Raw genomic sequence first — 72,089 nt, forward strand, 5'->3', positions numbered from 1 at the left:
AATGAACCAATATAGTTTACCATTTAGAACAATTTAGGTATTTAGCAGAAACACACTTAGCCAATTAGACGTACAAGTTCAGAGGTATTACAATTTAAGCATTTAGCAGACGCCCGTAATGCAGAGCGATTTACAGTAAGCGAGGTAAGCACAAGGACGAGGTAATACATCAAATGCCTAGAGATACTAGTAATAGTAATCTAGGATCATAAGTAAACCAAGAACTGGTCATCAGTCTAAACAGTATAATATAATAAAAATATATAATCTGTACATTGATACTATGGACACACTATAAGATGCCTGGTCAACAAATGACCTGGCATCTGTCTACATAACATGCTATCTAAATTACATTTTAACCTTTGCATAAGACTGTAAGGTCGTCAAGTGCTACAGGCTAAATAGTGTGTTATTGATATTTAGGAACCGGTTATGAACCAACAGGTCTGTAACCCTGAGTGTACAGTTGATTGTACACACTCAGAGTTATGGGGGTGAGTGGTATACAGCGTACACAACTGGGAAATTGAAAGGCTTTAAGAACCACTGACTGCATTAACAATCATGACACACTTCAGTGGAGCATCACTTATTATGTTTAAATATATTAAAATGTAATAAGTGTGAACGTGTCAGCCGGCAGATAGAAGGGATGTTGGAAAGTGATTGAATGAACGGTCAGTTACACTGCTTTGATCAGTGATGATGGAAACCATCAGCAGACCATGATGATGATCAGGCCCTTCTGATCCTAAATCCTGTAGTATCTACTAGGTACATTTACTTTTTCAAAGGAGTTTTATACATTTAAAAACTTGGGACATTCTGCGGAATTAATTCTTTTTAATTGCCGATACCTTTGTATATACTCAAGTACATTTTTTATTCCGGACTTCTACTTGTCACAAGAGTGTTTCTAGTTTCTACATTGCAGTATTGATACTTTTACTTAAGTAAAACATTTGAGTACTTTTTCCACCACTGAGGAGATTGTTGTTTCTTTGCATTATATTCAAGCCCTAATAATGACAGCTGACATTCAGAGCACTCACATACTAGTGTGTTTATTGTGTTTATATGTATCTTTCTGGAAAGCTGAAATGATCTTAATGGAGAAACTAAGCATAAGATGCTTTTCTTTTTTGTGTGTGTGTGTTTAGTCCTACTAAACAAACGCCCCCTTGTGGATTGTTTGGGTTAGTGGTTAGTGTCACGTCAACTACTAAGAAAAAACACAGAATTTCCGGTCATGGTTTTCAAAATAAAACCCCCGTTGACAACCGTAGTAGTCTGTCTGTATGTGAAAAGGGACGTGTTGTAAAGATAAACGCAACACTATTCATGTTAACCTACATTTTATTTTTTATTTTTTATTCTAGCCTGTAACGACACAGTCTAAAATAGGGACGCCAGGTTGCAGTGGTCACAGTAAAAGCACAAAAGTATTGGTATCAAAATGTAAAAGTACCCAAAGTAGAAAGTACTCGTTACGCAGAATGTCCCATTTCACAAGTTTTCATATGTATAAAATCTATGCGAATCTTTTGAAAATAGAAGATCTAAGCTCACAATGCGTCACTTTGCGATGCATTGTGAGCTTGTAGATCTGCTATTTTCAAATGACCGCAATAGGGTAGGGCTGAAGTGGTTAATGTATGTTTTGTAATAAATAATAATAGAAATCTAAAAGTAACAAGTAACTAAACCTGTCTAATAATTGTAGTGGAGTAAAAGTATATTTGCCTGAGATGTAGAAGTAAAAATACTGAAAATTGGAAATACTCCGGTAAGGTAAAAAATACCTCAACATTGTACTTAAGTTCAGTACTTGAGTAAATGTACTTAGTTACTTTACACCACTGGCAGGTTGAAAAGTGGTGAAATAAATAAAAAATATATGTATGAGCTCTTATTTTGAAGGTAGAAAACCCCCCTCCATCCAGTTCCAGTGCTTCGTGTGACGTCACTTAGTAGAGTTAACTTGACTCATCTCGTGCATCAGTCCGTCTTAGTGCTACTAGTCAGGAGGCGTTTAACTACTAAACTAACTCAACTAATTCACTAACTAACTCATCAACTTCACAGCTCTCACGTTGAGCTGTGTTTAACCGGATTAAAACAGTGTAAATAGTCATTGTTATTATCATTCTGGTAGGTCTGGTTGTTGTAACGTAGCAGCTGGCTGTGCTTGACACCGTTACCAGGCTCTGCTTATGTAACGGTTATTAATTAGTTAGTAGTGATGTACGGCAGTACTGCATGCAGGGTTAGCACACTGAACTAACCCGTGTAACCAGGTCATTAACCAGCTAACCAGTTAACCCTGCGGTAGGTTATGTGTGTGTAGGTCTGCAGACAGACAGAGAGACAGAGACAGACAGACAGACAGACAGACATGGGGGACCTGAAGAACGGGGACCTGAACGCCAACCACCAGCTGACCGGCGACCAGCAGCTAGACAGGAGCGTCCAGCAGTGGCTCACATGGGACAAGGTGAGCATGATCTACTGCATTGGTTCTCAAAGTGGGGTCCGGGGACCCCCAGGGGTACTTGAGGGGGTTCCAGGGGGTCCCCAGCTAAATGATGGATAGGAACCAAATGGACCCTTATGGGTCTGTAACTCTGAAAGCGTACAAATGGAACCAAATGGACCCTAAAGGGTCCATTTGGTTCCATTTGTACACTCTCAGAGTTACATTAACATTGATTTTACAATATGAATTGGGGTCCTAGAGACATACATGCCATTATGGGGTCTGCAGTCTAATGCATGTCAAACTGGGGGTCATTAAAGTGGTTGAGAATCACTGCTAGAGCCGTAAAAATCTTCTCTTATGGGGGTCCCTGGCATATCTTTTCAAATGGGGGTCCGCGGGCTAATAAGTGTCAATTTGGGGGTCCTTGACATGAAAAAGTTTGAGAAGCACTGATCTACTGTATGCACCATGTAGTGCTATCTGACATGGGACAAAGTGAGGAGACTATGGACCATGTAGTGTTATCTGACATGGGACAAAGTGAGGAGGCTATGGACCACCCTGTGTTATCCGTTATCTGATCAGTGGCTGACGTGGGACATTGGGACAAGGTGAGGATAGTCTATGGACCATGCAGGGTTGTTATCTGCACTGCAGCATCATTGATTGTACTGACTTGGTACTCTGTAAGGTCTGTAACTGTAGTATGTCTGATTCTTTTTAAACCTCTGAAACCCATTTAATACATTTCTATGTTATTTCAACCTGTAGGTCTGCTATTTTTTGAAAATCTTAGAAAAAAAGGTGAAGGTTTTAATGAAATACTGTGATTGTTCTAATGGCTTAGAAAATGTGATTTAAAAAAAAAAACAACCTTTTGAATATAAGAAAAGAACATTGTTACATTTGGAAACCTTTTCATATTTTAATGTCATGCCCAAAATAGCCACACCAGGTTGAAATACTGTAGGTTAATTTCGAGGACCCTCATTATATAACATACATTTTATTGTAATATCTGGGACCCCAATCTAAGAACACAATTTAAATGTGGACATGATTTGGACCCTGCACTCTTCCCTTAACCACTACAAAGCTGTGAACTGATGAGAAATGGATGTGGAACCAATGTATGATAACCAAGTGTAGGTCCCATAATTCCTTTACTGTCTGCAATAATTGGGGTAACTAACAGGTATGAGTTCAGAGAAAAAAATATTCCTACTAATTTTCACTTTGAAAAGAGAAAAGCATGTAAAAGAGCATGGAACAAACTTGCAGCGGAAGTTGTGCAGGCTCCTTCTGTCAACTCCTTTGATTGATTGATTGAGTGATTGAATACTTTAATAACAGTTTGCCAAAAAAAAACATAGACAGAACAGTTCTATACAAGGTCTGCTAAAAGGATTAAAACCCAAGAAAGCACTATGGCTTGTTTCCATCGGGGTCCATGTAAACCATTTGAACCCCAGTATCCATATTCTGGAGGATACTGGGGCCAAAAATAGCAGATCTGCAAGCTCACAACACGTTGTGAGCTTGTATTTTTGCTGAAGAGATTGGGTGTAGACGGAAAAAAGCGGTCCAAGTACAGAGTGAACTCAGGCCCAGTTGACTACGTTTAAGAGGTTTAAGTCATTGAGAACAGATTAGATAAATTCTGGTCAAAAATATTTATTGTATTGTACAATTACAGGGCTGGGTTGTGACTTAATTATAGATTGCACAGATGTGTGTCCGGGTATAGCTCAGTCGGTAGAGCACTCGCCTCTTGACCACAAGGTCATGGATTCGATCCCGGGCACCGCCAACTCGGCGAAGGTAAGCACCACCTTAGCAATCCATCTCCCAGTGGTCGAGCGCAGGGGTCTTCAACAGGGGGTCCGGGACCCCTAGGGGGTCCTCAGAGTTACTACAGGGGGTCCGCCAAATCTTTGTGTGATATGATTTTTTTTTACCTTAACCTTTTGAACCCTAGCATCCCTTTTCTGAGGAGAACTTTTGCCAAAAATAGCCGATCTACAAGCTCACAACGCCTCGCGCCGCGAGGCGTTGTGAGCTTGTAGATCGGCTATTTTTGGCAAAGAGGTATAGGTGTAGAGGGGAAAAAAAGAGCAGACCACCTAAACAAAAAAAGTTGAATCTGAAACACAATTTTATACAATATAAAGGGGGTCCCTGCTTCATCCCTCTCTCAGCTAGGGGGTCCTTGGCCTGAAAATGTTGAAGACCCCTGGTCTAGCGCACTGCCAAACGGGGATAGACTCCGGCGCTCTGACTGATACAGACAATTAGCCTCACCGACCTACTACTACTAATAGATTGCACTCTTGGTAAATCAAGGGATTTTAATTTAATGATGTGGAATTATGCATATTATTTAGGAATGTATTGTATGTATGGTGTGTGTGTGTGTGTGTGTGTGTGTGTGTGTGTGTGTGTGTGTGTGTGTGTGTGTGTGTGTGTGTGTGTGTGTGTGTGTGTGTGTGTGTGTGTGTGTGTGTGTGTGTGTGTGTGTGTGTGTGTGTGTGTGTGGTAAGGGTGGTATGTTTGTGTATTTATTTTTATTCGTGACTAGAACTATTGCAACATTAACATTTTAAATATCTGTATTTTGTTGAGTCTGGTGTAGAGGGTGGCATCCAGTGCCAGACATTTTCAATACACTTCAATACATTGTATAGTCATTACCGTAATTTTCGCACTATAAGCCGCACCTGAATATAAGCCGCACCTGAATATAAGCCGCAGCAGCTAAATTGAATGATTTGTACATATATAAGCCGCACTGGACTATAAGCCGCGGGTGTAAAATCCCTAGATTTAGGAAGTCCCCTAGTGGCCGTTAGCTATAAAAATCCATAGATAAACCGCACCGTTATATAAGCCGCAGGGTCGAAAAATGGGAAAAAAGTCGCGGCTTATAGTCCGAAATGTACTTATCTTCTGTAGTTGTATTCACTTGAACATGTAATGATTAACTATCAATCATTTAGCTGGGGACCCCCTGGCACCCCCTTAAGGACCCCTTGGCGGTCCTCAGACCTCAGGTTGAGGTTGGGTGTGTCCCTCCCAGCTGTTCCCCAGTGAGCTGGCTCTCCTGTCTGTCCCTGCTGGCCTGTGATGGCAGGCTCTCTGTGTAATTAAATCCACACTTGTTGGCTGTCTGCATAGAGATTACGCCTGATTTAACCCATTAAAGGGATATTTCACTTTCAAACATGTTTGGGGTCATTGTAACGTTTACCCTGGCTTTTGTGAGCACCCCAGACAGTTTTTGACTTGTTTGTGAATGGTCCATTCAGACAGTAGACTATACATTAGACACATCATCCATTCAGACAGTAGACTAATACATTAGACACATCATCCATTCAGACAGTAGACTATACATTAGACACATCATCCATTCAGACAGTAGACTATACATTAGAGATCATCCCTTCAGACAGTAGACTATACATTAGACACATCATCCATTCAGACAGTAGACTATACATTAGAGATCATCCCTTCAGACAGTAGACTATACATTAGACACATCATCCATTCAGACAGTAGACTATACATTAGATATCATCCCTTCAGACAGTAGACTATACATTAGACACATCATCCATTCAGACAGTAGAATATACATTAGACACATCATCACTTCAGAGTGGGGTGGGCAACTTTGATGATGGAGAGGGCCACTATATTTACACACTCACTCCACATTGCATATACTGTCGGCCCATTCTATGTCACACAAAAGTTGCAAATATAGCAGATCTGCAATCTCAAAACGTGTCGCAGTCAAGGGGCAAGGCTTGGATATTTACGATGAGGCCAACACGGAAGCTTATGAATGGCCAGAGTGGTGCTGTTTTACCCTGCGCTGACCTGAAGTTTCAGAAAGAATTTATTTTAGCGCAAGTGAATGGGTTTTTGACAAACTTTAGACTAGATTTTCTTACTGTAATAAAAATTGTCATAAATTCTATATGCTTCCAGTCGCTAGTTTAAAGTCTCCTTTCAATCATCATGATATGCGTTTTGCTAAATTATGGTCCCATTTATTCTAAAATTGACGATAAAGTAGGCTATGCTCCAGGAGGGGCGGGATGATTTGATTGACAACCTACACAACCAATAGCATTCATTCCCCGCCCCCGCTCTTGATTGACAAGCTACCCAACCAATAGCATTTTTGGGGGTGTTTTCCGGTTCGCTGGTCACGTGTCTGGTCTCAACCAATAGCGTTTGAGTTCCGGCGTGGCCAACTGTATATATTAACGATGGAGGAATGCATGTTCCTGAACTATCGGCTTCATTTTCGTTCTGTAGAAAGCAGGGGAGTGGCTTTGTCCATTCTTTTTTACAGTCTATGGTCGCAGTGCGACACGTTTTGAGCTTGTAGATCTGCTATTTACGGGGCCAGAGCTCTGCTCTGGACACGTATTGTTATTCGCATTATTCTGTCACTTCTTCTTCTGCCACTTTTCGCAGTTCTGGCTGAACCGTGCAGTCGCTTTTTACGAAACTCGGCCATATGGTAGATGGTCATGAAAAACGATCAAGAAATAATTCTCACACTCATTCGTCAAAAGGTGGCGCTATAGCACTCAATTGAAAAATGCCAACTTTGAACAGGTACAACTCATGCCCTGTTTGACCTACAGCCATGAAACTTGGATACACATATGCGTCTCCTCATGCTGAACAACTTTCACCCTCTGACTTTTGACCTCTGACCTTTAGATCTCCCACCATTTTGAATTATATGAAAAACAGTCATTGGCTCCTAACTTCTGCATTTTTTCACTTATGGAAAATCCGTTGGAAATTTTTGTAGAAAGTGGTCCAAAGTTCAAGTGTGAAACGTTTCGTGCAGATTGCTCAAAAATCCCAGGAGGAGATAGATTTTAACTATTACAGTTTTATGAAAATTATTCATCTGTGCCTAAAACATACATGCAGACTCACATTTCTTTGAAACTTTGCAGAAATGTAGAGGGTCATTCCAAATATCACTGAAACCAATCTTACTCCAATTGGCCAAAAGGGGGCGCTATAGCATTTTTTTTAAAAGGCAGACTTTAAACAGGCATAAGTCATGCCTCGTTTGGCCGAAAGTCGTGAAACTTGCTTACACATGTGCCTTGACTCATGAGGAACAAACGTATCGATTTGACCATTAAGCTCCGCCCTTAGATTTTCCGCAATTTTGAGCAGTTTGAAAAATACTTGTTTTTGCCAGTTCTGGCTTAACCGTGCATACGCTTTTTACGAAACTCGGCCATATGGTAGATGCTCATGAAAAACTACCAAGAAATAATTCTCACACTCATTCGTCAAAGGGTGGCGCTATAGCACTCAATTGAAAGTGCCAACTTTGAACAGGTACAACTCATGCCCTGTTTGACCTACAACCATGAAACTTCGATACACACATGCGTCTCTTAATGCCCGACAACTTTCGTGGTCTGACTTTTGACCTCTGACCTTTAGATCGCCCACCATTTTGAATTATATGAAAAACAGTCATTGGCTCCTAACTTCTGCATTTTTTCACTTATGGAAAATCCGTTGGAAATTTTTGTAGGCAGTGGTCCAAAGTTCATGTGTAAAATGTTTCGTGCAGATTGCTCAAAAATCCCAGGAGGAGATAGATTTTAACTATTACAGTTTTATGAAAATTATTCATCTGTGCCTAAAACATTCATGCAGACTCACATTTCTTTGAAACTTGGCAGAAATGTACAGGGTCATTCCAAATATCACTGAAACCAATCTCACTCCAATTGGCCAAAAGGGGGCGCTATAGCAATTTTTTGAAAAGGCATACTTTAAACAGGCATAAGTCATGCCTCGTTTGGCCGAAAGTCGTGAAACTTGCTTACACATGTGCCTTGACTCATGAGGAACACATCTATCGCTTTGACCAGTAAGCTCCGCCCTTAGATTGTCCGCAATTTTGAGCAGTTTGAAAAACACTTAAACCCAGGATTTTTCAGCTATTTGCGTGAAACTGTATCATCTGTGTGATCTCCTTTTTCACAGTTACTTATCTGTTGGGCCAATGGCGTCTCCCTTAAATGAAGGCCTCACAATCTCAGGGTCGCCAGTTCAAGCCTCACTTGATGCAGACTTAATTTAAGTTGAATTGCAAACAACATGACTGTATCATTGAATACATGTGCAACTGTTAAAGGTAATGATGAAATGCTTCTTGGAGAGAGTATGTTTTTTTAATGTATGACAAACTTCATTGTGAAAATAACCGATCTACAATCTCAAAACTTTTCAGATAGCAACATGTTTCTGAGCTTGTAGATCGGCTGCTTTCACTGGTTCACTTTTATCTTCAACAGATGACCTCAGCCTGGACAAAGCTATAGCCCTATAGGTAGTGTCTCAGCCTGTGAATCCAAAGGTCGAGAGTTTGATTCCTGTCAATGGCAATAGGTTGAGATGTTAATGGGTGAGGTTTTTCACCTAGGATTGCCCCCCTGCGTCCTATATATGACCACCTCAGCTGGGTTGGGCTGAAAAGAATATTCGCCTGTTGGAATCATTTGCTTTGTCTCAATTTCAATCTATTCCCTTTCCATGTCTTATTGTGCTATTATTACGGGGCCAGAGCTCAGCTCTGGACCTGTTTTGTTATTGGCAGTATTCTGTCACTTCTTCTGCCACTTTTCGCAGTTCTGGCTGAACCGTGCAGTCGCTTTTTACGAAACTCGGCCATATGGTAGATGGTCATGAAAAACGATCAAGAAATAATTCTCACAATCTTTCGTCCAAAGGTGGCGCTATAGCACTCAATTGAAAATGGCAACTTTGAACAGGTACAACTCATGCCCTGTTTGACCTAGAGCCATGAAACTTGAATACACATATGCGTCTCCTCATGCTGAACAACTTTCACCCTCTGACTTTTGACCTCTGACCTTTAGATCTCCCACCATTTTGCATTATATGAAAAACAGTCATTGGCTCCTAACTTCTGCATTTTTTCACTTATGGAAAATCCGTTGGAAATTTTTGTATGCAGAGGTCCAAAGTTCAAGTGTTAAACGTTTCGTGCAGATTGCTCAAAAATCCCAGGAGGAGATAGATTTTAACTATTACAGTTTTATGAAAATTATTCATCTGTGCCTAAAACATACATGCAGACTCACATTTCTTTGAAACTTTGCAGAAATGTACAGGGTCATTCCAAATATCACTGAAACCAATCTTACTCCAATTGGCCAAAAGGGGGCGCTATAGCAATTTTTTGAAAAGGCAGACTTTAAACAGGCATAAGTCATGCCTCGTTTGGCCGAAAGTCGTGAAACTTGCTTACACATGTGCCTTGACTCATGAGGAACACATCTATCGCTTTGACCAGTAAGTGCCGCCCTTAGATTGTCCGCAATTTTGAACAGTTTGAAAAACACTTAAACCCAGGATTTTTCAGCTATTTGCGTGAAACTGTATCATCTGTGTGATCTCCTTTTTCACAGTTACTTGTCTGTTGGGCCAATGGTGTCTCCCTTAAATGAATGCCTCACAATCTCAAGGTTGCCAGTTCAAGCCTCACTTGATGCAGACTTAATTTAAGTTGAATTGCAAACAACATGACTGTATCAATGAATACATATGCAAATGGTAAAGATAACCTGAAATGCTTATTTGAGAGTACGTTTTTTCAACGTATGACATACTTCATTCTGAAAATAGCTGATCTACAATCTCACAACTTTTCATGGTTTGTGAGCTTGTAGATCGGCTACTTTCACTAGTTTTGGTTCTGAGGAGATGTACAATTTCTTCATTGGTAAATGGTTTGTGAACGAGTGATCTTAGTGTTAGTGAAACAGGGGCTTGGTTCATAAAAGAAGGCAAGAGTTTATGATCTTCAACAGACAATATCAGCCTGGACAAAGCTATAGCACTATAGGTAGTGTTGCAGCCTATTAGTCTGAAGGTTGAGAGTTCGAATCCTGTTAATGGCAGTAGGTTGAGATGTCCAATCAAACCATTATGTTTCCATCTCTCTCTCTCATCAATCTATAGTTTCCATGTCACTCTCTCTCTCTTCAATCTATTCCGTTTCCATGTCTCTCTCTCTCTCTCTCTATTCACTGGCCCCTTGTATTATCGCTGCTTGCAGCTATATTTACAGGGCCAGAGCTCTGCTCTGGACACGTATTGTTATTCGCATTATTCTGTCACTTCTTCTTCTTCTTCTGCCACTTTTCGCAGTTCTGGCTGAACCGTGCAGTCGCTTTTTACGAAACTCGGCCATATGGTAGATGGTCATGAAAAACAATCAATAAATAATTCTCACAATCTTTCGTCCAAAGGTGGCGCTATAGCACTCAATTGAAAATGCCAACTTTGAACAGGTACAACTCATGCCCTGTTTGACCTACAGCCATGAAACTTGGATACACATATGCGTCTCCTCATGCTGAACAACTTTCACACTCTGACTTTTGACCTCTGACCTTTAGATCTCCCACCATTTTGAATTATATGAAAAACAGTCATTGGCTCCTAACTTCTGCATTTTTTCACTTATGGAAAATCCGTTGGAAATTTTTGTAGAAAGTGGTCCAAAGTTCAAGTGTGAAACGTTTCGTGCAGATTGCTCAAAAATCCCAGGAGGAGATAGATTTTAACTATTACAGTTTTATGAAAATTATTCATCTGTGCCTAAAACATACATGCAGACTCACATTTCTTTGAAACTTTGCAGAAATGTGGAGGGTCATTCCAAATATCACTGAAACCAATCTTACTCCAATTGGCCAAAAGGGGGCGCTATAGCAATTTTTTGAAAAGGCAGACTTTAAACAGGCATAAGTCATGCCTCGTTTGGCCGAAAGTCGTGAAACTTGCTTACACATGTGCCTTGACTCATGAGGAACACACGTATCGATTTGACCATTAAGCTCCGCCCTTAGATTTTCCGCAATTTTGAGCAGTTTGAAAAATACTTGTTTTTGCCAGTTCTGGCTTAACCGTGCATACGCTTTTTACGAAACTCGGCCATATGGTAGATGCTCATGAAAAACTACCAAGAAATAATTCTCACACTCATTCGTCAAAGGGTGGCGCTATAGCACTCAATTGAAAGTGCCAACTTTGAACAGGTACAACTCATGCCCTGTTTGACCTACAACCATGAAACTTCGATACACACATGCGTCTCTTCATGCCCGACAACTTTCGTGGTCTGACTTTTGACCTCTGACCTTTAGATCGCCCACCATTTTGAATTATATGAAAAACAGTCATTGGCTCCTAACTTCTGCATTTTTTCACTTATGGAAAATCCGTTGGAAATTTTTGTAGGCAGTGGTCCAAAGTTCATGTGTAAAATGTTTCGTGCAGATTGCTCAAAAATCCCAGGAGGAGATAGATTTTAACTATTACAGTTTTATGAAAATTATTCATCTGTGCCTAAAACATTCATGCAGACTCACATTTCTTTGAAACTTGGCAGAAATGTACAGGGTCATTCCAAATATCACTGAAACCAATCTCACTCCAATTGGCCAAAAGGGGGCGCTATAGCAATTTTTTGAAAAGGCATACTTTAAACAGGCATAAGTCATGCCTCGTTTGGCCGAAAGTCGTGAAACTTGCTTACACATGTGCCTTGACTCATGAGGAACACATCTATCGCTTTGACCAGTAAGCTCCGCCCTTAGATTGTCCGCAATTTTGAGCAGTTTGAAAAACACTTAAACCCAGGATTTTTCAGCTATTTGCGTGAAACTGTATCATCTGTGTGATCTCCTTTTTCACAGTTACTTATCTGTTGGGCCAATGGCGTCTCCCTTAAATGAAGGCCTCACAATCTCAGGGTCGCCAGTTCAAGCCTCACTTGATGCAGACTTAATTTAAGTTGAATTGCAAACAACATGACTGTATCAATGAATACATGTGCAAATGGTAAAGACAACCTGAAATGCTTATTTGAGAGTACGTTTTTTCAACGTATGACATACTTCATTCTGAAAATAGCTGATCTACAATCTCACAACTTTTCATGGTTTGTGAGCTTGTAGATCGGCTACTTTCACTAGTTTTGGTTCTGAGGAGATGTACAATTTCTTCATTGGTAAATGGTTTGTGAACGAGTGATCTTAGTGTTAGTGAAACAGGGGCTTGGTTCATGAAAGAAGGCAAGAGTTTATGATCTTCAACAGACAATATCAGCCTGGACAAAGCTATAGCACTATAGGTAGTGTTGCAGCCTATTAGTCTGAAGGTTGAGAGTTCGAATCCTGTTAATGGCAGTAGGTTGAGATGTCCAATCAAACCATTATGTTTCCATCTCTCTCTCTCATCAATCTATTGTTTCCATGTCACTCTCTTCAATCTATTCCGTTTCCATGTCTCTCTCTCTCTCTATTCACTGGCCCCGTATTATCGCTGCTTGCAGCTATATTTTTTAATTGGAATTCTGATTTTATTTTTGGTATTTTTGAATTGGAATCCTGAAAAGTAACATTTTCATTTAATTTCAAATGCATTTAGTTATACTTATTTAACTTTATGAACTTAAATACAAATACATTGGACATAAAAAAAGACAATAGAATTTAAATACTTTAATACTAGTCATTAAGCTACTAACTCCAATTTTAGCCATCCCCCCACCCTTCCTTCCTATCACTTATCCACCTAAAGCTCTTTATTGATGAGACACCATCATACTCATTTTAGGGTTGACCCCACCTGGTTCCGGTGGGGTGGGTGGGTGAATAATAAAAACAGCTAGGTGTGCTGTGGAGACCACTTCACTGCCGCTTACCACCGCGTCTCAGTGACGTCATTTTGTAGTAATCCACGGGTGGGTGGATTACTAGAATTGTGGCATGTAGAGGTCTTAACTAGTGTCTTGCTCAGGGACACTTTAGATACGTATTACTGGGCGGGCCAGGAGGCGAACCGGTGACCTTCTGATTACTAGGTGGCCTCTCTCTACACATTAAGCTAATATCCATTCAGACAGTAGACTACATTAGACACAACATCCGTTCAGACAGTATACTATACATTAGACACATCATCCATTCAGACAGTAGACTATACATTAGAGATCATCCCTTCAGACAGTAGACTACATTAGACACATCATCCATTCAGACAGTAGACTATACATTAGATATCATCCCTTCAGACAGTAGACTACATTAGACACATCATCCATTCAGACAGTAGACTATACATTAGACACATCATCCATTCAGACAGTAGACTATACATTAGACACATCATCCATTCAGACAGTAGAATATACATTAGACACATCATCACTTCAGAGTGGGGTGGGCAACTTTGATGATGGAGAGGGCCACTATATTTACACACTCACTCCACATTGCATATACTGTCGGGCCATTCTATGTCACACAAAAGTTGCAAAAATAGCAGATCTACAATCTCAAAACGTGTCGCAGTGCGACACGTTTTGAGCTTGTAGATCTGCTATTTTTTAATTGGAATTCTGATTTATTTTTGCTATTTTTGAATTGGAATCCTGAAAAGTAACATTTTCATTTAATTTCAAATGCATTTAGTTATACTTATTTAACTTTATGAACTTAAATACAAATACATTGGACATAAAAAAAGACAATAGAATTTAAATACTTTAATACTAGTCATTAAGCTACTAATATAGACTGAAGTAATTAAAGCGGGTCATGTTTGCAATTGTAACAGCTGAAATCAATAATATATCAGTAATCCGATATTAACCTGTGGGCTGCATTAAGTGAAGGTGGGGGCCGCATGTGGCCCCCGGGCCGCCAGTTGCCCATGTATGCTTCAGACAGTAGAATATACATGAGAACCAACATTAATTTAAATAATTGTAGGTAACTATTGAAGAAATTATGGTTAGAGTGTCCACCCTCTTAGACTGGGAGGTGGGAGTCATGCCAAAGACTATAAAAATGGCACCCATAAATGCCTCCCTGCTTGGCATTGGGTACAAATGGGGGTAAGTCACTGTGACATACTAGCGTAGTGTCACGTCCACTGGGTGTACTTGTACATCAAGATGCCTCACGCTAGTATGGATATGCCTATGGGCCACATGGCTTGGGAACCCCAAGGCTATTTACTTATTATATTGAAGAGAGTGGTCTATCCAAGAGGAGACTGACTATCTGACATGCTGCCCGATGGCAGCAAATTACTTAGCAGGTCGCTCAAATGTCATGTGTGTCTGACCTCCACTCTAAATGTCACCTCATCTCCTTTAACACACACTATACCAGCTGTTTTACAATAATATTCGTAAGAAACTTCATTTATAGAACCTTTCATACTGTAAGTATAACATAGTCAGTGCTGTACGATTATATTTAGTCTGTTGAGTTAAAAAAAAAGAATACAGTGGTAGCCTATGCATAAATAGAGAAGCTGACTTACTTCTACAGCATTTTTTTAATTTCCAAATCTAAGTCTATAAATATATTTATGATAAAGCATTGCTTTGGAGCAATGCACTGTGGAACTTGGAAGGCGGAAGGAATGATAAAGTGGTCAGACCTCTAAAGGGAGGCCTGGCCAACAGGTGGATCAGGTGTCCCAGGCTGCCACTGGAGGAGGAGAGGTGACTGGACCAGTGCATGACTGGTATCCAGGATCAAACGCCTGCAGCATCATGGTCACAGATATCCAGACACACAGCGATGCCCACATGCCAGATGCAGGCTAAATAACGTTTATCAAAGACAAATTTGTATTTCACGGGTGTGTTAGCGTGTCTGAGGCCTTTTTTTTCTTTTTTCTGACTTGGTCATTCATAAATGTTTGTGTAACTGTTGTGCATGTAAATACTGGGCAATAAAGTATTCTTATCTGTTCTGGAACAGCATACACCAAGACCTATGGCAATGTTGCGGTGAATTCTTAATTGACCCATCAACAAAAAACATCCCATTGATTGATAATTGTTCCTAGATAATCTCTCACGATTCACCAAAACACAATGAAAATCTGCCCTCCGCTACATGCAGAACGGCTGGTTTCCTTTTCATGACTGCAGATCTTTGCATAGATTTTTGTTTATTTGTATTTTTATATAGACACTCTCACCCAGAGAGACTTATGTCTGACTTACTGTATACTTAGTTGCACAACGTGGCATGCACTGAAAAGGGCTGATTTATAAGCTCACAACGTGTCGCACCACGACATGTTGTGAGCTTGTAGATCAGCTATTTTCAGTGCAATGTCCAGACAGTCCGGGGACCACCAGACGTCCAAAAAGGCCCTTACGGGTCTATAACTCTTGAGAGTGTACAGATAGAACCAAATATACCCATGAATGAATGCATATCAAACTGGGGGTCCTTGAAATTAAAACGGTTGAGAACAAATGCTCTAACAAACCTCTGTCTGTGTGTCATCCTCAGAACCCGCTGACCCGAGGTCAGGTGGAGGTGCTGGTGGAGCAGGGCGGGTGGGAGGAGCTGAGGAAGAGGATGGCGTCCAGGCTCAGCTTCGGTACGGCAGGACTCCGTGCTGCCATGGGAGCTGGCTTCTCCCGCATCAACGACCTCACTATCATACAGTCCGCACAGGTCAGTACAATGCTACTACATTATAATAGCTGCAGTCACTAACTATCATGTAAGACAAGTCAACATTTATTATTGTCCAATATCACAAAACATAGCATCCCAAAGGGCTATACTACATAAAAATAAAGCAATAATGAAACAACGTGGTGCAATGAATATACTACATACATACACGTGGGTACAAATCACACACACACACACACACACACACACACACACACACACACACACACACACACACACACACACACACACACACACACACACACACACACACACACACACACACACACACACACACACACACACACACAAACCAGGTAGTCAGTTGAAGATAACTGACAATTAACTGGATGGCTGTAATTTAGTGCTTGGTTCAGACTAGATGATGCTAAAAGGTGTGTTTTCAGTTTACTCTTGTCTTGAATAACCTGTGTGAGCACCAAAGGTTTTACTATCGAGCTAGTATTTAACTCAAATCTTTGCTTCTGGGGGTCCCTGGAACGAAATATTTTGAGATGGGGGTCTGCGGCCAAATACATATCATTTTGGGTGGTCCTTGACATGAAAAAGTTTGAGAATATAGCAACATTATTTTTTTTTAGGATATAGAACACATTAAATGTCCTCTAAATTGTAACAGTTTTTCTTCTGGGGATTCTACACATTTTGTACAATCCTCAGAAGAAAATATTTGAGTAAAAGATGTTTGCTTTAAAACACATATTCAAAGATTTGCAAAAAATATCCACGAAAAAATAGCAGATCTACAAGCTCATTGCCGTGCTATGAGCTTGTATATCTGCTATTGAATTTGAATAGCCAAATAAATCTTAAAATGACACAGATGCGCTCCCGGTCTTAATGGATTAAATGTCTCAATGGAAGAGCAGGGAGACCACTACACCTCCAAGCACTGCAGTTGTGTTAGTTGTACTGTATTAAAGGGTTAGTTCAGATTTTTTGAGTATTTTCTGTAGGAAATACTTACCATTAATGTAGTGGTTGCAAAGGTATTAATTGATTGCCCGAGTCCAGTGGTCAGAGTTATGGTCCATTTCTGATAAATATGAAGTAGTTCCGGTAGATTAGTAGATTTGGTGGGGGCCGCTCATTAAAAATAAATGAATTAAAAAAACTAGCGTCATTTGTATTGTTGACCTATTTCTACCATATAGAGCAAGTTTCGTTCAATTTCGACCCCTCTGTCACATGGTACTAATGTTTGTGTCCAGAATCACTGCGCTGCGGCAGCCTACTCACGCAGAAAATATATGACACAAAAAATAGTATAATCTACTAATCTACCGGAACTACTTCATATTTATCAGAAACGGACCATAACTCAGACCACGGGACTCAGGCAATCAATTAATACCTTTGCAACCACTACATTAATGGTAAGTATTTCCTACAGAAAATACTCAAAAAATCTGAACTAACCCTTTAACACAGATTTTAAGTTCTTTACCAATCTAGACAACCCTTTCCCAAACAGTGGGTTGAGTAAATATGCCTTTTCTTTTTTTACTACATTTAAAAAAAGTATTATTATTATTATTATTATTATTACCCTTACCCTTATTATTATTATTATTATTACCCTTATTATTATCTTGTATTGTTGTGTTAGTACAGTCTCCGTGGAACATGTCCCACCAACATGTCGCTGCTTGTACCTGTATGAGTAAGTGACACATAAACCCTTCTTGATTGTTGATAGTCTAACCAGAAAACAACAATTAACACAACCTAATATCCTAGACTAACTACCCTACTCTTACCTTTCCTAAACAGACAATTATCTAACATGGAAATACAAATAAGGAATACTTACAAAATATACTTAGCGTGGCCCTCGTTCTCCAACTAATGCACCTTTAGATTCAATGATCACTGGACAGTTTTAAAAAGTCACAAAATGTCTGTCTGTCTCTGCGTCTTGTCAGATCTTATCATCTAGTTGCTCCTGTCAGATCTTATCGTCTTCCAGATATTATAGACTAGTTGTGTCGTTCAGACCTTATCCTATCGTCTAGTTGTGTCTGTGTCTTCAGGGGATCTACAGATACCTGTCCAAGTATTTCCCAGACTTGTCCAGCAGAGGAGTGGTTGTGGGATACGACACCAGAGGACAGGAGCAGAGTGGCTGTACCAGCCTCAGGTACCTACAGTACAAACAATAATCATTTAGTAAAATGGTTAATTAAACATTCAATGGTGTCTACCTCAGAGTCTAGAACTGAATTCCAATATTCAAATTTCTGTTTCCTCGCTTCCTCCGTCATTTGTCCTCCAGCACGGCGGCGTTACGGTGAAATTGGTGACCTGCCGAAATATGTGACAATCGTGTAGACATCACACAACGTCAGTTTTCGTAAATCATTGCGGTTTGTTTATTAGCAGAGTCCAACCTAGCAGTATTTAGGCCACGTATTTAAAAACCTCCATGTAAGTTATGTGAAGTCCACAAGATGGTCATATATTTCGGTCATTTAGGTCACCAATTTCACCGTAACACCGCCATGCTGGAGGACAGATGACGGAGGAAGCGAGGAGGCAAACATTTGAGTGTTGTAATTCAGCTTAGGGGTTTGAATCCACGCGGGAATCCATATTCGGCTTTGTTGAGCGTCTATACGAACACTATTGGCCCGTGTTTCGGGGGAGGGAAGCCGATGCAGGGAGGGGGGATATTTGTCACTACTCGTACTCCTACGGGCTGGAGCGGCACCTGTCAGCAGGGAGTGTTGGGCGGGATGAGTAGGACGGAGGTGCTTCGTCCTCCCAGTGGGGGCTCCTTACTGGTAGGTGAGCTAGTAGGATGCAACAGCAGTGACAACACACAGAAATGTGTGTGGGGAGGAATGAATTGGCATAACGACAATTAATATACTATGATGTGTAGTAAACATTGTTTACATGCACCAATACATAAATAGAATACAGCCGTATCTGTAATGACTAGTGGTGTTTGTTGAATGCACTTATTGTTAGTCGCTTTGGATAAAAGCGTCTGCTAAATGACTGTAATGTAATGTAATGTAATGTTTATTAGAGGTATCACGATGCTCCAAATCTACCATTCAATTTATTAGATTTTCTATAAAAATAAATGTAAATCAATCACACTTAAACATTTTTTTTATATATATATTGACAATTGTAGTCCATGTGCCTTTTGCAGGTTAGGAACCTCAAGCTGTTGTAAAGTACCTTCTGCCATGTAGTGGCTCTTCTATTACATAACGGCACTATTCACATCAAACAACAGGTGCTGTTCAAACTGTTGATGACAATTTGATTTTCGATTTTTACGGTGATGGATTTGATTTAATTTTGATTGATGACAGATTTTTTCCCGATTTCAATACATTTCAATTGTTGTGACACCCCTAAATGTATGGATTTTGAATAAATGAAAGGGTTAATTAATTCCACAAGCATGATGAGTACATTGGGGATTAATTGCTTCTTTTTGAATTCTCAAGGATTAAGGATGTCATTTTGATTCCATAGAATCATAGCATATCTGCTATGGAAGCATGTCGCGCAGAGAAAATAGCCGAGCTACAAGTGGAATAGGCTATTTTCGGTTATTATTTTAAGATTAGAGCATTTGAAGTGGTCAAACTAGCAATATGTTCAGAAGCATCTACCAAAAAATGCTCCTTTCACACTTGGCCATACAAACATTTTCAGGCGTGAGATTTTATTTTGCTTTAATCCATGCATTTTGAATGAATTAAATGGTTAATTCCACAAGCAATGAGTACATTGGGGGATTAATTGTTTCTTTGTCAATGTTAGCGTTATTAGAATTCTACGTAGAAACCAGTGCGCTCATCTAACGGTGCAGTTGTGTTTGTTGTTCAGACTGGCCAGACTGACTGCTGCTGTGATGCTCAGTAAAGACATTCCTGTCTACCTGTTCTCCAAATACGTCCCCACGCCCTTTGTGGTGAGTAAGAACCCATCAAAACACACACAAACATCTGTGCATGTATGCTTGTGTAGTGGCTTGTGTATGTGTGTTCGGGGGTGATTCATGTAAAAATCGCGATTCTTGTTATCAACTAAGGGACCAGTCGAAATTTACAGAAGGGGGTCCCTGGAGGAAAATAGGGGAGGGTCATGCCTTTCTAATTTTAGTACAAGGGAGGGTCAGCTAATTTTACTTTGAATGAAAGGGAGGGTCATGCAATTTTTAATTGATAAAATAGTCCGTTTTTGATATACATTTTTAGTACAGCAGAACAGTGGTCAATGACCCCTCTCTATTTCAAATGATACAAAGGATTCAAATCCAGTAACACCTTGGTCTATTTAGAATCAATGACGGTCGTTAACAAGCCATCAACGCACAGCACGTGTGAACGACCCAGTCAAATCTATTCAGCGTCTTAACGATGGTGGTTGAACAATTAAGCAACACTTCAACAGGTGTTAGGCATATTAGAGAGATGCTTTATCCCAATTTCCAACACAGAGATATCCTCTTTTAAGTGTGTTACAATGACCAATTTATAACTGGATATTCATAATCATTTGAAGTAATTCTGTGCATGTGATTAATTTGGATCTATATGGACAGTTGTGCATAGATGCCAGCCTAGCTCCACAAGTAAAACCAGAATCATCAGGCCATAATTGATAGCCTAATTGTTAAGACTTAGACAGGGGCCATTTTCGAATTGCACAAGTACAAGCAAGCACATGCGATTGATATGGGCACATTTATACTAATGATGACTCAACCAGGTAAACCGGTACAGTTTCCCTTGAAATTCTAACTCCCATTTCTGTGGAAGTATTTAAAGGAGGTTTTAGTACATCAAGGTAAATACTGGCTATTATTTGATGTATGATGACGCATCAATGTTGTCAGTTATTTGGAAGTCGGGTGTCTGACTCGGAGTCGGATGTCCGACTTTCAAGTAACTGACAACATTGATGCGTCATCATACATCAAATAAAAGCCTGTATTTACCTTGATGTACTAAAACCTCCCTTAAATACACACTATGCTGTGTGCGTGTGTAAAACTGTCATCCTTGAGTTGAATATAAATGCACCATTTACCATTTACCAAATTTTCACTTTCCTACATTACTAAATGCATGGTCAGGGACCACATGCAATACCTCCACGGACCACCAGTTGAAAGTCCGTAAATACACAATATTTTCGAGCTGCGTTCGCTTCCAGCGTTCGCGCGTCTTACTTGTGTAGGCAACAGTGTAGTCACCGTAGTTAATAATTATGGGATTCAATGGGTAAGTTTAGAACACTGTCCATTCTGCTACCACTACAGACACTACACTGTGCATTTAGCAAGACTGACTACAGTAATGTTCTAATCAATGTGGAAAGCAAAACATCGGACATATTATCAGTTTTAAATGTCATGTTGTTGTATTTGATGGGGAGGGTTAGGGGTGTCAAGATAACACTAATTTCACGATACATACATGATGTTGGGCATATGATATCGATATGATACATTATTAATGTTCTTTTCTCATGTATCATCAACATTGGCCATCTTTAGTTTAAAATAACAATTATAAAGCTCTTAAAAAAACAATTACAAAGTGCTTTGTACACACAAATAAATACATTTGTGCAAGCTTAAGGGAGAAGTGAAGTTCTCACTAAGTATAAACCCATTGTTTCAGAGGACAGATAGACACTAATATAACAAATATAATATAATATAACACTGCATAACTATAAATTCCACAAACCTCATATTTTTGTCATCTGGACTTTACGAACCAAGTGCAGCCTAGTTATTTCCAACAGCTAAAGCAACATCTGAGAGTGCAGACTGGCATAGCTGCTTTGTGTCACATTAACAAGCGTCAACGAGCATCAGCTGACACACAACACCTCACCTCCCCTCTGCAGTGCTTTAAAACTGAAAGTGACTGGAGTCTGTTTCATTTCTCTCCAAAATATCTTGAATATGATGGAAGACATGATTAATAATTACTGTGATTATGATAAGCTTTACATTTCGTATCATACACCATACAGTAAGAACTCCTATAAATTTCACCGGCAAACAAAATAAAGAAAATAAAAATAATTAAAAAAATATTACGATACAGTATGACATCTTGACAATACCTATCGTCACATTTTAATACCACGATAGGCTATATCATGGGACAATATATCATGACACTCCTATAGGCGGGGAGGGTTAATCTTTTTTTTGTAATCACTTGGGGAGGGTCATTGATTTTTTTTTAGTCAAAGGGAGGGTCATGGCATTTTAGATCAGGGCACACACATTTTCTCCAGGGGTACCCTTCTTTAAAAATCGACCTGTCCCTAATCAAAATCGATTCACTATTTCCAAAAATCGATGGTGAAAGTTACAGGAGTTCTTACTCTATGGTGTGTGTGTGTGCGATATGAAATGTTACCATAATCACAGTAAACATTGTCATGTCTTAATATAATTATATTCAAGGACTTTAACGGAAAAAATTAAACCAACTCCAGTCACTTTCAGTTCAGCACAGCAGAGGGGAGGTCCAGCTGACGCTCTTTGGCGCTTGTTACTGTTACTTGCATCAAGGCAATTATATTGTGTTTCTGCATTAGATAGAACTACACCTAATCTAAGATACCATCAAAGACGAGATTTTTTACAAGCGACCCCCTCTGGTATTATATTATGTTTTGTTTAGGCTGTTGGAAATAACTACTAAGTCCAGATGAAAACAATATGACTGTTGTGAATTAAAATAGATCAAACCAAATGGGAATCATTTTTATATGAGAATCTGTTTTTAATGAAATCGTGACCCAAGAATCGGAATTGCGTCGAATCGTGTGATAGCAGAAGATTCACAGCCCTAATGTGTGTATGGTACATGTGCTTCCTGCCTGTCTGTGCAATCATGTACGTAGTAAGTTTGTGTGCTTGCGTGCAAAACATCACATGTCTGTTTGTGTTTTCCAGCCATACGCTGTCAAGAAGTTTGGTGCAGCTGCAGGTATCATGGTTACAGCATCACACAACCGCAAAGAGGACAACGGGTTCAAGGTAAGACCGGGGAAAGCATCTGTGTCATTTTTTTATTTCTTTGGCCGTTAAAGAAATAGCAGATCTACAAGCTCATAGCGTGGCACCAAGTGCCGCGCTATGAGTTTGTAGATGTGCTATTTATGAAAAATCTTGAACATTTGTGCAAATCTTATATACATTATATACATATATTTTTTTTAAAAAGTGAACATTTGTAACTCAAATCTTATTGCTTCTGGCCATTCTACAAATGTCTTGAAAAAAACGTATGTCGCTTAATATATATGTGTGCTCATGACAAGGATCTCCCAAAATGATATGTATTTGGCCGCGCACCCCCATCTGTGAGAACACGTTCGTTACACACTACCCATAATGCCTTGGTTCCCCGTGCAGGTGTACTGGTGTAACGGTGCTCAGATCTCCAGCCCTCATGACAAGGAGATCCTGAGGTGCATCGAGGAGAGCCTGGAGCCGTGGAGTGACTCCTGCTGGAAGGAGGAGCTGGCTGACACCTCCTCCCTGAGCAGAGACCCCCTGGAGGAGGTCACCAGCTCCTACATGGAGGACCTGAAGACGCTCTGCTTTCACAGGTTCACCAGCACTTCATTTTAGGGATGGGTCAGAATAATCGAATATTCAATTTTTTTTAGGATATTTTTTTAGGATATATATATATATATATATTTAATATATATATTATTTTTGTATTATTTTTGCAAAGGCTATATTGTCATCCAAACCCTGCCCATAGTAACTACATTTTAGTGTGGGTATGGGTGTAATATTTATTTATTCTCTAATTTGCGTTTACAGGAATTAATTAAAATCAGTGATTGCACCAAGATAGAGCAGCATTGTGTATTCATTAATCAGTCAATCAATCGATACGATGCGAGAGTGCAGACTAGCCGACACCAACTCCTGAATCGCTGCCCTCCCCACCCTCCTGTCAAGAATGAGGGTCTCAAGCTCTGCGTGTTGTTAGCTCAAGACCCTGATGCTAGACAGGAGGGTGTGGAGGGCAGCGATTCAGGAGTCCCGAGTTGGTGTCAGTCAGTCAGTCAATCAATCAATTCAATCAATCAATTTAATCCATTCAGGCCGGGAAAGCTTGTAGATCTGCTATTTTTTTTTATCGTGAAAATTGTCACAAATCTTTGAATATATATATATTTTTTAAAGCGAAAATGTTTAACTCTATTATTTGTTTCTGGGGGTCCCTGGAACAAAATATTTTGAGTTGGGGGTCCGCGGCCAAATACATATAATTTTGGGGGTCCTTGACATGAAAAAGATGGAGCACCACTGATATAGCAACATACTGTTAGGATTTAGAAAACATTTTTAGATATGTATTTGGCCCCCATCTCAGAATATTTTGTTGCAGGGACCCCCAGAAGCAAATATTTGAGTTACAGATGTTCGCTTTAAAATATATATATATTCAAAGATTTGCACAGATTTTCAAGATTTTCAAAAATAGCAGATCTACAAGCTCATAGCGCTCAAGCTCGATCTGCTATTTTTGAATAGCCAAAAGAAATCTAAAATGACACAGATGCGTTCCTGGATTGAATGGGTTAAAGGAACACTTCACCCATTTTCCACCTTATCTTCATATAACTGCTGGTCCTCACTGATGCTCATTGTTACCATTTCTCACTCTGCATCTGAGAGGTGGGATGTGGACAGTTCAGAAACCCGCCTATCAGTGACATGATCGATGGGGATTCCTAGCTAATGGAAACTACAGCCTTTCTCGTCCTGGGAAAGTTAGCATGCTGAAATAGTCAATCGATGAAAAATTCACGTTTGAATTGAACTGTCCACAGCCCAGCTCAAAGCGAGTAGACAGAAATGGTGCCAAAAAATATTCTTCCCGGGTTCAAAACTGTTTTTCAATACATATGACCATATATAGCGTTTGGCCAATATTATATAATTTGAAACATGAGTATGTATATCTTGTTTGTGTCATACAGCGACCTGAACAGCAAATCTCCTCTGAGATTCGTCCATTCGTCTTTCCATGGTGTCGGACACCCGTACGTTCAGCAGGCGTTCGGTGTGTTTGGATTTCCTCCTCCCATCGCTGTGCCTGAACAAAGAGACCCAGACCCCCACTTCTCTTCTGTCAGCTGTCCCAACCCAGAGGAAGGAGAGTCTGTTCTGGTAACTACTACTAGTACTACTACTACTAGTACTACTACTAGTACTACTACTACTCACCTCTTCTCCATTGCTTTTAGCTCAGTTTGATCATTGAATGCATTTTAACTTTTGTGTTTAATTTGTATAGATTTGTATGTTCTTTTAATCATGCTGTATTTGTATGAGGTGTTGCTTTTTATGTTTACTACTACTTCTGTTTAATTTATTCACCATGGGGAGGTTCAGCGAGAACAAATTCGCTTTTTCTTCAGCGCCTTGCTTCACACACACACACACACACACACACACACACACACACACACACACACACACACACACACACACACACACACACACACACACACACACACACACACACACACACACACACACACACACACACACACACACACACACACACACACACACACACACACAAGGACACTGCGTGTTGAGGGAGGGATAAGTGGTGGGGCCATTCACTTCCCCACCCAGATGTTTTTCTGCCTGTCCGGGTAATATAACCGGGAACCTTTCAGTTACAAACTCACTCCTCTAACCTTCAATATCACTTATGATTACTAAATTCCTCTAGTGTGCACCAAGGCTGAAGGCCCTGACACACAGACAGCGTCAAAGGCTTGTGTCAAGAAATGCACCCATTGTTTTAATGGCTGTAGTCACGTTGCAGGTGTAAAGTGTTGACGCGTCTTTCAGAGCAAGTTAGTGTGCATGGCAATACTGCTGATCCCATATCAGTGTGTCTGTATTGACAGGTAGGTGTTTACATTATGAAAGTGTGTATGACAGTTATACTGCTGATTCTAGATCAGTTTGTCTGTATTGACAGGTAGGTGTTTACATTATGAAAGTGTGTATGACAGTTATACTGCTGATTCTAGATCAGTTTGTCTGTATTGAAAGGTAGGTGTCTACATTATGAAAGTGTGTATGACAGTTATACTGCTGATTCTAGATCAGTTTGTCTGTATTGAAAGGTAGGTGTTTACATTATGAAAGTGTGTATGACAGTTATACTGCTGATTCTAGATCAGTTTGTCTGTATTGATAGGTTAGTGTTTACGTCATGACGTTGTATCGTGTTTTTCAGGAACTCTCTCTTCGGCTGGCAGAGAAAGAGAAAGCCAGGGTCGTCTTGGCAACAGATCCCGATGCGGACCGCCTGGCTGTCGCTGAACAATCAAACGGGTAACAGCTGTCATTGCTCAAAGGCACAACGGTCCTCTGTAGCTCAGAGGACCCCAACTCTCCCTGGGGTTAGGTGTTCCATTCCCTGTGGAGCTCAGTGCGTAGTGCAAGGCACTAACTGAGCCAGGGTTCACGTCACAAAGTGTTTTATACAGCAGTGGTTTGCAAACATTTTGTTCCCAAGGTACACCAATCTACAAGCCCACAACACGCTGTGATGCATCGTGATCTTGTACTGTAGATCATTTTTTTTTGTGCTATTTTTGAAACATTTTGAGCGTAATGTACAAATTGACATCCCCAAAATATGGACGCCAGGTATAGTCTTTTAGGGTAAAGATAAGAATATTGCTCTGTATTTGGAAATGACTGCACAAACTACTGATATAGTTAAGAATAATTCATAACATGTTGCATAGTTGTATATATTGCAATACTAATGTGTGGTTGTCACAAAATCCCACTGTCAACAGAGACAAATTGGACAGATAATCTTAAACTAAACAAAAGAGTTCAACAAATTAGTTCATTGTGTAAGTTCTCAAGACACCATCAAATAAATATAAAATATTAGTTATAACTCTATTACACTGACAGTAGAGCATTTACAGAATCTGTTCTGTACACAGCGTATTTCACGTACTACTCATGTTCAGATGTAACAGTATGTAACAGGATATAATTGATTGTACTGATGCATTAAGGGTGTGTTCGGAAATACGATCTGAGATTGCTCTGAGAATCCCAAGTTCAGAGAGTGCTCTGGTTTTGAAGTCAGCACTATCATATCAGTTCACTTACAAATGATCAGTGTAGATATACTATTTTCACCTTTTTAAAATTCATTCAAACTAATGTTAATTCATCCCATATATAAACATGATTGCAACCTGTTATGTTACACGTGGATGCATGTTGAATACTCTTCCTTGTCCATTGCAACCCAGCGACATCATCATTTTACATATTGTGTTGTTTTTTTTAGCAATCAGCACTAGTGTCACTTCAAACTGTTTTACAAATCGCACATTAGCACTTGGTCATACAAACATTTTTCAGTCGTGAGATTCTATTTTTGCTTTAATCAATGTTTGTGTTTTAGGTGTGTTTGGAAGGTGTTTACCGGTAACGAGTTAGCGGCTCTACTGGGCTGGTGGATGCTGTTCAACTGGAAGGAGAGACACCCAGACCCCAGTGACACCCAGGACGTCTACATGATGGCCACCACCGTCTCCTCCAAAATACTGCAGGCCTTCGCTCGCATAGAGGGCTTCCACTTCGAGGTACCTTGGATGATGAGATGGTGTACGACAGAGTAGAGTTAGTATGGAACAATGTAGAGTTGTTGTTTCTAGAGCCTGACCGATAAGATGCCTTTATTGATCCCGCGGCGCCAGAGACGGCACAGCAGTAAAGGTTACAGATATAGGGCATAGAAGTTACAGTAGGTACAGAAGATTAACATCACAATGCCAACATGTTTCGACCTGAAGCGGTCTTCATTTAGCCCTGATGAAGAAACATGTTGGGGTTGTATTAAATAAAGGCTGTTCCCTCTTTTAACCTCGAGTGCCTGGATCTCCCATTCTTTTTTTTATACAACTGTAGATTTATTCGGACTCTATCTACAATAGAGTAGATTAGAGTAGCATAGTGAGTAGCATAGTGTAGAGTCATAGTGTAGAGTCTATTGTCTATGAATTGAATACCAAGGCCCTCATTGGAAACAAGTCCGCACGGACCTGTTAGACAAAGTATTTTAAATGTAAATGTGTTGTTTTACATTTTTTGCCTAATAAAAAATTCAATCAATCAATCAAAGAGAGGAATACATTAGACATTTATAGGAACAAAACAGAGGCTTGACAACATGTTGAATGCCGAAATATTATATTTAAAAGTGTGAACATTTTTATCTGCAAATTTGGCAACTTGAGATGCGTGACAACATCGCCAACAAGCTCAAATGAAACACACACTTTGTTCCATGCACCATACTGTACAATGCACTTATAATTCAAGGACATAGTAGTAGCAGTCAAGGTTTGTAAGTAAGTAGTGACACCTGGTGACAAAAGTGCCACACTGCATCCACATTGAGTGAAGGAAAAATAGTTTTTTCTAAAGTGACGTTTACATTTTTAGGCAATTATGAAGACTTCACAAACTATAAAATGAAATAGCCACACTTGGTGGAGGTACAGAGATACATTGCTCTTCCAGCTTTAGTAGTCATTTAACTTACAGTTAAGTACATGTACTCAAGACTCAAGTACTGTACTTAAGTACAGTTTTGAGGTATTTTTTTTACTTTACTGGAGTATTTCCAGTTTTCAGTACTTTTACTTCTACTCCACTACATTCCAGAGGCAAATATTGTACTTTTACTCCACTACAATTATTTGAAAACTTTAGTTACTAGTTACTTTGTAGATTTTGATTATTATTACAAAACATACATTAACCACTTCAGCCCCATACATTTCGGCCGTTTGAAAAAAGATGATCTACAAGCTCACAATGCGACGCATTGCTATTTTATAAAGATTTTTATACAATTTATACATTTGAAAACTTAATGAGTATAGTACTTTCTACTTTTGGCACTTACATTTTGATACCAATACTTTTGTACTTTTACGCAAGTAAATTTTGAATTCCAGACTTTTAATCAGAGTATTTCTACATTGCAGTATTGATAAGTAAAAAATGTGAGTACTTTTTCCCCAGCTGTAGTGTCCTTGAACAAAGTCACTGACGGTGACGAAGTGTGTCATCACATTGTCTGTGAACAGGAAACTCTGCCCGGGTTCAAATGGATCGGAAAGAGAATGCATGAGCTGGCCAAGACCGGGAAACACGTCCTCTTCGCCTTCGAGGAGTCCATTGGTCAGTGACACAATAGTAGAAATTATTGAAGAGTTACTTTGCAGTTAGCTGTGGTGTAGTCTCGCCTACAGTGGAACGATTATCCGCACTCTCTTGAGTAGTTTCTTTCCATTCACGAAAATATATCTTAAAATATCTTTACATTAAAAAAAATGTAATTTGCGCAACTGTAAAGACAAAACGGGAGTGGGGAGGAGGCGTCACATCCGCTTTATCGCTTGATCATTTTCAGAGCTTCCCTGGCTCCAGACTGTATGACGGAGGCATTTGAACATTGTGGGAGGCAAGTCAGCTATGAGTAAATGACCACACTCTGCCAAAAATAGCAGATCTACAAGCTCAACGCTGTTGAGCTTGCAGATCGTCTATTTTCTGCAAGCTGGCTTTAAGGAAGCACACAGACCTGTTGAGCTTGTAGATCGTCTATTTTCTGCAAGCTGGCTTTAAGGAAGCACACAGACCTTAGTGGATGCTAGCTGGGCTTTTAGACGCTAGTCTTGTTTTTGTGTGGTTAGTAGTACTTTCATTTGAAATTGACGGTTTAATGTTTGTGTTGAAGGTCACAGTTCATGACTAGGGTTTTGACCTTTCATGTCAACAATCATAAACGGCATTGAATATATATTTTGCATGTGTGTGTGCAGGTTTTCTGTGTGGTGATATAGTTCCTGATAAAGATGGCGTCAGTGCAGCTGTGGTCGTTGCTGAGATGTCCGCCTACCTCCACAAGAACAACCTCAGTCTGTCTCAACAGCTGCACAACATCTACCAAACGTAAGAACCAACACCTCAACATCTACCAACATAATAGAAAACAAGATTGACATAATTCATTATGTCTATACTGGGAGACCTGTGTATTATTTAATGCATGAACCCTTTGTTGTAGCAATACTTTTTAGCAGCGTTATACCGCCATCTACTGGATTGTGGGATATGTGACGCTTGCCCTCCCAGCCATGGGACAAAACGTTCTGTCATCATCATCATCTACAGTACCAACCTAAAAACTTCATAAAATTCTATACTCGCATAATACAATCTACATCTTCTACTAGGATAATAAACACTACATCTACTAGTACTAATTAATAAAAACGACATTTTCTATCAATATAATAAACACTACAATGTGTACCAAAAAAGATCCAGTCCTACCAACGTACAGTAAAGCAGCTTGATTTCTTCCTTTGTTTTATTTACATATAATGTAATACAACTATTAAGTATGTATGACAAACGTTGCAGTAAACGTGGCAAAGTTCGGGAACTGAGTATTTGCTCTCAAATGCTTCGTTCAGTGTTACTACAACGTCCTTGACTGTCATTTTGTTGAGACAATATTAAAGAACCTCAGCTCTGTAGGTCTCATGGCAAACAAATTCTGTCAGAGCGCTTGATTCCTAAACATATACAGTTTTATGTGTACATTCAGCAAAAGTAACTTAACTGTGGCAACACATGTACACAACAGCCGCGTCATGACAAAACCTGAAATACTTAGTATTTTTACTTAGTCATGGGGACAGATAAGAAGTGTATTGAAATAAAGACGTCACTGGCCTCAGGTTTAAAACTGTGTTTTAATGTTTTCAGGTATGGTTACCATATCTCCAGGACGTCGTACGTGGGATGCCATGACCCTACCAAAGTTAAATCCATCTTCAGCCGCATCCGTAACTACAATGAGCAGGGCTCGTATCCGCAGAGCTGTGCTGGCTACAGTATCAGCCATGTCAGAGATGTTACTACAGGATACGACAGCAGCCAACCAGACCAGCGCTCGGTAAGACACAGTGAAAACTTGCATGACGGAAGCCTCTCACACAGTCAATGGAGTTATGCAGTGGTGGAAAAAGTACTCAAATGGTATTGGTATCAAAATGTACTTAAAGTACCAAAAGTAGAAAGTACTCATTATGCTGAAGGCCCCTTTTCACAAGTTTTCAAATGTATGAAATGTATAAACGTCTTTTGAAAATAGCAGATCTAAAAGCTCACAATGCGTCGCATCGCAATGCATTGTGAGCTTGTAGATCGGCTGTAGCTGCCCCAGGTTCAACAAATGTCCACGCATCATACAGATGTCTTTTTCTGGTATTTATTCCATCATAACTCTCCAAACTCCTCCATACAGACACCATACAAGACACCGTGAAAACTACAAAGAAATAAAACATACATTTGTTCAGTTGAATCCATAATCATTATGAACCAGAGTCCTCTGATTAGTCAGTCCACACAGGTGCATCCAATTATTGACATCTTACAATGAAGTCTTTCAAACAAAGTTTACATTTGCACATTTTGATAACACACATCAGATACACAGATCACAAAGAAAGGCATAAAATGCAATAAACATTACTGTGTGCGCCTCTTGAACCTTGTGCAGAACTGTAGCAGTATTATCTCTCTCTCTCTGGAGTTTCTCATAGATGTGACCTCTCTGTGTCAGCTCTGCTTGCATCTGACTTGATTGACAAGCTTCACTCTGACCATGTGACTCTGCCCAATTTACCATAAACCCTCCAAGCAATGGGCACAGCGTTTTTACCTTAAATCTTGTACTATATAAACCTTTTTAATATATTTATTGTAACCTTTAGTACTATTTAGTCATAATTAAATGAATCTTTTTAACCCAGTGTGTACATGATTTTTTTTATAAACAAACATATTTATAATTATAACTGAAACCACTGTGTCTCCATCTGGGACAGTTACATCGGCTATTTTCAAATGGCCGAGGGTTTAATGTATGTTTTGTAATAATAATCAAAATCTACAAAGTAACTACTAACTAAAATAATAATTGTAGTGGAGTAAAAGTACAATATCTGCCTCTGAGGTGTAGCAGAGTAGAAGTAAAAGTATTGAAAATTAGAAATACTCAAGTAAAGTAGAAATACCTCAAAATTGTACTTAAGTACAGTACTTGAGTAAATGTACTTAGTTACTTTACACAACTGGAGTTGTGTTTGTGAACGTTCTTCTGTGTGATGGTTCTGTGTGGTTGTGAAGGTTTTTTCAGGGAGTCATGGTGCTGTTGTGTTTTCTCAAGGTTCTCCCAGTGAGTAAGAGCAGTCAGATGATCACCTTCACCCTGCAGAACGGCATCGTGGCCACGCTGAGGACGAGCGGCACGGAACCCAAGATCAAATACTACACAGAATACTGCGCAGCACCGGGACAAAGGTAGGAGAGCCAGGCACTAAACGCCGCCAGGGTTGGAGGTCCCCTTCCGTGTGCGGTTTGTGATTTCAAGCGTTTTTGTGTGATTGATTGATTGAATATTTTTATTAGGCAGAAATGTAAAACAAAAGTACAGTCAAAACACTTTGTCTAAGGCACATCCAAAAAAAGTCCTTGCAGTCTTGTTATGTTAATAAAAACAGAATTATTTTCTTTTGCACTTTAGAAATCACCAAGAAAAAGTAATCTAAACATATCTGAAATGGTGAACTATTAACATTAAAGAATGTGGCCCCCCAGAGTGAGTGTGGACATTTAGTGGCCCTCACCATCTACAAAGTTGCCCACCCCTGTACTATACTATACTGTATTATACTGTTGTTGTTTTGTGTGTTGCAGTGACATCTCCAGCCTACAGGAGGAACTCGTCCGAGTAACAGAGACTCTGGTGGAGAACTTCCTTGAGCCTGACAAAAACAACCTTATCCGCCGTGTCATGTAGTGCTGCTGCCCACCTTTTGTAATAATTATGGTATTTATCCATCATACCCGCTCTGCTGTGCTGTTCTGTCACTGTGTGGACGTGACGAGCAGCACCTCACAACATTAGCTCACGTTGCTCAATGTTTGCTTTAAGTCAAAAAGTAGTGTGAATAAAGTGGGACAGGGACACGTACTGTACGTATAAATTAATGGATTGGGGATTGATCAGCCGATATTGATCCGTTAAAAAAAGGTGTGATTCAGCTCTACATGTTGGGAGTTTGAGAGTGAAACGGTTGTCAAACGCACGGGGTTGTCTGCCCCAATAACAGCCATCTGCCCTGCCAAAGTGACCCTGAGCAAGCAACGCACTGACTCACTGTTATGATTAATGACTGAAATATCCTCTCCCTTTTCCCTTCCTCCTCTCCTTTCCTCGCTTTTGATAATGTTTGTCAGCTAGGGGTTAAAGCAGTGGTTTTCAACCTTTTTCATGCCAAGGACCCCTAAATTGATATACATTTGGCCACGGACCCCCATCTGAAAATGTTTTGTGCCAGGGACCCCCAGAAGCAAAGATTTGAGTTAAAAATGTTGGCTTTAAAAAATATATATATATTCAAAGATATGCACACATTTTCAATGTTATTCAAAAATAGCAGATCTACAAGCTCATAGCGCGGCACTCTGTGCTTCGCCATGAGCTTGTAGATCTGCTATTTTTGAATAGCCAAAGCTAAGTGGTTAAAAGGATTGTGATGCTTTGTTGACTAATTTCTCTGGGGACCCCCTGGTACCTCCCCAAGGACCACTGGTGGTCCCCGGACCACTGGTTGAGAACCACTGGGTTGAAAGGATAAAGTTGACATAAACATGGCTCTTTTCGACTATGAAGGGTTAACCCTAGAACCTTCCAGAACCAGAACCTTTCAAGAACCCCTGAAGTTCTGTGATGAGCTCTTTTGGTTTACGTTTCCATTATAACTACAACCACCCATGAAGGGGGAGTACGTCATACAAAAGAGGGAAAAAAAGCTCTAAACGCGTCACGACGTGACGAGTTTTGAGCTTGTAGATCTGATATTTTTGAGTGTTGAAAGTTCTCAGTTCTGGTTCCCCAGTACTCAGGGGGTTAGTACTGAACCTCCTGAGCACGGCCCAAATTAGGTTCTGAGAACCTTTTATCTGAAAACTGAACCATTGCGATTGGAGAAAAAAACAAAACAGAACCTTTGAAAGTACGTTTCACAGCACAGCACGGTTTGGCTTAGTTACTGTCGTCGAAAAGAACCAAAACAGTACAGCACTGTATTTAATGTAGACATTCTGCTTCCTGTCAAGTGTTCTGAAGGAGGGAATAAACACTTCTGGTTCTGTCCTTCTGTTTGTGACTCTTTATTATTATTATTATTATGATTACAGTTGGTGGGTGTGCTGATATATCGTCCCGCTATATATCGCGATACGTTTTCGTGACGATATGTATCATTTTGGCGTAACAAATAACAATAAATATATATATATATATATATATATATATATATATATATATATATATATACATATATATATACATATATACAGAAGTATTTGCTTGCATTTGCTTTCCCTCCCCCCATATATTTTCATAATAAAAAAGTGCCACATATCGTATCGTATCGATATCGTGAGCCCAATATCGTGTATCGTATCGTATTGTGAAATTAGTGTATCGGCACACCCCTAGTTGGTTGTAGTCATAACTAACAGGCAGTGAATAAAACACACACCTGGGATTTGGGCTTTTAGGGAACCAGAAGGTCAGAAGGTAGCAGAAAGGTTGCAGCTTAAATTCCTGTTGCAGGCAAAGTGTACTTGAGCACAGCCCTGAGCTCCACAGCTTAGTCACTGTGAACAGTTTTGTATCAAATCATTGGAAATGCACACACACACACACACACACACACACACACACACACACACACACACACACACACACACACACACACACACACACACACACACACACACACACACACACACAGGATTTTATCGCATAACTCAAGAGATTATGTGTAGCGATTTGTGAGTTTTGGACTCAGTCTGTAGCAGTATTAGAAATATGTGTTTTGAAGAAAATTGTGAAAAATCTAGGTGAAAATGGGGTGACACATATGGGGAGTTGGGTCATGATCCAAAGAATCCAGGGGGTGGGGGGGCTTCTATTTCCATATAGATACCAAGTCTTCTGGAAGACTGTACACCTTATGCGGGAAGACTGGGCACTCTATGCATTGTGAGCTTGTAGATAGGCTATTTTCGGTGCAAATAAGCTATAAGTATGAACAAGGAAGCATCGTTTATACCCTCCTAAATACCTAAATAAAAAGGGACAGTCTCTTATCAAGTTGCATGGAAGCCTTTCTAAATAAAATAAAAAGTTTAGTATGAAACACAATGCTGTATAATGTAGTGTGGGGTCCCTACTTTATTGGTCTCTGTCTCTCCTAAGGACTGAAAAAACTTTGAATCAAGTGTCTATATTCTCACCTGTCCATAGCCTATTCCCATGAAGACACGCCTCAGACAGCAAAGAGGTGAAATTAACTGGGATCAAACGACCAACACTTTGGCACGGTTTAGACTTTAGAGAGTTGAGTGAAGTGCCATTAGCTGTCTATTTGTTTTCTTAACCACTTGAACCCCAGCATCCATATTCTGGGATGAACATTAGCTAAAAAATACCAGATCTACATAAGCTCACAACAATGCCTTGCAAGCTTGTAGATCGGCTATTTTTGACGAAGAGATTTGGTGTAGATGGAGGAAAAAGTGATCCAAGTACAGTTGTAACTCAAGTCAATTTATCTAAGAATAGAGGTTCAAGTGGTTAAGTTCCAACAGCAAGGATGCACGCTAGCAGCCAAAGGAAATGAAATACCAAAGCGGTCTAAGCATGCACTCGCTACACTGCCTCCACTCCGTTATCTTTGTTGTCAAGGCAACAAGTAGACTGGCCAATCAGAGCGAGCCAGGCAGGGTGTGTCTTAGCAGGTCGGATGGAAGTTAGACTGACGCTTTAGTTTTAGCAGGTTAGTGAAAGCAGTTAAGACTAGACAACCTTCCAGGCCAGAGACAGACAGACAGACAGACAGACAGACAGACAGACAGACAGACAGTAAGACAGACAAACAGACCGTCTGGAGACCTAAAACCATCTGTGCTGTAACCATGAGAGCCACGCTGGATGTAACGTGGTTTCTGTTTGCCGTCGCTGGCTGGGTCTTAATGGGGGTGACTCTGTTTCACGACAACTGGAAAATGTCCTCCTCTTTCATGGAAAAGCAGACAAACCTTTGGAGCGACTGTGTCGAGCACTACAGTGTAAAGCACTGTCTCCCCATTGGAACCCTTCTGAGCTTACCAGGTAGGCTATATGTGACTTAATGGGAGAGAAATGGTTTAGGGAAACAGATGAGGGACAACTTCACATTTCTCTATAAGTATATGGAAATGACTTAACATGTATGTGGCCACATGTTCAGGAGTCTGCCATGCCACACATGGCAGACTCCTGAACAGTGTTTGTGCCAAGTTTGGTGTAGATTGGAGCAACGGTGTGCCTGTGGGCGCGGGGGCCCTAACAGGGCCCACAAGTTGCCCCTGGTATGACTATTGTCATGGCAGACCCCTGAACAGTGTTTGTGCTACATTTGGTGCAGATAGGAATAACAGTGGCACACTGTTATTCCTAACAGAATAACAGTGTGCCTGTGGCCATAGTTAACAATTCTTCTGTATTTGTATTTATAGAAGTCCAATCTAATAACCAAAATGTAATTATTACGTAATGAACTAATTTAAAATATCTGTCCCAAGTCCCAACTCACGTTGCTCACATTTTGCCTATAATGTCCAAATATAGAATCTACGTCCACTTGAAGAATGCTTTTATCCATGTTGAGAGTGAATGACAAGCAGGTGATTGTTTCATATCTAAGAGACCTTGGGCTCATATGAAAGAGCTCTCTGTTCCAAAGCACTCATTAAAGGGTCATTTCACTTTAAAAACACTTCTGGGGTTATTTTCCTTTCATTGTCACGTACAAATGTCCATGCATTAAATAAGTAATCAAACAAGGGCTGTTGCCTTTTATGTCAACCCCCCCCCCCCCCCCCTTGATCTTGAATTATTACTACAACACTCAGCAATTGATCATACAGAAACTATATGGAAAGAGGCAACATAAACAGACAGACACACAGACAGACAGACAGACAGACAGACAGACAGGCAGGCAGGCAGGCAGGCAGGCAGGCAGGCAGGCAGGCAGGCAGGCAGGCAGGCAGGCAGACAGACAGACAGACAGACAGACAGACAGACAGACAGACAGATTTAAACTCTTGCCAACACCAGCAAGCATATTATTATACATTTTATTATTCAGCTGTAGCTACTATGCCACTACAATGCTACTACAATCAGCTGTTTGTATTTGTTTTTACTTTTCTTTTCACTGAGCCCATTCTAATGAATTTGGCCATTTAGAATGTTGTCAATAACTCACTCCCTTTTTAATTTCTTTTTTGAGACAGCTTACATCCATGTCTGCCGAACTCTGATGGTTGTGGCTATCCTGCTGGGGGGCGTGGCTTCCATCGGGGTGCTGGCTCTTGGACTCAAGATTGGCAGGATGTCGGAACACAAGGTCAAGATAGCTGTCACTGGAGGTGGTCTGTTCATCCTCTCCGGTAAAGACTTTGATTGATTGATTGAATACTTTATTAACCCGGGAACGTATCTGTCTCATTTGAGATTTGAGCTATAACCATAATTTCATACTTTGGCTATTCAAAAATTGCTGATCTACAAGCTCATACTGCAGCACCAAGTGCCACGCTATGAATAAAATTCTAAATCCGTGCTATGAATATATTTCTAAATCTTCTTCTGGGGGGTCCCTGGAACAAAATATTTGACAAATGTTCACTTTGAAAAATATAAATTCAAAGATTTGCAAATATTTTCAATATTTTTCCAAAATAGCAGATCTACAAGCTATGGGCTTGTATATCTGCTATTTTTGAATAGCCAAAGAAATCTAAAATGTCCGGATTGAATGGGTTAAAAAGACTATTTACAGCCCCAGGGGCTTGTTTCCATTATGGATCCCTATTTTATACTTTGGATGTTCAAAAATTGCTCGGCTCTTTCTGGTATAGTTTTAAAAAAGTTTGACTGTAAGTATATTTTGATGCCAATCCTTAAGCACTTTGACACAAGTACAATTTTAAATACAGGCCTTTTACTTGTAACAGAGTATTTCTGCATTGTGGTATTGCTATTTAAGGCGTATGGAAACAAATTCAGAACTGTATCTGAAAACAAAGCCATATAGCATATTTATGGAAACAAATACAGAACCTATTATTTTATAACTGTTAAAGGACGACTTCATCCATTTCCCACCCAATCTTCATATAATTGACCCTCACTAATGCTTATGATAAAATAAAATAAATCTGCTCGGTCTGTGTCTAGGATGGCTGTGGACACTTCAGAAACCCACCCACCATGCCAGGGACATCATCATTAGGTTTTTAGGTAGATTTCACATTTTTTATTTGGAATTTTATTAACGTGAGAACAATGGCTTCCATTATAGCATGCTAACTATCCAGGAATAGAAAGCCTGCAGTTTATGATAGCTTGGATTCCCCATCGATGATGTCATTGGTTTCTGAACTGTCCACAGCCCTCTTCTGAGACACTGACGGGGTAGAAAATAATTGTAGGCCTACCATAATATGAATGAGCAGTAGTGAGGAGTGGACCAATTATATGAAGATATAGGTTGAAAATGGTCCTTTAATATTTTGTACAGTTACCTACCTCAGAATAATATATATTTTTTAAAGCTGTCTTACATTGTTCCTTAATGTTTACTGACACTTGGTTTTTACAACAGGTGTGTGCACCTTGATAGCTGTGTCCTGGTATGCCTCTAGAGTTGTCCAGGAGTTCCACGACCCCTTCTATCGAGGAGTGAAGTAAGTATTTGGATAAGATTCAGCTCAATCTACTTTATAGAATAATACTCAGGATTCCATTTATAAAACCAATATATTAAAAAAAACACTTATCACAACATAAATATCCAAGCCAATAGAAACTGAAGGCTTTATATTTAAAAGAAAAACATTTTATCATGAGCATTAGTGAGGACCAATTATATGACAATAGGTTGAAAATGGGTGAAGTGGTCCTTTAATTAAGGCCAAGTCCACACCAGTCAAAGAAATTAATGACCAGGCGGAAGGATATCAAAAACAGGATCCCCCCGCAGCAAATTCAACCATAATAACACTAATAAAGACTAATAAAGTATATTTTGTGTATATTTTGTAGGTTTGGCTTGGGATCAGGTTTGTATGTAGGATGGGCAGCCTCTGCTCTGACCATCCTGGGTGGTTCCCTGCTGTGTGTGTCGATGCTGTGTTGTTGCTGTGACCCTACGAGACCCCCAGCAACGAGACCCCCAGCAACGAGACCCCCAGCAGCGTACAACACCACCCACCACCATGTCGTCTACAGAGCAGCTCCTAATCTGTATGTTTAACCCCATTCAATCCGGGAACGCATCTGTGTCATTTTTTTTTATTTCTTTGGCTGTTCAAAAATAGCGGATCTACAAGCTCGTAGCACGGCATTCGGTGCGAGCTTGTAGATCAGCTATTTTTGAAAGATCATGAAAATGTGTGCACATTTTGTATATATATACATATATTTAAGCAAAGCAAAGCTTTCAGTTACATATTTTATAAAAGATATATATTCGAAGATTTGAGCAAATTTTCACGATTTTTCAAAAATAGCAGATCTACAAGCTTGTTGTGCGGCACTCTGTCCCGCGCTATGAGCTTGTATCTCTGCTGTTTTTTAATTGCCGAAAGTATAAAATAATGGTTATAGATCAAATCTAAAATGACCGGATTGAATGGGTTAACCCATTAAGACCTGAGGCCAATTCCACAAATGCCTTCTAAATCAGTGGTTCTCAAACTTTTTCGAGCCAAGGAGTACACCCCTAAAATGATATATATTTTCCTGTGGAACCCCCCATCTGAAAATGTTTAGTGCCAGGGACCCCCAGAAGAGAAGATTTGTGTCGAAAAAAACGAAACATTTTCAAACATTCTCAAACACAGGCGCAGTGGTAAAGTGCCTGACCACCACCACGGAGGTTGCGGGTTCGAATCCACCGTGGTGCATCCGGCTTTGTCGAGCGTCTACACGTACACAATTGGTACGTGTTCGGGGGAGGGAAGCCGGGCGGGGAGGTGATACTGGTCACTGCGTGTATACTCCTAGGGGCTGGGGTGACACCTGTCAGCAGGGATTGTTGGGCGGGAGGAGTAGGATGAAGGCTCTACGTCCTCCCGGTGGGGGCTCCTCACTGGCAGGTGAGTCAGGTGTGTCGACACAGAAATGTGTGTGGGGAGGAATCAATTGGCACAATGACTAAAATTGGGGAGAAAAAACTCTACTCAAGTCTCTTGTTCAGTTCATTATTCAACTGTTACTGTTCATGGTTTTAGTGACATAAATGTTGGAGGGAGAAGGGAGGTGTATTAATATTATGATGATCTGTTGTATTTATGATGAAAGTCCTCAAAGTATTACAAAGTTCAACCGAAAGATGAGACAAACAAAGATACAACGAAGCAGAATCCTTCTGCTCATTCTCCAAGCTCACATTTTAAACTACAGCTTGTTGTCATCATACCACCATCTCCAATGTTTTTTTTCCCTTCTTTTTTTGTGAATTTGCGTGTGTGTGTGTGTGTGTGTGTGTGTGTGTGTGTGTGTGTGTGTGTGTGTGTGAGAGCGATATCACCATTTTTTGTATTCAACTTGGTCTGGTTCTCGACTCTTACCTGCACTTCTGTGTATGTTTCATTCTCACTGCTGTCATTTGCTGTTATGACACCTGAATTTTGCCATGGGACCAATACAGGTTTAGCTTATATGCCTGCCTTGCGCTTGGCAAGGCAGGCATATTTTTCAGGCATTATCAATGACAACAAGCAAAATGCCAGAGTCTTATTCTCTACCATTGAACATCTCTTAACCCCCCCCCCCAAGCTTACAAGGAGTCGCTCCCTGCCTCTAAAGCTAAGTGTGATGAGTTTGCATCCTTTTTTGAAAACAACATTTTTAGCATTCGAGCTGGTATTATGAATGCTGCTGCTAGCACTACAAATGCGGCAAATGGTGCATGGTGCAAAAATGTAGATCACTCCAGAGGAAGCCTAATATCATTCTGCGCAATTAATGAAGAGGAACTCCGTAAAACTATATCACAGATGACATCATCATCTTGTTCACTGGATGCAATACCCACCCCGTTTCTCAAAGAGGTTTTAGACAGTGTGATTGGAGATATCCTAATAATTGTAAACAGCTCTCTACTTTCAGGCGTCTTTCCAGACTCACTGAAAACGGCTGTAGTCAGGCCGTTATTCAAGAAACACAACCTTGATCCATTGGTGCTGGGTAATTATAGACCAATCTCTAATCTGCCATTTCTGGGCAAGGTCTTAGAAAAAAACTATCTTTCATCAACTGGATGTGTTCCTACAGAACAATAAGGTTCATAACAAATTCCAATCTGGCTTCAGGAAAGGTCATAGCACAGAAACAGCACTTGTAAAAGTAATAAATGATCTTAGGGTGTCCGCTGATGACAAAAATGTATCTGTTCTCCTACTCCTTGATTTAACCGCTGCTTTTGATACGATTGATCACACAATTCTACTACAACAACGCATGGAGTACTGGATTGGTTTGTCAGGCACAGCCTTGATTTTACTCTTACCTAACAGGCAGAAGCTATTTTGTCAGCCTAGCTAATTTTGACTCAGACAAACATGACATCTGTTCTGGTATTCCACAGGGCTCAATTCTGGGTCCCTTATTGTTCTCCCTGTATATACTACCGCTGGGAGAACTCATCGCCGATCATGGAGTGAACTTCCATTTCTATGCTGATGATACCCAGCTGTATCTTTCGGTAGCTCCAGACGACCCCTGCGCTCTAGACCCATTATTGACCTGTCTGTCCAGTATAAAATGCTGGATGAGTGAGAACTTTCTTAAAGGGTTAGTTCAGATTTTTTGAGTATTTTCTGTAGGAAATACTTACCATTAATGTAGTGGTTGCAAAGGTATTAATTGATTGCCCGAGTCCCGTGGTCAGAGTTATGGTCCGTTTCTGATAAATATGAATGTAGTTCCGGTAGATTAGTAGATTTGGTGGGGGGCGCTCATTAAAAATAAAAAAATAAAAAAAACTAGCATCATTTGTATTGTTGACCTATTTCTACCATATGGAGCAGGTTTCGTTCAATTTCGACCCCTTTGTCACATGGTACTATTTTTTGTGTCATATATTTTGTGCGTGAGTAGGCTGCCGCGGCGCAGTGATTCTGGACACAAACATTAGTACCATGTGACAGAGGGGTCGAAATTGAACGAAACCTGCTCTATATGGTAGAAATAGGTCAACAATACAAATGACGTTAGTTTTTTAAATTTATTTATTTTTAATGAGCGGCCCCCACCAAATCTACTAATCTACCGGAACTACTTCATATTTATCAGAAACGGACCATAACTCTGACCACGGGACTCGGGCAATCAATTAATACCTTTGCAACCACTACATTCATGGTAAGTATTTCCTACAGAAAATACTCAAAAAATCTGAACTAACCCTTTAAGCTAAATGAGGATAAAACAGAAGTCCTCATAATTGGCTCCAGTGAGCAGGGAGAATCAATAATAAGTAGACTTGGTAACCTGGCTGTAGAAAGTAACACCACAGTAAAGAACCTGGGGGTTATTATCGATTCTGAATTGAATTTTAATACACACATTAATCATGTCACCAAGATTGCTTTCTTTCATCTTAGAAATATTGCGCGAATTAGAGACTATCTGTCGTTAGACGATGCAAAAACGCTGATCCACGCTTTTGTTTTCTCTCGGCTTGATTACTGCAACGCACTCTACTCTGGCCTGCCTAAGAAAACAACTGACAGATTACAACTTGTTCAAAATGCGGCAGCCAGAATTTTAACTAAAACTAGGAACACATCACTCCAGTTCTAGCTTCACTACACTGGCTCCCGGTTGTTTTTAGGATTGATTTTAAAATTCTTTTAATAGTTTATAAAGCTCTAAATGGTCTGGCACCTTCCTACCTCTATGACTGCCTAGAGAGATATGTTCCAAACCGGCCCCTCAGGTCTTCAAGTGCTGACCTGCTCGAGGTGCCTACAATGACATATAAAAAATACAGTGAAGCAGCATTCTGCTTTTACGGACCAACAGTGTGGAATAAACTCCCATTACACCTAAGACAGGCAGCCTCTGTCGACAGCTCAAGACCTATTTCTTCACTCTTGCTTTTAGCTGATTCTTTGGTTGATTTTTAAGTCCTCACTGTATTGCCTATTTTAGTGTTGTTTTATGCTTTTGCTTTTATTTTATTTTATTTTATTTTTGTTTTCTTTATTGTTAAATTGGTTGTAACTGTATTCTTGCTCTGTACAGCACTTTGCGCTGCATTTCATGTCATGAAAGGTGCTATACAAATAAAGTTTATTATTATTATTATTATTATTATACTAGACCATACCCGGTCGACGCATCCGTGGGGGGATATGCGCACATGATCTGGCAACCCGGGAGGCAGTTCGTCCCATAGCTGGGCAGCCCCGTAACCATGGCGACAGTGTTTGACACAAAAACGCTAATAAGAAGCTGAGATTTGATGAAATCGAAAAACGGGACTATACTAAGTTGTTATTTGTTTGTTTAAGTCAGGCTATGCTCTACTCAGAGTCATAAGTTTACAAAATGTACTAAAGTACAGTGAACGTCTGTGCGGTTTGTCTCCATCACTGAAAATCACGTACATGTCAACAGATATAAAACTGCTGTCCTGTGCAGTTGGGGTGAAAAAACACAACCATTTCACTCATAATAATACCTATTTGATTTGACATCCTGACTTGCTGCTGTGGCTGAGCCTTGAACCTGTTACTTGCGGCTCACTAGTCAGTGACTCTATCCATTCACCTACAGCTGTTTCCTTGGAGTCTGTGGTTCTAAAACTTTTTGTTGTCAACCCCCCAAATTGACATGTATTTGGGCAGTGGACCCCAATGTGAAAAGTAACACATTTGTTTTAAGTTATTCAATGTTAGGGACCAAAAAAAGTCACTACAAAGTACTACCAATCACCTTTCGGTAAAATAAATTTTACCGAAACGAAAATTACCAATCAACTCTAAATTGTCTGAAACATACTCCTAACAGGTTTTTTGGGGGACGATTTTGGCCTCCACAGTTAGTGATTTTTTCGGATTTAACTTTCGTTTCGGTAGTGACAAACTTTCGTTTCGGTAGTGACACAATGGTGAAAAAATACATTTATTTGTCTTGTTTGTTGTTCAAGTCAAAGCACCAGGAAGGCTGTATTTCTTGGCCAACAGTTAGCTCAATGGGTTGAGACGCAGTATTCATGATCCAGAGGTCTTGAGTTCAAATCCCACTGGTGTCTTTACTGTGATGCTTCCCTTTGCAGACTGACTTCTAGAAAAACAAGTTAAAACCACCAGGAAACCTGTAACTCTCAGCAAACAGCTTAGCTCAACTTGTAGAGCGTCTGTCCAATAACATGACTTGAGTGGGTTCGATTCCCACTCGAGTCAAGTGTCCCCGGTAACTTGGGGCAACGGATGAATTGACTGATATCCTTAGTGATGCTTCCCTTTGCAGACTAACTTCTAGAAAAACAAGTTAAAACCACCAGGAAACCTGTAACTCTCAGCCAACAGCTTAGCTCAACTGGTAGAGCGTCTGTCCAATAACATGACTTGACTTGACTTGAGTGGCTTCGATTCCCACTCGAGTCAAGTGTCCCCGGTAACTTGGGGCAACGGATAAATTGACTGATATCCTTAGTCCTTAGTGATGCTTCTCTTTGCAGACTAACTTCTAGAAAAACAAGTTAAAACCACCAGGAAACCTGTAACTCTCAGCCAACAGCTTAGCTCAACTGGTAGAGCGTTTGTCCAATAACATGACTTGACTTGACTTGAGTGGGTTCGATTCCCACTCGAGTCAAGTGTCCCCGGTAACTTGGGGCAACGGATAAATTGACTGATATCCTTAGTCCTTAGTGATGCTTCTCTTTGCAGACTAACTTCTAGAAAAACAAGTTAAAACCACCAGGAAACCTGTAACTCTCAGCCAACAGCATAGCTCAACTGGTAGAGTGTCTGTCCAATAACATGACTTGTCTTGACTTGAGTGGGTTCGATTCCCACTCGAGTCAAGTGTCCCCGGTAACTTGGGGCAACGGATAAATTGACTGATATCCGTAGAATAACTTGTAGGAGTGTGCTGGTTCAAATCCAGTTCAACCCAGGACCGAGCGGTCCTGGGTTCGATTCCCACTAACGTCAAGTTCCCGGTAAATTGGGGCAGCGGATAAATTGACTGATATCCGTAGAATAACTTGTAGGAGTGTCCTGGTTCAAATCCAGTCACCACCTTAGTAACTGAAACCGAATCTGGCCAATTCGGTCTCAGTTACTGAGATAGATAGAGGGTGTGTAGAGTAGGCGGAGTAGAGTAGTGGGCAGAGTAGAGTAGGGGTAGAGTAAAGAGGGAATATAGTCGGGGAGTAGTGGGAGGACTAGGGGGAGGATTAGGAGTAGGGGGAGGAGTAGGAATAGGGACCAGAGTAGGGGGGATGTAGGAGTAGGGCCCAGACCGAGCGTAGGACGAGGAGTAGGAAGAGGAGTAGGATGAGGAGTAGGGCCCAGGAGTAGGGCCCAGGAGTAGGACGAGGAGTAGGGCCCAGGAGTAGGACGAGGAGTAGGACGAGGAGTAGGGCCCAGAGTAGGACGAGGAGTAGGGCCAGGGCCCAGAGTAGTGAGTGGTGGCGGTGAAACGGACTCAGTTGAAAATTATAGTTAGGGCCAACATTCCTATTTCCCTCTAGTTGTCCTCTTATTGCAAAACTCTAATAAAATTTCAGCTCCACACACGCGATATTACAAATGTTTAATAAAATTTCACCTCCATAGAGAAACCATAACCCTCTCCTGGCCCCCTACTCCTCGCCCTACTCCTCGTCCTACTCTGGGCCCTACTCCTACATCCCCCCCTACTCTGGTCCCTACTCCTCGTCCTACTCCTCGTCCTACTCCTCGCCCTACTCCTCGCCCTACTCCTCGTCCTACTCCTACATCCCCCCCTACTCTGGTCCCTTTTCCTACTCCTCCCCCTACACTGGGCGAGTGGGAATCGAACCCACTCAAGTCAAGTCAAGTCATGATATTGGACAGACACTCTACCAGTTGAGCTAAGCTGTTGGCTGAGAGTTACAGTTTTCCTGGTGGTTTTAACTTGTTTTTCTAGAAGTTAGTCTGCAAAGGGAAGCATCACTAAGGATATCAGTCAATTTATCCGTTGCCCCAAGTTACCGGGGACACTTGACTCGAGTGGGAATCGAACCCACTCAAGTCAAGTCAAGTCATGTTATTGGACAGACACTCTACCAGTTGAGCTAAGCTGTTGGCTGAGAGTTACAGGTTTCCTGGTGGTTTTAACTTGTTTTTCTAGAAGTTAGTCTGCAAAGGGAAGCATCACTAAGGATATCAGTCAATTCATCCGTTGCCCCAAGTTACCGGGGACACTTGACTCGAGTGGGAATCGAACCCACTCAAGTCATGTTATTGGACAGACGCTCTACAAGTTGAGCTAAGCTGTTTGCTGAGAGTTACAGGTTTCCTGGTGGTTTTAACTTGTTTTTCTAGAAGTCAGTCTGCAAAGGGAAGCATCACAGTAAAGACACCAGTGGGATTTGAACTCAAGACCTCTGGATCATGAATACTGTGTCTCAACCCATTGAGCTAACTGTTGGCCAAGAAATACAGCCTTCCTGGTGCTTTGACTTGAACAACAAACAAGACAAAAAAATGTATTTTTTCACCATTGTGTCACTACCGAAACGAAAGTTTGTCACTACCGAAACGAAAGTTAAATCCGAAAAAATCACTAACTGTGGAGGCCAAAATCGTCCCCCCAAAAACCTGTTAGGAGTATGTTTCAGACAATTTAGAGTTGATTGGTAATTTTCGTTTCGGTAAAATTTATTTTACCGAAAGGTGATTGGTAGTACTTTGTAGTGACTTTTTTTGGTCCCTAACATTGAATAACTTAAAACAAATGTGTTACTTTTCACATTGGGGTCCACTGCCCAAATACATGTCAATGTGGGGGGTTGACAACAAAAAGTTTTAGAACCACAGACTCCAAGGAAACAGCTGTAGGTGAATGGATAGAGTCACTAACTAGTGAGCCGCAGGTAACAGGTTCAAGGCTCAGCCACAGCAGCAAGTCAGGATGTCAAATCAAATAGGTATTATTAGGAGTGAAATGGTTGTGTTTTTTCACCCCAACTGCACAGGACAGCAGTTTTATATCTGTTTAAATGTACGTGATTTTCAGTGATGGAGACAAACCGCACAGACGTTCACTGTACTTTAGTACATTTTGTAAACTTATGACTCTGAGTAGAGCATAGCCTGACTTAAACAAACAAATAACAACTTAGTATAGTCAGACTTTTTTTTACACAACTTACATTTTATAAAGCTTGACTCTGACTCAGTATAGTCAGACTTTTGTTTCCTTTCATTTTCTGACATGATGTTAATCAGAGTGCCATAGCAGACTGGTTAGTGGGCCTGCCTGGTGAACCAGAGGTCCTGGATGTCCTGGGTACGATTCCAGGTCAAGTCAACAATGTGGCAATCTTAGAGTGATGCGAGGCTGTTAGTTGTTAAAGTGCAGAGGACACATTTCACATATGTGCCTAACAGTATATACTTAGCGAGCACACTGACGTTATTGTCACTACGTATTCGTATGACAAATGAGTTGACATTTAGATTCACCTCAAGCAACTAGCCTTTCTAGCTTTGCATACAGAATACTATGTTATGTTGGGCTATAGTGCTAATTTAATTTTGGTTCATTATGAAAATGTGATGGGATGAACTGGACACCATATTCTCAGTAGCCTACACTATTTAATGGGAAACTGCAACTAGGTAACTGTTGTTTACACACAAACATTGACTGTATTGACCTCAGAGATGACTTCTGTGTACTTATACTGTATATTATTCAACTCATCATGAGCAGAGCTTTCATTAGAGCCTAATAAGAAGGCTCTGTGACGATTTTGAAAGAAAAACCTTTTGGAGCTCATAATTGGCAGACATCTTGCATTTGAAGGTCAACAATAGGTCAAATCATTATATAAACACCAAATATGTATTCCTTGACCAAAATAAGCTCTGAAACCATGTATTGTGCATCTTTGTAGGTCAAACCATTAAAAAGTTCATTTTCACGGTCGCCATTTTGGATTTTGGTCTCTCAAACAATTTCCCCGCCCCTTTTAAAAATACACCCCGGCTAAATTTGTTTAATAACCCTCCTAGATGACAAATCCATTGAGAAACGGACCTTCGCTCTCCACGGTCACGGAAGTGCCACAGATGACCCAACTATAAAGGGTCTGAAAATTTGAACCCTGTAATCTTCTGACAGTTTGGTCCCTATAAAAGCAACAAACAAAAAAACGTCCTAAGAGAATACATAGCCTACCATACCACACTGTCTGTTACTATGGATTTTTTAACACATAGCACGTTTCACCAAAAATACATAGTAAAAAAAAAGTACACAGGAGCCGAGATACAGGATTTTAAAGTAATAAGTTAACCAGGAAGTGAATGGAGCAGTAAATCTTCGGATCACGTTATCTTGGGTTCTGGACGTTTTTCCAAAAAAAAAGAAAAAAAAGAAAAAGAAAGAAAAAAAAAGATTGGCAGATAAAGGCAGATAAAGGTAATCACGGTTATAACCGTGAATGGCAGGTAGTGTGTAGATCCTAATATTGTCCAACTAGTTCCTTGTAGGTTTCTGTGCTTGGTGGTTTTTAACAGTAAGCTACTGGTTGAAGTGTTTCCATGTATTTAGTACTTTTCAGGCCGTGACCCCCAAAATAATCATATTTGAACTGGGGACCCCCCAGATAAATATTGTGAAAATAGGAAATCTACACAATTTTGCCAATGTTTGACCAGTTTTTATAGTGTAGCTTGTTGATTACTTTTGATACTGTAATGGTAACATTTTTTTGTATTAAAAAGGTCTTATAAGCCCTTAAATTGTCCCTTCACTGTCATCTGGGGACACCCCCAAAATCATGTGGGTACCCCCCTGGGGGTACTACACTGTAGTAGACAATCATGTAGTACTTACTTACTATCAATTTCCTATGAGTTTACTTAGTAGCCTATTAACATAAATTGTAACTAGGACTCATTGAAGCGTGATTTTTGATCACGTTTCAACAATAGGTTTTGTTGGTGTGATGAAGGGTGTTGGCCACCAGATGGCAGTGTATGCTCGTCATATTTGAAAGTGTTCTAATGCTTTCATCTTATTCTTAGCTCTCCTTAATGTTATTTTCCAGCCGTTGCCCGAACACCCCCGGTAGCGCAGCCTCTCTCGTCTGTAGTAAAAAAGATTGGCAGATAAAGGCAGATAAAGGTAATCACGGTTATAACCGTGAATGGCAGGTAGTGTGTAGATCCTAATATTGTCCAACTAGTTCCTTGTAGGTTTCTGTGCTTGGTGGTTTTTAACAGTAAGCTACTGGTTGAAGTGTTTCCATGTATTTAGTACTTTTCAGGCCGTGACCCCCAAAATAATCATATTTGAACTGGGGACCCCCCAGATAAATATTTTGAAAATAGGAAATCTACACAATTTTGCCAATGTTTGACCAGTTTTTATAGTGTAGCTTGTTGATTACTTTTGATACTGTAATGGTAACATTTTTTTGTATTAAAAAGGTCTTATAAGCCCTTAAATTGTCCCTTCACTGTCATCTGGGGACACCCCCAAAATCATGTGGGTACCCCCCTGGGGGTACTACACTGTAGTAGACAATCATGTAGTACTTACTTACTATCAATTTCCTATGAGTTTACTTAGTAGCCTATTAACATAAATTGTAACTAGGACTCATTGAAGCGTGATTTTTGATCACGTTTCAACAATAGGTTTTGTTGGTGTGATGAAGGGTGTTGGCCACCAGATGGCAGTGTATGCTCGTCATATTTGAAAGTGTTCTAATGCTTTCATCTTATTCTTAGCTCTCCTTAATGTTATTTTCCAGCCGTTGCCCGAACACCCCCGGTAGCGCAGCCTCTCTCGTCTGTAGTAAAAAAAAATAAGAACACACTTTTGCTACTCACCAAAACAAAGACGGGTTTAAGATGGTGAAAGCCTACTTTCCTTTGTGGCAACAGGAGCCCCTCACCTCACTTCTAAAATACACTTTTTGGACAGAAAAGAAAATATTTCACCTGAAGGAAAAAATGTATGCTGTAGTTCCTGTGACTGTGCAATGGAACAGATCTGGGCAATGGAATATTTTGAATACATTTGATATATATGATACCTTGTGAAACATAATGAGCACTTTTACTTTTGGTACTTAAAGTACTCTTTAGTACTGGTAGTATATTTTGATGCCAATACTTTTGTACTTTTACTCAAGTAAATTTTGATTACCGGAACTTTTACTTCTAACAGAGTGTTTCTGCATTGCAGTATTGATACTTTTACTTAAGTAAAGAAATGTAGTACTTATTCCACCACAGTATAGGCCCACAGTATATTATACTCGCACAATTAAATGTGTAGGCTACTTATGGTTCAAACAATTATATGGAAGGAAAGCAAGTTAAGAAAGATCAAATGTGATCAAATTACTTTATATGTAAAGATGAAGTTATTTGGTCATTAGAACAGGAACAAAAATAAAATGCTGATCAGCAACTTCACATTTAGGTTTAAAATAAACACAGGCCCGAGGCCCGGCACTGACACAAACATAATGCACACAAACACAATGCATAGATGTTTATAGATTTTTTTAACAAATATATCTGTTGCCTTTTTTCCACTTTTCAAATGTCCTTAATTGAAAGGTTTGGGTCATTCCTGCAACAAAAGTAATTCCTGACCACACACACACACACACACACACACACACACACACACACACACACACACACACACACACATTACTAAAGAGACAAAACACAAAAGTTACCATGTTACTGTCAGATTTCATGACAAAGACATTCTCTGTGACATTGCCGGCTACATCCCTATCCCCCCCCTTCTCTCTCTCCCCCTCTCTCTCTTTCAATCTCTCTCCCGCTCTCCCTCTCCCTCTCCCTCTCTCTCTCTCTCTCTCCCTCTCCCTCTCCCTCTCTCTCTCTCTCTCTCTCTCTCTCTCTCTCTCTCTCCAATTTAGGCATTTAGCAGACGCTCTTAATCCAGAGCTACTTAAAAGTAAGCAAGGTAAACACAAGGTAGGCTAGTGCACAGTGTAGTGCCTCAGTAATCTGTAGGTAACCAAGAATTTATCATCAGTCTAAACATTATAATATAAAAAATAATAATCTGCATTGACACTATACAAACGATAGGATGCCAGGTCAACAAATTAACCATCTGTCTAAATAACATGCTATCTAAATTACATTTGGACCTTTTCATATGACTGCAAGGTTGTCAAGGCTAGTACAAGTGCTACGGGCTAAGGTGGAGTCTGAAGAGGTGAGTCTTCAGATTACGGCATAAAATTAGGAGTGAGTCTGCACTGCAGTTCTAACTGCAATGGGCAGTTCGTTCTACAGTTTGGGAGCTAGAAGGGAGAAGAGTCTGAGACATGTGGAGCGGATGTTTTAGGGAAGGTTCTGACATCGTCCCTGTGTTCTCTCTCTCTCTCCCTCTCTCCCTCACTCACTCACTCACTCAGTGTAGGGCATGGATCTTGCATGAAAACATGTACGCCACCCTGCGTCTGATCTGGTGGAGGTTCATGCCGTAGATAATGGGGTTGATGAGAGGAGGAACCACCAGGAACGCGGCTGCCATGATGTTCCTGAGCGGCCTCAGGCTTTGGGCCTTGCTCCGGAAGCGAGTGTTCAACGCGTAAAACACCAGAGCCATGATGAAGTACACCAGCGTCACCAGGTGAGGGAGACAGGTCTGCCTGAACTTCCTGCGGTCGTCACGCGAGCGCAGAGCGGTGCGCACAATGCGCACGTAGGACACAATGATGAGCAGCACCTGGCCGATGTGAGATATGATGAGAATGATGGCGTAGATGTTGTTGATGGTCGTGTCGATGCACGACAGTTTGACCACCTCCCAGTTGGTGCAGTAGAGCTTCTGAAGGTGGGTGCCACAGAGCGGTAACCGGGTGGTGAACAGTGTCCCGATGGCTGTCTCCAACAGAGTGAGGCCCCAGGCCAGCATCAGCAGCCGTGTGGCGGTCCGATGCGTCATGATGGAGTGGTAATGCAGAGGCTTGCAGATGGCTACGTAGCGGTCGTATGCCATGACCGTCAAGGTGCTGAACTCATAGAAAACGTAGGAGTAGACGACGAAGAGCTGAGTGATGCAGCCGTTGTAGGAGATGACTGGAACGTCAGACAGGAGGTCGAGCTTTGGGTAGAAGCTGGATGCTCCGTAGAGACCGTTTACACACAGGGTACACAGAAACAGGTACATGGGCTCATGGAACATTTTCTCCAGGAAAATGGTGATGATGAGGGTGAGATTGACGAAGACGGTGAAGAGATACGAGACGAGAGCGAACACAAAGTAGATTTGTCTGTTCGTCTGTGTTTCGTTAAGTCCCTGAAGAACAAACACAATGTCTGTGTTGTTGTTCATCTTCAGGCCTGTGGACGATTCTAAATGTCTGCCAAACTCCTCATTTTAGCATACGTTTACAAACAAGCATTTACTTTACTTCATTTAATTCTCAGGCCCATGCACATTTGAGGGGTAAAACTAATTTCTAACAGCGCTCGGTTACAAAAAGCAGGCAAGCAATTCAAACACTTATCCTAAAACACAGTATTTCAATAGCCCCATGGCATGTGATGTGCACTTTATTACTCCATGTATAGGGGCACACAATCCAAGGGCAATTATTGTGGAGGCCAAAACACAGCTATGATGTAAACGTTATCAAAGATATTAAACATCTGTAATAATAAATATTTAAAAAATAATTTGACAGTTAACTTGATATTGAAATCATTAAAAAGATAAACAATGGAAAGATAAAACGTTATATTAAGAGGACAAATCATTTGAACATTTATGGAATAGCGGTTAATTCCATTTACTAGCATTAGTAATGGGGTTCTCTTAATGCTTTAAGAAAAGTACCACATAGCCACTGCTATGTCAAGCAAATTAACAAGTGCTGACACAGACAAGTGAACAATGTAAGTAAACAGTCACTTTTTCATAATTATTGCCCTTTTGTTTTGAGAAGTTTAACATTTTTTTTATGTCCATTCACAGGGCCGGAATAGCACTATGTGGTGCCCCAGGGCGACCTCAAATTGCGCTTTGCGCGCGGGCGCCGAAATCGTGCGCTTGTGCGAAAAATTGGCGGATTTTGTTAGTTTCTTTCCGGTTCTTGGTTACTTTATTTCGGTTTTAGGGTTATGGTTATGTTAAGGCTATGTTATTTAATTCTTATAAAAATATATATATATATATATATTTTTTGTGCTCCCATTGGCTGGTGCCCCAGGGCACTCGCCCATAACGGCCTATGTGTAATCCGGCCCTGTCCATTCAGTTTCTGAAGTAGGTTGGTGTTCATATGTGTAAGTGAACACAACTATGGAACAAAATGTACCAATCGAGTGATAAGACACATGCAATTACCCTGGATGATTACAACCTGTACAGCTGTCATGCCTAATTCACATGTAACCTTAGGAACAAACAAGGTGTGTGAGCCAGCTCCTAGAGTCCCAATATCATTTATTTACCAGTGCTTTGAAAATCAACACATGTAACCCCTAATAAAAGGGAGCCCTGCATAGATAAACCCAAAACTACACATGCACTTTTACGGACTTCAAACACAATAACAACCCTGTTACACATATAGTTTTACCAGTAAAGCCAGCCACTGTTTTCATAGAGAACAATCACCAGTAATACATATATAAACAGAATGAAATACAGTATCCAAGGACTAGAAGGGTACAGAAGCTGCCTGTCTATATAATACAGATTATAACGTAGATTATCATAATAATACACTACAGAATGCAGAACATGTTCAATGATTTACTTTCCCATCTAAACATAGGACAGCAGTCCCGTTTCCAAACAGAAAATATTTTATACACTTTTCAACCAAATTCACTTTAAAAGATGTGTTCATCAACAACCAATATGACCAAATATTTATAAGAGGGACTCTTTCAATAACTGTACCACTTAAAGTGCCGATCTGTACGGTACTATAATCAATTTTCTCAGCTTGTGACCAAATATATTTAGTTTAGTCAACATCTTATAGCATTTGTATCCCCATGGTGCTGTGTGTTCATGTTCACAGCTCTCTGCTGTCCTCTGCAGTGCTGTGAAGAGAACAGAAAAAAACACCCCTCTGTAGTCAGAAGCTCTCATACAGAGCTTCAGCAGAACAAGCAGAGAATAAGAATAGAAAGTATTTTTGATTACATGAATATTACAATCAACCAACAGTCATAAGTACAGATGACACACTATACAGGAGATCTCACCCTGATCATCAGGAATATGAACACCAACCACTTATAAACTATATTTATGTGCAGTTTGCATCATTATATAAACTTCCTTTAAGTTCCTTATGTGTTTTCCCCTGACTTACCCTTTAGATTGGTTACGCAGACCCAGTAGCATATCTGCATGTTACAGTATAATAAACATATGAGTATGTACAGTATGTTAGGAATATAACGTTGAACACTTGACATACAAACAAATCAGACAAATGATCTTAATTAAATGCAATCAGAGATAAATATATATATTGTATGATCCCTTTACACAGCTAGCAGCTGAGCCCCACTGTGCGTGTGTGTGTGTGTGTGTGTGTGTGTGTGTGTGTGTGTGTGTGCGTGTGTGTGCGTGTGCGTGTGTGTCATGAGCAAGGTGAAGTTGTCCGGAATAAAACAACTCTCAGCTCCTCACAGCGCTTATAAAGACCAGTACATACGACAGACAAATAGATGGGTTGTGACATACAGGTAGCCAGGCAACAGATCAACAAACAGACAGACAGACAGACAGACAGACAGACAGACAGACAGACAGACAGACGTAGACAGATGACGATGACTGTCAGGTCGGAATAAATACATATTTATTGTAGAAGTGAAAGTGAGTTAAGAAATGTGATATTGATCTACGTATTAAATCAGAACATCTGAGCAGGAACAGAATCAAAGGCCAAAAGATCTTGATCAACTGCAGTTAGTTTTAATATCGTCAATATATTTAGTCATAGTTTCAGTCATCATAGCTAAGTTTTATTTCGTTTTTATTTAGATTTCCTCAGTGAAAAAGGTAGCCGGAGAATTAATGATTTTTCATCATCGTTTTAAGTCGAAATTAACGCACGCACGCACGCACGCACGCACGCACGCACGCACGCACGCACGCACGCACGCACGCACGCACGCACGCTCGCACGCTCACTCACTCACTCACTCACTGACTCACACACTCGCGCTCACGCACACACTCGCGCGCACACACTCACACTGATTCACTCACTCACTAGCATGTGGATCTTGCGTGTAAACATGTGCGCCACTCTGCGTCTGATCTGGTGGAGGTTCATCCCGTAGATAATGGGGTTGATGAGAGGAGGAACCACCAGGAACTCGGCTGCCATGATGTTCCTGAGGGGCTTCAGGCTTTGGGCCTTGCTCCCGAAGCGACTATTCAACACATCAAACAACAAGGACAAGATGAAGTACACCAAGGTCACCAGGTGAGGGAGACAGGTCTGCGTGAACTTCCTGCGGTCGTCACGCGAGCGCAGAGCGGCGCGCACGATGTGCACGTAGGACACAACGATGAGCAGCACCTGGCTGACGTGAGACACCATAAGAATGAAGCCAAATGAGTTGTTAATCGTGGTGTCGATGCACGACAGTTGGACCACCTCCCAGTTGGTGCAGTAGAGCGTCTGGAGGTGGGTGCCACAGAGCGGCAGCCGAATAGTGAGCAATACTCCCACTGCCGTCTCCAACAGAGTGAGGCCCCAGGCCAGCATCAGCAGCCGTGTGGCTGTCCAATGCGTCATGATGGAGTGGTAATGCAGAGGCTTGCAGATGGCTACGTAGCGGTCATATGCCATGACCGTCAAGGTGCTGAACTCATAGAAGACGTAGGAGTAGACGACGAAAATCTGAGTGATGCAGCCATTGTAGGAGATGACTGGAACGTCAGACAGGAGGTCGTGGAGGAGCTTTGGGTAGAAGCTGGATGCTCCGTAGAGACCGTTTACAAACAGGATACACAGAAACAGGTACATGGGCTCGTGGAACATTTTCTCCAGGAAAATGGTGATGATGAGGGTGAGATTGACGAAGATGGTGAAGAGATATGAGACGAGAGCAAACGCAAAGTAGATTTGTCTGTTCGTCTGTGTTTCGTTAAGTCCCTGAAGAACAAACACAATGTCTGTGTTGTTGTTCATCTTCAGGCCTCAGGACGATTCTAAATGCCTGTTGAACTCCCCTTGTTACCGTTTCATACAAACAACAAGCATTGACTTTGATGTATTAAATTATTAGGCCCACATTGAGGTATATAATTCCCCACAGCACACATGCAGAATAGAAAAGACACATAATAAAGAAAAGAATATTTTTTCAACGCTTTCAATTAAAACACTGCCTTAAATACAGCATATTAATAACCCCATGGCTACAAATGTGCCCATTCTAAATTATTTTGTAACGCACTCCATGTATAGGGGTATACAATCCAAAAGCATGAAGAAAAGAGGCAGAGTAGAGGGTGAGCAAACTCCTACATTCCCATCTCATAACATAAGTAATTTGTGTAGATCAATCCAAAAATTAGGCATTTAGCAGATGCGCTTATCCAGAGTGACTTTCAAGTGTGAAATCAAGTGTAGGCCTACTGTATATATCGTCTCTGTCGGGTGGAAAGTAAACCTCATATGTCCAAAACTGTTACTTTTCAGGAGTCAAATTCAAAAATAGTAAAAGTAGCAGATCTACAAGCTCGAAACGTGTCGCTTGTCGATCTGCTACTTCATCTTCATGAAAAACAACAAAATGATGGAGCTTGCGCAAAAAAACGAATTTCAACCACTTCTTCACACCTGCAGACCAGAGATATGACAATACATTTGATTTGTGATTCTTGATCAGAGTAAAGAAGAGTTAAGCATGAACACTGGCCAACAAATAACAGGATAAATAGTCACATAAATAGAGCGAAAAGAGAACAATGTAGTGCCTACTGTAGGATACCAGAGTAAACATCCAACCTAGCATTGTTTTAAACAACATGCTTTCTAAATAACATTTATCATTTTGTGGTCAGGCAAAAACTAATGTAAATAGGAAAATAAGTAACCAACATATAGAGTATATCTGCTTAGTATAACTAGCATGTATACAACAAAAAGTGACAAGAAGGGATATAAGGAGAGAAAAGTGTTAGGCTGTGAGGTGGCGTCTGAAGAGATGAGTTTTCAAACTGTGGCAGAAAATGGGAAGTGAGTCTGCAGCTCTGAAAGAAGTGCTTCCCAAATCAAAATACACGTCGTTAGAAAAAGTCAAATAGACAAAATTAAATGAATGTTTCAAATGTATTTACCTTCTAAACATGGCACAGCATTCTGTTTCTATACAGGAGGACACGTTTCCAATAACTTAAAAGTCAATTTATCATTGATCCATATGACCAGTTACTGTATTTATAACTAGGGATTCTTTCAATAGCTCAAGTGGAAGGCATTTCAAGTGCTGAACTGTATTTTGCTATAATCAAAATTAATATTTACTTCATTAATAGAATCATGTGACTGTGTTTGTCCACAGCTCTCTGCTGCCCACAGTGCTGCGGAGAACAGAAAACCCCTCTTTTCTCAGAGGCTCAGGAGAATAACTACAGAATAAGAATAGAAAGTATTTTTGATTACATGAATATTAGTACGGACACACAGGTCATACAGGAGACCTCAGCTCCTGATCATCACTAAACAACCAACAGAAATATGAACATCAACCACTTATAATGTTCCCATCTTTACACAACTTCTATTTATTGTTCATACTTCAATTTCTTTAACTTTATCTTATGTTTTGTATGCTATGCACACTGCAGCCAAAGGAGCATATCACTACACATTGTATTAAAAAGTATAAGCATGTCTGTAGAAATAAAACCTCAAACCCCCCAAAAATCATGCAAATGTTAATTAAATGCAATTAGACAGAAAGTCATAAATTACCATTCTTTATCTTTACCATACCTGATTTATATGATATGTAAACTGCAGTCACAGAAGCATTTCACTGCACATTGTAATACAAAGTATTGTACATTTTTATGAATCTAACTTTGAACACTTGATTGTACAAACACATACAAATGTTAATTAAATGCATTTAGAGAGAAATTACAAAGAACCCTTTACACACAAACAGCCGAACCCCATCTAGAACAAATGCAGTGTGTGTGTGTGTGTGTGTGTGTGTGTGTGTGTGTGTGTGTGTGTGTGTGTGTGTGTGTCATCATGATCCAGAAGCTGTCAGGAGTAACACAGCTCTCACAGCTAGTTATAGCCCAGCGAATACAACAACAAGTCATACAGACAGACAGGGTTGACAGACAGACAGGTACGTAGGTGGATACATGAAGATCAACCGACAGACAGACAGACAGACAGACACATAGACAGATGGTGACATCATCTACTTCATCCTGACAGAGCTCTAAGGACCGCAATGTAAACTAGAAAAAGTGCTCCTCGGAGCACAGGTCTCCGCCAGGTCAGGTAGGTTATTGTGGGCCAGCAATGTTCAGAATTTGCCAATCAGGATGGAATATAAAAAATCGGACGGAACCATCTTGATCACTTGACTATAGAGATAAGTAAGTAAGCACATTTTATTTATAAAGCACCTTTCGAAACAGTGTTACAAAGTGCTGTACAATGGAACACAAAATACACACAATTAACAAGATACCAACAGGGTATTATTGTACAAAATAGTGAAAAGTACAAAACAGCAAGGATAAAAACAAAAGCGTTGACCTATGTGAGTCAGGTAACTTCAAAGGACAAAGTGCTTACGAAACAACAGTGTTTTAAGCATTCTCTTAAAACTTTCAACAGACTCAGCATTTTTTAATGCCAGGGGAAGGGCGTTCCACAGTGTGGGAGCAACTACTGCAAAGGCCCTGTCACCCTTTGTTTTTTCCTTAGGGGGCAGTAGATCAGTAGTGTAAAGTGGCGCTAGCCCATGTAGAGCTAATAGGTGGTTAACAAAATATTAAAATCTATCCTGGACCTAATTGGTGGCCAGTGAAGTGCGGCTAATACTGGTGTTATGCGTGCTCTGCGATTAGTATTGGTGAGAATTCTGGCCGCCGTGTTCTGTACTAGTTGAAGTCGGGATAGTGACGCACGGCTCAGAGTGGTGTAGAGTCCGTTGCAGTAAATCAAGACGGGAAGAGACAAATGCATGCATGATTTTTTCCAGGTCTTGAGACGTGATAATTGATTTTATTTTATTAATGTTGTGCAGATGGTAGAAACATGACTGAGTTACCTTTTTAACATGGAACTCAAAGTTCATCTGGTTGTCGAAAAAGACACCCAGGTTCTTTGCTGTCTGTTTGACATTAGTAGCCAATGGACCAAGGGACAGCATCTGAGCTACACTCGGGGCCTATGATGAGGATTTCAGTTTTATCTGGGTTAAGTTGTAGGAAATTTTGTGCCATCCAATTGTTAATATCGGTAAAACAGTCATGAATGACTGTGAGTTTACTGAGGTTGTTTTGCTTGAATGAGAGATACAGCTGTGTATCATCAGTGTAGCAATGATATGACATACCTTCATGACTGTTAATAAGAGTACCAAGGGGTAGCATATATAGGGAGAACAGGACTGGACCAAGTATGGAGCCCTGGGGGACCCCACATGTCAAGGGAGCTGAGGAGGACGCATATATGCGTTACAGATAATGTGTACTGATGTGCATGATGTTTGGACAAAATGTGTAGGAGTAATATAAAAAAGAAAAATCGGCCTCCTGGTGGCGCTATAATAGGGCAATGTTAAAAGGGTGGCGTTTGTTCTTCAACGTAGTGCGAATGTGCGTGCAAAGTTCCACCGCAATCGGACGCTGCGTTCATGATTTGCGGCATTTTGTTCAAAACGGGCCACTCCTGCAAACTTTAGATGTCAATCTCAGCCAATCAGGATGGAATATGAGACAGATCCGTCTTGATCACATGACTATTGAGATCATGTGTACCGATTTCCGTGAAATTTGGATAAAATGTGAAGGAGTAATATCAAAGAATGTGTTTTATATAAGTCGGCCTCCTAGTGTCGCTAAAAAAGGCAGATGTGAAAAATGCAGGGCAAAGGTTTTTCCCTGACCTCTAGGGAGTGCACATACAAAGTTTTACACAGATCGGTGCAGTTATGGGTAAAAACAGTAATTGGCATGTTATTGAGCCACCATGAGGCTGATTTGAAAATGTTCAAATGGCATTTTTTCCTCGCAGTGCCGGATTTATAGGAGTTGAGGCCCATGGGCTAGAGTAATTTTCGAGGCCCTTGTCTCTCCAGCTAAACACAAAATACATTTTCGTTTCAGTTTCAGTTTAATTTCCAATTGTATCCAATCAGGATAGAGAACTCAATCAGGATAGAGATTAAACAAGTGAAATTGGAAGTGATGACACTAAGAAATGAGCAGGCAAAATTGGAACTGGAACACTATAAAAATGAAGCTTAAAAATGGGTACTTTCTCCTGATTGGCTGAGATTTTGACACCTACCGAAAAATGTATTTTCTGTTTATTAAAGAGCTGGAGAGACGGGGAGACTCCTGTTACTGAACAAACACTCTATAGAAATGATTACTATCAGAATATACTGTAGTGTTTTAACCTTTTAACAAAATACTTTTTGTTTTAACCAAAAAATATCACTTACCCTACCTAAAAAAACTAAAAACAAGGAATTTATTTTTGGAAGTGTGTTCTATTAGTCTATTATAGCCAGATAACATCATTATCCATTATCTTCAAATAGGAAATGTAATGAGTGAATTTTAACATTTTTACAAATGATCAAGCTATATTGAAAGATGAATCCCTAACTCAAAATAATATTTTAAATAATGTTTTCATGGATATGAATGCATAACAAGTCCGCTATGAGGTGGGGGATGAAAAAAGAAAGAAAATTAATTGTTTGAGTATTTCGGGCTGAGTTAAATCACGGATCCGCTAACACCAAAAGCGTCAGCAGGTTTCTAACACAATGCAAGAGGTTAACCCATGAGATGAATTCTTCCCCAAGTCCAAATCTCTCCATAGTGTCGAAGGGGTACCCCAACTCCACCCTGCCGAAAGACTATTCTGCGTGTTGCATTGTGTTGCATTGTTTTGAGTTGAAGGCTACTTTTGGCCAAGAGATTTGGGAGAGATTGTAGAGGGAAATAGGAGTTGACCAAGTATAGAGCCCTGGGGACCCCGGTCAACTAAGCATAGTATTACATACTGTAGGCCAGGGGTTCTCAAACTTTCACCAGGACCAGAGGCAGAGCAACAATTGTATGTGTGAAATGACACTTGATAAAGTGCAACTTCAAAGTTGAATAAAGCATAATAAAAAATATAGCTGCAAGCAGCGATAATACTGGGCCAGTGAGAGAGAGAGAGAGAGACAGACAGACATGGAAACTGGAGAGAGAGAGAGAGAGAGAGAGAGAGAGAGAGAGAGAGAGAGAGAGAGAGAGAGAGAGAGAGAGAGTGAGTAATGGAAACTGAGAGAGAGAGAGAGAGAGAGAGAGAGAGAGAGAGAGAGAGAGAGAGAGAGAGAGAGAGAGAGAGAGAGAGAGAGAGTAATGGAAACTGGAGAGAGAGAGAGAGAGAGAGAGAGAGAGGGAGAGAGACATGGAAACTGGAGAGAGAGAGAGAGAGAGAGAGAGAGAGAGAGAGAGAGAGAGAGAGAGAGAGAGAGAGAGAGAGAGACATGGAAACTGGAGAGAGAGAGAGAGAGGAGAGAGAGAGAGAGAGAGAGAGAGAGAGAGAGAGAGAGAGAGAGAGAGAGAGAGAGAGAGAGAGAGAGAGAGAGAGAGAGATGGAAACTGGAGAAAGAGAGAGAGAGAGAGAGAGAGAGAGAGAGAGAGAGAGAGAGAGAGAGAGAGAGCATTTTCAAAAAATTGCTATAGCGCCCCCCTTTGGCCAATTGGAGTGAGATTGGTTTCAGTGATATTTGGAATGACTCTCTACATTACTGCAACGTTTCAAAGAAATGTGAGTCTTGCATGTATGTGTTAGGGGCAGATGAATAATTTTCATAAAACTGCAATAGTATAATCTATTTCCTCCTGGGATTTTTGAGTAATCTGCAGGAAACATTTTACACATGAACTTAGGACCTTTGCCGACAAAACAAAAGTGGCGGATTTTCCATAAGTGAAAAAATGCAGAAGTTATGAGCCAATGGCTGTTTTTCATATAATTCAAAATGGTGGGCGATCTAAAGGTCAGAGGTCAAAAGTCAGACCACGAAAGTTGTCGGGCATGAAGATGTGTATCGAAGTTTCATGGTTGTAGGTCAAACAGGGCATGAGTTGTACCTGTTCAAAGTTGGCACTTTCAATTGAGTGCTATAGTGCCACCCTTTGACGAATGAGTGTGAGAATTATTTCTTGATAGTTTTTCATGAGCATCTACCATATGGCCGAGTTTCGTAAAAAGCGTATGCACGGTTAAGCCAGAACTGCCAAAAACAAGTATTTTTCAAACTGCTCAAAATTGCGGACAATCTAAGGGCGGAGCTTACTGGTCAAAGTGATACATGTGTTCCTCATGAGTCAAGGCACAAGTGTAAGCAAGTTTCACGACTTTCAGCCAAACGAGGCAAGACTTATGCCTGTTTAAAGTTTGCATTAAAAAAAAACTGCTATAGCGCCCCCCTTTGGCCAATTGGAGTAAGATTGGTTTCAGTGATATTTGGAATGACCATCTACATTTCTGCAAAGTTTCAAAGAAATGTGAGTCTGCATGTATATGTGTTAGGGGCAGATGAATAATTGTCATAAAACTGCAATAGTTAAAACCTATGGATACATGGGATTTTTGAGCAATCTGCACAAAACGTTTAACACTTGAACTTTGGACCTCTGCCGACAAAACGATAGGAGTGGATTTTTGTGAAAAAATGCAGAAGTTAGGAGCCAATGACTGTTTTTCATATGATTCAAAATGGTGGGAGATCTAAAGGTCAGAGGTCAAAAATCAGAGGGTGAAAGTTGTTCAGCATGAGGCGACGCATATGTGTATCCAAGTTTCATGGCTGTAGGTCAAACAGGGCATGAGTTGTACCTGTTCAAAGTTGGCCTTTTCAATTGAGTGCTATAGCGCCACCTTTGGACGAAAGATTGTGAGAATTATTTCTTGATAGTTTTTCATGACCATCTACCATATGGCCGAGTTTCGTAAAAAGCGACAGCACGGTTCAGCCAGAACTGCGAAAAGTGGCAGAAGTGACAGAATAATGGCAATAATAAAACAGGTCCAGAGCTGAGCTCTGGCCCCATAATAACATACACACATTGGTAGCCAGCCTTGAATAATCGTCCCGTGACGATGATATAGTTATATCGAAAACAGCCTTATTGGATGTTTGGTGCTGAGGTCCTGCAGTCTTAGGAGGATTTGCGTGTGTTGAAAAGGTATAAAGCACCAGAGAGAGATAGAGAGAGTTCCAGGTCAGGAACGCCTCACATTATGACATGCTGTGTGTAGTCTTCATTGTCAGATCCATACTGCGTTGACTCAGAGAGTAAGAGGTATTGTTTTATTGGTTTGTGACATTGTGAGATTTTATGTGTGTGTTCAGCATGATGTAGGCCTTGTCCCCAACAATGTCAGTGTCTCAACAGATTATGGATTGATGTTTATTGTGTGAAATCCACAACATGATTCATTTTAATTCTAATGATTTCACTGTGTGAATGTAATTATTTTTCATGTGACCTAACATGATAATGAATTCTACCGGTATGATGACGCATTTCATTCTAGGGGCGTATATACACACTGGTTCAGTGAAATACTTATATTTCGTGATTATTGCATTGTTGTACGTTACCATTGTATTTGTCAACACAACTCTCATCGTGATTATTTGTTTAAACAGAAGCTTACATGAACCCATGTATATTTTTCTGTGCAGTTTGTTTGTAAATGAGCTGTATGGTAGTGCAGGATTATACCCATTCCTTATGGCTCAGATAATTTCAGACACACACACTGTTTCAAGGTCATTGTGTTTCCTACAGGTTTACTGTTTGTATACTTATGTAAATGTGGAGTTTTGCAACTTAGCTGTCATGTCTTATGACAGATACCTTGCAATCTGTAGTCCTTTACAATATAATACACGCATGACAACTAAGAAGATGGCTGTGCTAATTACTGTGGCGTGGGTTTACCCATTGCTTAATTTTGTAATCTATCTTTTTTTGAGTCTTCGTTTATCACTCTGTGGAAATGTAATTAACAAATTGTATTGTCAAAACTACCATATTGTTAAACTGGCATGTTATGTCTCTGATACCAAAGTCAATAACATCTATGGTCTGTTTGGTACTACTTACATCGTTTCCATTCCTCTGATTCCAATTCTTTTTTCTTACATTAAGATTCTTAAAATCTGTGTACACGGCTCAAAGGAGACCAGACAGAAAGCCTTAAGTACATGCACCCCCCACCTCGCCTCGCTTTTGAACTTCTCCTTTGGCTGTTTCTTTGAAACAATCATAAGTAGATTCAATGTAACAAATACTGGTTTAAGTATATTTTTATCATTGTATTTTGTGATGTGCCAGCCATTTTTCACTCCTATACTGTATGGACTGAGAATGTCCAAAATCCGAAATATATGTAAAGGTTTTGGTGTTTTCTGAAAAGTAATGTTCTTTTATATGGATGTCTGTCTGACCTCTTAAAATACTTGACTTTAATCACTTCCAAGACCTGAAATTGTACAAAATAATGGAACCATGGTTGCAAACATACTGTATCACCATCGAGAATAGTGAAAGCGACAGCGTACTTCTTGGGCCTCTGTGAAGAGAACAGGAGGGTGATGGGATGTTGTTTGTTTTACTGATGCCACTGGAGTAGATTAAAATAGTTTAACCCATGATATGAATTCTTTCCCAAGTCCAAATCTCTCCATAGTGTCGAAGGGGTACCCCAACTCCACTCTGCCGAAAGACTATTCTGCATCAAGCGACACCACAACCTTTGGAGTCTTGTAGCTGGACATGTTAAGAATGTTAAGAACATAGCCATAGCTCTGATCAACAGTCTGTGGCGGGTCTTGGAGGCATGTGGAGTGATCCTGTGCTTGCGAATCCCGCACAAACTTTCTGAGCTTTTGTCAATTATATAGTAGTAACTAGTAAGATAGTAAGATTATATAATAGTAAGATAGTAAGATAGTAAGATAATATAATGAGCTTGTAGATCTTGTTTAATTTTCTAATCTATCTTTTTTTGAGTCTTCGTTTATCACTCTGTGGAAATGTAATTAACAAATTGTATTGTCAAAACTACCATATTGTTAAACTGGCATGTTATGTCTCTGATACCAAAGTCAATAACATCTATGGTCTGTTTGGTACTACTTACATCGTTTCCATTCCTCTGATTCCAATTCTTTTTTCTTACATTAAGATTCTTAAAATCTGTGTACACGGCTCAAAGGAGACCAGACAGAAAGCCCTAAGTACATGCACCCCCCACCTCGCCTCGCTTTTGAACTTTTCCTTTGGCTGTTTCTTTGAAACAATCGTAAGTAGATTCAATATAACAAATACTGGTTTAAGTATATTTTTATCATTGTATTTTGTGATGTGCCAGCCATTTTTCACTCCTATACTGTATGGACTGAGAATGTCCAAAATCCGAAATATATGTAAAGGTTTTGGTGTTTTCTGAAAAGTAATGTTCTTTTATATGGATGTCTGTCTGACCTCTTAAAATACTTGACTTCAATCACTTCCAAGACCTGAAATTGTACAAAATAATGGATCCATGGTTGCAAACAGACTGTAGGTATCACCATCTGCATCACCGCTGCATCAAGCGACACCACAACCTTTGGAGTCTTGTATCTGGACATGTTAAGAATGTTAAGAAGCCTTAGTGTATATATTTTTCTATAAGATCTATAGATCTATTATCTCTATAAGATTAGTGCCGTGATCGGTGACTATATGCTCTTATTGTCCAACTGAACTCCCTGTTTACTCCCTGAACAAACAGCTGACCTGTTTAGTCGTGTAAAGACATTTGTACCGTTGACCGTGTGTTAACCTATTATGACTAATAAAACTGAAACTGAACCGAAACAGATTCTGACATACATTGTGTGCAAATTAAGTTGATATTTTGTGTGCAAAGTTGATATTTTGTGTGCAGAGTTGATATTTTCCGACACTGTGTGCCATCCATAGAGAAAATAAATGAATCTAGAGGAGAGAACAGTCTGAGCACTTCTAATAGGAAGGGCTAGGCTGTTCCAGAGCCTCGGGGCAGCAGCAGTAAAGACACACTCACCCTTGTTTGTTTAAAAAAAAAAAAAAAAAAAAAAATATATATATATATATATATATATATATATATATATATATATATATATATATATATATATATATATTTTTTTTTTAAACAAACAAGGGTGAGTGTGTCTTTACTGCTGCTGCCCCGAGGCTCTGGATGTATATATATATATATATATATATATATTTTTTTATATATATATATATATATATATATATATATATATATATATATATATATATATATATATACTGACAGGAAATGGGGAGAGAGACAGGGAGTGGCATGCAGCAAACTTAACTTATTACATTCTTCCAAAAAGTTCATGCCTCACTCTTTAGTTAAAGGGATATTTCCCTTAAAAATAAAAAGGTAATTTTATCGTCTACTCAGGCTTTTGTGAGCCCCCCAGACAGTTTTTAAGTTGCTTGATTCAGTATTTAGATATTTGATATTCATTTTATCAGACACGCCCCCTTCCTATACAAACCCATATATAAATTCAAACTCCATTTTTAACATGTTAGATTCATCAAAAACACCCGTCTTTGGCTCTGACGACTCATCCTGCCCTCCTAATACTTGAGGGGGCCATGTTTTTTCTACTACTTTTTTCTTTTTTCTTTTTCTTTTTGTATTTAATTTTGTTCCATTTTCCCAAAGTAGTAGACGATAAAATGACCAATGTTTTTTTTTAAAGTGAAATATCGCTTTAAGAAACCTGCCAGTCGTATTTAATAGAGCAATTAAGTTAAAATGTTTGATTACAGGTATCCAGGGATTCCCTAAGTGGAAGACTTTCAGTCTAGGAAATACAATTTTTATTTAGTCTGTGTTTCAATATAAATAAATAAAAATATATCAATAAAACATACATGGGTGTAGGCTTGCTCCAGTTTTTTTTTTGTCATACTCGGGATTTTTGCAGGGTATGGGCCTCATTCACTAAGCTTGTTTACGCCCATATTTTGTACTTCACGGCATTTACGCAAATTCCCACGTTTGGAGTCTGATTCATCAATCTTTTTTTGACCGTGAATTTTGATGGATGTCTGCTCTAACTCACGTCTGCTCAGAAGCAGACTTACATGGGACCAAAGCTTGCATATCAGCATATGTCAGAATGCCTTATTCTTCTGCAAAATCAATTAATAGTGCCAAACCTCAAATAAAATATGTACTGTATGTGCCCAACATTTATCAACACATATATATGTATGTCAAACGATGCTTGTATGCATATTATAGAGTAGACATGATGCAAATTCAACCGATTTTATTTATTTTCAGTTAACACAGTTAGAGCTGAAGTAATAGTTCTCTTGGCGCGTTTTCCGTTTCTGCAAGTGTGGCCACAGTTTCATACCAACGCCATGTCACGCTATTCATTTATAATATTGACCACATCACATGAACACATCACATGAACATCTGATGAGGATACAGTATGGATGATATATAGCTGTGTCCATTATACCATTTATAATTCTGATGTAGGACAGTGGAGGGTTTGTCCAAAGGACAGATTCAGAAAGACCAACAGAAGTTTGGCCTAAGGGTGGCACTAGAGAAGAGGCTATGGGGTCACCAAAATCTAAAATCAGGGGTTCATTCTCTGGGAGCACAAATGTAATGGCAATCCAGCCAAGAGAAATATCTTGTTTGGGACCAAAGTGTGTTCAAACCTGTCCGTCTGTCTGTATGACTGTGGACAGGTCATCTCGGACACCACGGACCGATTACCATCAAACTTTGCAAGCACACTCCCAGTAGGCCAAGGAGGAACCTCCATCCCATATTTTTCAAATCTCCCTCATGGTGCTGCTATAACAGGTCACTTCATGTTTTGGGCTGTAACACGCACGCACACACGCACGCACGCACGCACGCACGCACGCACACACACACACACACACACACACACACACACACACACACACACACACACACACACACACACACACACACACACACACACACACACACACACACACACACACACACACACACACACACACACACACACACACAAACTAATAATAATAATTTTTAAAAAAGAAAAGAAAATTCTTAACCACTTAAACCCTACAGTATATCCTTTGTCATAGACCAAGGGGGCATTTTTGAAAATATGAAAATACTTTACTTACCAACTACTGTACATCTCCTATCATACCTTTGGACCATAACAAAGTCACATAGCAAATGCATCGCATTACAACAATTTTATTTAACTACAGTGCAATATCAATAGCCTTTCATTGGCAGCGTAGCCAAATGTAAGCCTGTGCTTTGAACAAAACAAAAACAATTCAGCTTATCGACTTGCACTACTGATGCACATATAATGTGATCCAGGATTTCATGTTAGACTTTCTAAGCTACATGATACTGACTTACTTGCACTAAAGTGAATGCACCACATGTCATTTAGGACCTCTTTTAACCCACATGATACAGATTTTAACATGCTTTTCAGGCTTTTGTATTCTGATTTTATATAATTTTTTTCTCATTCTTTTAATCCAACGGAATAATCAAACGGGAACGGAATCATTTTAAGATTTCTTTCGGCTATTCAAAAATAGCAGATATACAAGCTATATGAAAAATTGTGGATTTTTTTTGCAAATCTTTGAATATATATACGTTTTAAACGAACATGGAAAAGTTGGAGCACGACTGATATAGCAACATACTGTTAGGATTTAGAAAACATTTTTAGATATGTATTCTCAATTTCTTTTCCCAGGGACCCCCCAAAAGCAAAGATTTGAGTTACAAATGTTCGCTTTAAAATATATATATATAAATATATTATATATGAAATATTTGCACAAATCTTCAAGATTAAAAAAAAAAGTGCAGATCTACAAGCTCATAGCGCGGCACTATGAGCTTGTAGATCAGCTATTTTTGAATAGCCAAAGAAATCTTAAAGATGGAGTGCCATGATATTTTTCAACCCTAAAACCTGATCATAAGGTATTATTATTATGTAAGGATTTTTTTCAAAAAAAAAAAGTGTACAGAAATTGTTAAAAAAAAATGTTTTTATGTGGACACGCCTCCAGTTCATTAAGTATGCCTGGTTCTCACCTTAGCACCTCCTCCACCACCTTAGCACCACCCACCTGTCCTAGTCCCTCCTCCTCCTCATGCCCACACCTGTTGTGTTATGATAATGAGGGGGAGGGTATGTTTTCTGGGGGCTCTGTGATGTCACTATGCCCCTGTTTTTGGATTGGCACGTTTGACTCTCAAGGTTTCAGCCTCCAGGAAAAAACTCCAAATAGTCAGAGAAGACATGAAACACCATAAAACCACCAGCGGGGGCCTTAATGAAGTTCTATCAACCTCATAGACACATGAAAAACAGAAAAAGTGCAAAACCATGGCACCACCTCTTTAAAATGACACAGATGCGTTCCCGGTCTTAATGGATTAAACTGCAAACGTGATGGCCTGTATAAATAAGAGTTTCCCCTCACTTTAACCTGTAACTGTGTTGTGACAATAAAGTTGATTGAATGATAGAGAAGGTTGGACTATAACCTCAAGGCTTTTCCTAGGGCTGAAGACAGGTGCGAGAAGCCAGTTCACATGACTATACTGGCGGGCCCAAAATAATACATTTTAAGAAGGAAGCTGGGGGCCATATTGTGCCTGCAGGCCACAATTGGTGTCTGACGCAGACAATAGTTAAAATAGCCGATCTACAAGCTCAAATGCTCTTGTGAGCTCGTAGATCTGCTATTGTCACTATAAAAAAGGGAGAAAAAAGGCATTTGGAAAAAGTCCAAATGCCAAATGTCCAAATTATACAAAATGTGCCCACAAAAGGGCAGGGTGAATGTGGTTAACATACATGTTTAATTAAATTGTTTAATTGGGGTACCAAACAAAAATATCACACATATCGTCTCTGTCAGGTGGAAACCTCATATGTCCAAAACTTTTCAAATAAAAAAAATGCAAAAGTAGCAGTTTAAATAAGGAGATGAGAGATTTCTGCCCGACAGCAACAATATCAGATGCAAATGCAAAAGTAGGCCTACTTATTTCAGTCTAACCACCAGCCATAAAGATCCAACACTGCCTTCACCAAACAATACCTATCTTACACTTTTTAACTGCCATGAAGTCCTGCGTCTGTGACAAAATCCTTCGCTGGATAATCTTTGCAATAGACCTCCGTATTTCCCTGGTCCTCATCCCGTAGACGATCGGATGCAGCAATGGCGGCAGAAATATGAACTGTGCCGTTTGGAGAAAATTTACATATCTGGGAATGGTGCCGTACCTGTTATAAACCACAGAGAACAGAATACACAGAGAGAAATTCGCGAAGACGATCAGATGCGGGGCGCACGTGCCCAAGGCTTTCCTCCGCGACTCCGCAGAGGCTCTCAGACTCACACGTAATATCTGAACGTACGACGCGGTGACCAGGCAGAAAGGGAACACGATGAGGCCGACAATGACGAAGACGCCGTAGAAGTTGGCCAGCGCACTACGGACGCACGCCAGCTGAACCACCGACAGGTTGTCGCAGAACAGCTTGTTGATGGCGAAGTGGCACAGGGGCAGCCGCGAGGTCAAGTACACCTGGACGGCTACGATGACTACGGGGACGGCATACACCACGCCCAACAGCAGTCTGACCTTACCGGGAGTCATGATGCCGTGGTACTGCAGCGGCTTGCAGATGGACACGTACCTGTCGTAGCCCATCGCCGCCAGGATGGCGTACGTGCATACGGCGTAGATGGTGACGAGCAGCACCTGCAGCAGACAGCCCCCGTAAGAGATGCTCTGCTGAGCGTCGTCCGACAGGAGGTTGCTCATGATCGCCGGGCACACGGCCGTGCATCCGATCACGCCGCTCGCCGCCAGGTTCAGCAAGAACACGTACATGGGTTTGTGCAAGCTGGAGTCCACGTAGATCACAGCTATAAGAGCGAAGTTCACCAGCACGGTAACAACGTACACGACAAAGGCCAGAAAGAAGTACACGTGGTTTGCCGGCCCGCGCGGCTCGAAGGCCTCGAGCAGAACGGCAGTGTTTATGAAGCTTTGATTCATGTTTGCAGATTATCAGATAAGTGGAAATAAATATACATTTGCAATTTTATCATTTAGCAGATGGTCCT

The 72,089-nt window shown here is 40.2% G+C and overlaps 5 protein-coding genes across 5 annotated transcripts; 2 read left to right on the plus strand and 3 right to left on the minus strand.

Moving 5' to 3' along the window:
• The first annotated feature begins 1,989 nt into the window (after nucleotides 1-1,989).
• pgm2l1 (phosphoglucomutase 2-like 1) lies at nucleotides 1,990-33,230 on the plus strand. The gene is made up of 14 exons (XM_084064088.1): nucleotides 1,990-2,497; nucleotides 15,898-16,065; nucleotides 18,123-18,229; nucleotides 19,942-20,026; nucleotides 23,042-23,125; nucleotides 23,504-23,700; nucleotides 25,093-25,282; nucleotides 26,373-26,470; nucleotides 27,573-27,753; nucleotides 29,266-29,359; nucleotides 30,004-30,133; nucleotides 30,956-31,145; nucleotides 32,424-32,557; nucleotides 32,954-33,230. The coding sequence occupies exons 1-14, from the start codon at nucleotides 2,399-2,401 to the stop codon at nucleotides 33,054-33,056; spliced, it is 1,860 nt and encodes a 619-aa protein (XP_083920214.1). The 5' UTR covers nucleotides 1,990-2,398; the 3' UTR covers nucleotides 33,057-33,230.
• An 18,777-nt stretch (nucleotides 33,231-52,007) lies between these two features.
• Nucleotides 52,008-52,934, minus strand: LOC311050467 (olfactory receptor 51E1-like; the record flags this gene model as incomplete). Its single annotated transcript, XM_084064551.1, has 1 exon — nucleotides 52,008-52,934. One exon carries the CDS (start codon nucleotides 52,932-52,934, stop codon nucleotides 52,008-52,010), a length of 927 nt encoding a protein of 308 aa, XP_083920677.1.
• A 2,896-nt stretch (nucleotides 52,935-55,830) lies between these two features.
• LOC311050468 (olfactory receptor 52J3-like) lies at nucleotides 55,831-56,769 on the minus strand (the record flags this gene model as incomplete). The annotated part of the gene is made up of 1 exon (XM_084064552.1): nucleotides 55,831-56,769. The coding sequence occupies one exon, from the start codon at nucleotides 56,767-56,769 to the stop codon at nucleotides 55,831-55,833; it is 939 nt and encodes a 312-aa protein (XP_083920678.1).
• Nucleotides 56,770-64,370: 7,601 nt separating this feature from the next.
• LOC311050470 (olfactory receptor 5M5-like) lies at nucleotides 64,371-65,273 on the plus strand (the record flags this gene model as incomplete). The annotated part of the gene is made up of 1 exon (XM_084064554.1): nucleotides 64,371-65,273. One exon carries the CDS (start codon nucleotides 64,371-64,373, stop codon nucleotides 65,271-65,273), a length of 903 nt encoding a protein of 300 aa, XP_083920680.1.
• A 5,764-nt stretch (nucleotides 65,274-71,037) lies between these two features.
• LOC311050471 (olfactory receptor 52E4-like) lies at nucleotides 71,038-72,021 on the minus strand (the record flags this gene model as incomplete). Its single annotated transcript, XM_084064555.1, has 1 exon — nucleotides 71,038-72,021. The coding sequence occupies one exon, from the start codon at nucleotides 72,019-72,021 to the stop codon at nucleotides 71,038-71,040; it is 984 nt and encodes a 327-aa protein (XP_083920681.1).
• Nucleotides 72,022-72,089: the final 68 nt, after the last annotated feature.

This window comes from Gymnoscopelus microlampas, assembly GCF_963454915.1.
Source record: "Gymnoscopelus microlampas genome assembly, chromosome: 8".
Classification (NCBI taxonomy): domain Eukaryota; kingdom Metazoa; phylum Chordata; class Actinopteri; order Myctophiformes; family Myctophidae; genus Gymnoscopelus; species Gymnoscopelus microlampas.

Coding starts and splice junctions, on each gene's coding strand:
- pgm2l1 (XM_084064088.1), top strand. CDS start 2,399: ATGGGGGACCTGAAGAACGGGGACCTGAACGCCAACCACCAGCTGACC. Junction 25,283..26,372: donor AGGAAGGAGAGTCTGTTCTG/GTAACTACTACT, acceptor CGTGTTTTTCAG/GAACTCTCTCTTCGGCTGGC. Junction 26,471..27,572: donor GTCGCTGAACAATCAAACGG/GTAACAGCTGTC, acceptor TTTGTGTTTTAG/GTGTGTTTGGAAGGTGTTTA.